At 43.1% G+C, this 72089-nt stretch overlaps 1 non-coding gene across 1 annotated transcript; it reads left to right on the top strand.

Moving 5' to 3' along the window:
* The first annotated feature begins 58802 nt into the window (after positions 1-58802).
* On the top strand, positions 58803-58877 carry Trnat-ugu (transfer RNA threonine (anticodon UGU)). The gene has a single exon. It is a non-coding gene; the product is annotated as a tRNA-Thr (tRNA).
* The last annotated feature ends 13212 nt before the right edge of the window (positions 58878-72089 follow it).

The following is a 72089-nucleotide window of genomic DNA, read 5'->3' as shown; positions in this document are numbered from 1 at the left end:
AATTCTCCTGGCTCCCAGTTTCACCAGTATATTTCGTCACTGATCACACTTATAAATATTAGTCTCCTGAGGTACTGCCATTAGGCAGCAAGGACATTAAAAACGCTGCAGGTAAGCTGGCAGTAGTTTTTCATAATCAGGCGTTATATCACATACAAAAATATGAACTCTGTTAACAAATTATCGAAGGATGTTTTCCATAACTCCAAACAATTACTGGGTATTATATTCCACGAAGAAATAAATTATTTAGTTCAGATCAGATTCATTTTTCATTCCCCAGATCAAAAATGAGAGGGTCCTAACAGGTGTGGAAAATGTCAAAAAACATAACAAAAATACTTAGAGCGCTTGAGTATCATGCCCATTTCTGAATTTACACCAGATGAGCCATATTATACACATTCACACTCTTTCTCTCGCTTTGTGGAGTTACCCCAAAATATGGTACATTATGGTATAATAGAGTAAGCAAAATATGCTAGGTTTATTATCTTTATATATCCATTGTCTTTATTCTAAATGAGTTTTTTGGGAGCTGTATCTTTTTCTTCAAGAGCAAAATATCAGAAATCGAAGAGAAGTATAAGCAAAACCGAAACCATGCCAAACGAATAACTAGGCTAGCATAGCAAGAATCATGGGATCATTTTGTAACTAAAGTCGAACAAGACATATATGAGAGAAAAACTTTTGCATATAAACTAATGAAACACTTCAACAGAAAAGAGTACGAAACGGCAGAACTAATAATTAGCGAAGATCAGGGGAAAGAACTTTTTAAAAAATTCTTGCAAACAGAAGCTAGAGAATTGGATAAGGAGGAGAGGGGACTATATAGTATAATATTTCCGTCAAGTCAATCACAGTATACGAACTGCAAGCAATTTTAAAAAATATGAAAAACAAGAAATCATTTGGATCAGACAACATTAATATGGAGCTTTTAAAATACGCTCGTCCCTTCTGTGATTTTAGATTATTACATTTATTTAACGAATGTTCGCACTGGTATAAAATCCCAAACTCTTGTAAAATATGAAAAGTGCTATCTATTTTTAAAAGAACATGACAAAAGAACAATTGTGAAAATTATAGTGAAATTTGCCTCTTAAACTCAATCTACAGAACATTTGCAAAAATAATCAACAGTCATTAAAGAACCATAGCAGAGACTCTCCTATTAGAAGAACAATGTGGATTCCGGAAAGGCTGTCCATGCAGTGATAATATATTTACCATCAAAAGAATTTTAAAGAAACGACAAGAATTCAGTTTTGTTACATATATAGCTTTTATTGACTTCGAAAAATCTTTTGACAGTGTGAAGAGAAAGAAACATTGTGATTAAATATGGATATCCTAGACATAAAAAGCTTATACTTGGACACAAAAATAGTAATAAAAGTTGGTAACAATAAAACTGAAGAAATCACTACCAACAAGGGACTCAGACAGGGCTGTAACCTGTTACCAACCCTATTTAATGTACATATGGATGGATTGACTAAAAACTGGAGACAGAGGGCATTCGGATACACAGATTAATGGAAATAAATACATTAATATCCTTATGTCCACAGGTGATGTAATCATTTTGGAAGAATGTGAAGATAAGTTACAAAAAGCAGTCTATAAACTACATATTGGGAAAAGAGAATATAAACTTCGAATACCAACAAGGAAAACTAAAATCGTGCCTCATCATGGGAAATATCCCACAAACTGAAAAGTAATAATAGATAATACACCTCTTGAGCAGGTTTCCAACTTTGATTTTTTAGGTTGTGACGTAAGTTATGACAGGACAAGGACACATAAAATAACATTAATAAGTATCAAGCAATATGCGGAATCATAAAGCAAACATTCCATAACAAAATACGGAAGAGAGCAAAACTAAAATTTTGTAAAATCATAGCTGCACCTGTATTGTTATATATAAGTAAGTCATAGACCCCTAAAAAACGCGATAAAAGACACCTACAAGGAGCTCACTTTCTTAGGAAAATGAAAGGTGTTACCAGGGAAGACCGTATAAGTAATGAAGTTGTTAGGGATAAACCGGATATTTATAATACTAATGGCAAGACTCGACAAAATAAAACACTCTCGAAAGAATGTAGAGAGAATCCCATGCCACCCCACTCTGTGCCAAGAGGAAAAGTGACATAGGAACACCCAGAATGAAGTGGCAGTGAAAAGTGAAGACGAAACGGTCACAAGTGCCTAAGCCTTGAAATGCAGTAGAAGAAAGGATTTCCCTTGTCACCCATTCCAAGAAAATGCGATGTAGTTGTGCAGTAGAAATTTATTGCGACCAAATCTCCCTTAAAGTTCCAGTAAAATAATGGTCAGATATTGGTCATATCCCTTAACACGATGATCAAAGGTTGGACATCCTAATTCTGATGGTGAGATTGCTAGTGGAGGCAAGATTTAAGAAAACGTCCCAGCATACTCTCTGGCCCGTTGTCTAGACTTCGTCATCTCGTTTTTGGACGAATTGGACGAGTTAAGTCCACTTTGGAAGGAGCAAATCGGTTTGACATCAGTGCTTCGGAATGGTGTATTGGCAGCACCTGAACACACAGCCGTGCACAAACTCAGGCAGAAACCCAACAGAGTAACGGTAGCGCATCGGATGACCGGTTCTGGTATTTCTGTTAGACGTCTGTGCTACAACTGGCTACTGTAGTCTTATGGAGAGGCTGATCATGAATCGCCCTTTTTTCTGATGTATGAGGGTTGCCCAGAAAACAATGCACCGCATTATTTCTTCAACAATTCTTCAGTGAATATAATGGGAATTACACACACGAAATAATGGTGTTTTATCTACACACCCTAGTTTTCCACGTAATCTCCGTCACATTCTACGGCCTTCCTACAGCTCGAAACAAGATCCTTGTCGGTACCAATCCTTGTCCTGGTGGCGGAGCCAGTGCTTCAATATCTGAATCACTTCCTCATAGTCCTCAAATGTTTTTCCACGAATGGCATCCTTTAATGGTGAATGACAACATCAGCTCACTGCAACATGTTACGTGTGACAGCCGTGGATGATATCCTCGACTACTGCAAATTTTGGAGCTCCACCGAATCGCATTCTTATGACCCCAACTTCCGTGTGTGTTCAATTCGTAAGGGACCAAACACCTGAGGTCATCGGTTCCTAGACTTACACACTACTTAAACTAACGCATGCTAAGAACAACACACACACCCATGCCCGAGGGAGGACTCGAACCTCCGGCGGGAGGTGCCGCGCAATCCGTGACATTGCGCCTCAAACCGAGCGGCCACTCCGCGCGTCTCTCACCTTCCATGCCCAGCGACTAACTGTACTTCTGTAGACAGCAGGTGCTCCATAGACTTTGCACAAGCGTTTGTGAATATTCCCCACAGTTTCTTTCTCTGCAGTGAGAAATTCAATGGCGGGCAGTGAGAAATTCAATGGCGGCACGTTGCTTGTAACGTATATCACCCGCAGACGTCATTTTGAAACTGTCCTGCAGCTACGCTATCTGTCGGAAGTGACGGAAACTTGGCGCGCTCATTCAGGAGACTTCAAATAACACATACGTAACGTTTCGCATTCGTAGCATTTTTTTCGGCTGAGAAAAAAATGCGGTGCATTACTTTTTGGGCAACCGTCTCAGAGTGGCGGCATTTATCAGAGTACGTGAACTGTGGTCCAGAGTGAATTGACGTCAAAGCGACGAAGCTGTAGCAGTTCGCAGGTGACGGATGTAGTTTTGAAGCTTTATATGAGATCGTTTGAGTTATTTGCACCGAGAGAGTTGGCGCAGTGGTTAGCACACAGGACTCGCATTCCGGAGGACGACGGTTTAAACCCACAATAAGCAAAACAGCAAGCACACTATCAACCAAGACAAACGGTCGACAGCTGAAGTTAGAAATTTACCACCAGGCGACTGGAATGCAGTTGTAGGGGAAGGACTAGAAGAAAAGGTTACAGGAGAATATGGGCTTGGGACGAGGAATGAAAGAGGAGAAAGACTAATTGAGTTCTGTAACAAGTTTCAGCTAGTAATAGCGAATACCCTGTTCAAGAAACACAAGAGGAGGAGGTGTACTTGGAAAAGGCCGGGAGATACGGGAAGATTTCAATTAGATTACATCATGGTCAGACAGAGATTCCGAAATCAGATACTGAATTGTAAAGCGTACCCAGGAGCAGATATAGACTCAGATCACAATATAGTAGTGATGAAGAGTAGGATGAAGTTCAAGACATTAGTCAGGAAGAATCAATACGCAAAGAAGTGGGATACGGAAGTACTAAGGAATGACGAGATACGTTTGAAGTTCTCTAACGCTATAGATACAGCAATAAGGAATAGCGCAGTAGGCAATACAGTTGAAGAGGAATGGGCATCTCTAAAAAGGGCCATCACAGAAGTTGGGATGGAAAACATGGGCGCAAAGAAGGTAGCTGCGAAGAAACCATGGGTAACAGAAGAAATACTTCAGTTGATTGATGAAAGGAGGAAGTACAAACATGTTCCGGGAAAATCAGGAATACAGAAATACAAGTCGCTGTGGAATGAAATAAATAGGAAGCGCAGGGAAGCTAAGACGAAATGGCTGCAGGAAAAATGTGAAGACATCGAAAAAGATATGATTGTCGGAAGGACAGACTCAGCATACAGGAAAGTCAAAACAACCTTTGGTGACATTAAAAGCAACGGTGGTAACATTAAGAGTGCAGCGGGAATTCCACTGTTAAACGCAGAGGAGAGAGTGGATAGGTGGAAAGGATACATTGAAAGCCTCTATGAGGGTGAAGATTTGTCTGATGTGATAGAAGAAGAAACAGGAGTCGATTTAGAAGAGATAGGGGATCCAGCATTAGAATCGGAATTTAAAAATCTTTGGAGGACTTACGGTCAAATAAGGCAGAAGGGATAGATAACATTCCATCAGAATTTCTAAAATCATTGGGGGAAGTGGCAACAAAACGACTATCCACGTTGGTGTGTAGAATATATGAGTCTGGCGACATACCATCTGACTTTCGGAAAAGCATCATCCACACAATTCCGAAGACGGCAAGAGCTGACAAGTGCGAGAATTATCGCACAATCAGCTTAACAGCTCATGCATCGAAGCTGCTTACGAGAATAATATAGAGAAGAATGGAAAAGAAAATTGAGAATGCGCTAGGTGACGATCAGTTTGGCTTTAGGAAAAGTAAAGGGACGAGAGAGGCAATTCTGACGTTACGGCTAATAATGGAAGCAAGGCTAAAGAAAAATCAAGACACTTTCATAGGATTTGTCGACCTGGAAAAAGCGTTCGACAATATAAAATGGTGCAAGCTGTTCGAGATTCTGAAAAAAGTATGGGTAAGCTATAGGGAGAGACGGGTCATATTCAATATGTACAACAACCAAGACGATCAAGAACGAAGTGCTCGTATTAAGATGGGTGTAAGACAAGGCTGTAGCCTTTCGCCACTACTCTTCAATCTGTACATCGAGGAATCAATGATGGAAATAAAAGAAAGGTTCAGGAGTGGAATTAAAATACAAGGTGAAAGGATATCAATGATACGATTCGCTTATGACATTGCTATCCTGAGTGAAAGTGAAGAAGAATTAAATGATCTGCTGAACGGAATGAACAGTCTAATGAGTACACAGTATGGTTTGAGAGTAAATCGGAGAAAGACGAAGGTAATGAGAAGTAGTAGAAATGAGAACAGCGAGAAACTTAACATCAGGATTGATGGTCACGAAGTCAATGAAGTTAAGGAATTCTGCTACCTAGGCAGTAAAATAACCAATGACGGACGGAGCAAGGAGGACATCAAAAGCAGACTAGCTATGGCAAAAAAGGCATTTCTGGCGAAGAGAAGTCTACTAATATCAAATACCGGCCTTAATTTGAGGAAGAAATTTCTGATGATGTACGTCTGGAATACAGCATTGTATGGTAGTGAAACATGGACTGTGGGAAAACCGGAACAGAAGAGAATCGAAGCATTTGAGATGTGGTGCTATAGACGAATGTTGAAAATTAGGTGGACTGATAAGGTAAGGAATGAGGAGTTTCTACGCAGAATCGGAGAGGAAAGGAATATGTGGGAAACACTGATAAGGAGAAGGGACAGGATGATAGGACATCTGCTAAGACATGAGGGAATGACTTCCATGGTACTAGAGGGAGCTGTAGAGGGCAAAAACTGTAGAGGAAGACAGAGATTGGAATATGTCAAGCAAATAATTGAGGACGTAGGCTGCAAGTGCTACTCTGAGATGAAGAGGTTAGTACAGGAAAGGAATTCGTGGCGGGCCGTATCAAACCAGTCAGTAGACTGATGACCAAAAAAAAAAATTATCATCTACTAGCTGAGTGCTGTCATGTATTTATTCCAATCTTCTGTTAATATTAAAAGACAGTCCTAGGTTGCACACTGTTCTCTATTGGCTCAAGAGAGAAGCGTTTTGATCGGCTAGGGCACCATCAAGTTACCTAGGGCGATGTGCGTCGTCAGTGATAGCACGCTCGTAAACTGCGAACATGACCGGAACAAAATGCCGTGGTCGATCTGCGCTCAAACAGTGTATACATGGGTGAAGCGCATTGTTTTTGAGCCAATAAACATCATTTTTTCAACCTAGGGCTGTCTCACAATATACACTGAGGTGACAAAAGGCATCGGATACCTCCTAATATCGTGTCAGACCTCTTTCGCCCGGTGTAGTGCACCAACTCTACGTGGCATAGACTCAACAAGTCGTTGGAAGCCCTCTGCAAAAACATTAAGCCACACTGCCTCTATAGCCGTCCATTAATGCGAAACCGCTTCCAGCGCAGGATTTTGTGCAAAAACTGACCTCTAGTTTATATCCCATAAATGATCGACAGGTGACCAAATCATTCGCTCGGATTGTCCAGTATGACCTCCAAACCAAGTGTGACAGATTGTCGTCCGGTGACATGGCGAAATGAAATCCATAAAAATTCCATCGTTGTTTGCGAACATGAAGTCCACGAACGGCTGCAAATGGTCTACAAATAACCGAACCTAACCATTTCCAGTCAGCGATCGGTTCAGTTGGAGCAGAGGACCCAGTCCATTCCATGTAAACACAGCCCACTCTATTCATGGAGCCACCACAAGCTTGTTGACAATTTGGGTCCAAAGTTTCGTGGGGCCTGCGCCACGTTCGAACCATCTCTTAACAACTGAAATCTGGACTCATTTGACCAGGCCACGGTTTTCCAGTCGTGTAGATTCCAATAGGTGTGGTCACAAGCCCGGGAGATGTGATGTCGTGCTGTTAACAAAGGCACTCTCGTCTGTTTGGCTACTGCCACAGCCCATTAGCGCTATTTTCACCGCACTGTCCTAACGTGTACGTTCGTCGTGCGCCTCACGGAGTGTTGCTTGTCTTTTAGCACTGACAACTCTACATAGACGCCGCTACTCTTGGTCGTTAAGTGAAGACCGCCGGCGTTGTCCGCAGTGAGAGGTAATACCAGAAATTCTTGACACTGTAGCTCTCAGAATATTGACTTGCTTCGCGATTTCCGAAATCAAATGTCCCATGCGTCTAGTTTCAAGTAGCATTCCGCATTCAAAGTCTGTTAGTTCCCGTCGTACTGCCATAATAACGTCGGAAGCATGTTCACATGGGTCACCTGATCACAAATGACAGTTCCGCTTTCTTTTTTTTTCCCTTTTTTGATTTTCAATTCCCCCCGAAGGGGGGCGGGCTGGCAGCAGCCTAGTACACTGCTGTACAGCCTACAGACTTTTATTTTAAAAACAGAAGAAGAAAAGAAACAAGAAAAACAGGCGATTAAACGGTGACGTAAAGTGTAAAATGGCGGAAAAATGCGGAAAGTTAAAACAGAAAGCAAAAGGGGTTGGCAATGTTAATAAAAGACACAGGAATCAGACAAGTAACATAGTACAATCACAATTTAAAAAACACGGTGACAGTCTGGTTTCTGTTCGCAAGAGATAAAAGGCACACCCAGCGACAGTATGATGGGCGTTCGCAACACTTCCCAAAAAACACAACACGGAACACTCACTGTAGAACACTGCACGAAAGTGGCGGCACAAAGATGACACTCCCGAGCCAAAGGCAGATGGGGGGGGGGGGGGCGACCTGGAGGAGGGGGAAGAACAAGGAGAGAGGAAGGAAAAAAACGAAAAAGGGGGAAGGAAACCAAGGAGGGAGAGGACTAATAAAGGGGGAGATGGGCAGACGCTAGAGGGAATGAGAGGAGGCAGAGGAGGGAAATGTAAAAGAACTCGGGGGAGAGAAGGGGGCAAAGAGAGGGGAGGTGGGGAAGAAAGAGGATGGAAGGGAGTACAGTTCCGCCAATGCACTGCCCTCTTATACATTGTGTATACGATACTACCACCATGAGCATATCGCTACCCCATGACTTTGGTCACCTCAGCGTGCCTACGTATACCGATTTTCTTAATATGTATGAGAATGCAAAAAACTTAGACAAAAGCCGCTATGCCGCTAGGTCTGTGCAAATTTTATCTCGTAGACATCTTCCACATGATAACGTAATGTTGGTCGGGAGTGATATCCATGTAACCGTGGAGGGCAAAGTAATATGGGCAGCCACAGACACAATAATCAGTAACTTCAACTGTGCCCCACGAAAGAGCATTGGTGTGGTGTCAACGATTTCGTTGTCGACGTCATAAGGAGCGGGAGAAGGCACAACATTTAAACAGATCGCTATCGTGACTGTGCTCCATCGAGACTCGCCGGCTTCATACGGATGGCGGTACAGACGCCACCAGAGGACGCCGTCTCAGCTTCTACTAACGGCATGCAGATGTACGACTTTTCAAGGCGCCGCACACCGAGCTCAGCCTCAGATTACGAAAGTTGTCAGACCACTGCCTAAATCGCACGATAGAGAAAGACACTATTGTCGGACAAGGTACAACCAAGGATACCAAAGTATACTTCATAATCTCATAATCCTGTACACATCGTAAATACATAAATACGCTGGTATGTAAACACCCAACGGACTTGTCGCAGAGGGAACAGCGGTTCCCGTCAGATCACCGACGTTAAGCACTGTCGGGCTTGGTTAGCACTTGGATGGGTCACCGTCCAGGATTGCCGAGTGCCGGCGGTAAGTGCGATGCACTCAGCCCTTGTGAGGCCAATTCAGGATCTACTTGACTCAGAAGTAGCGGTACCAGTAACGGAAACTGACAACTGTCAGGAGAGAGGTGTGCTGACCACGAGCCTTTCCGTATTCGCATACTGTGACGCCTAAGGGCTGAGGATGACATGGCGGCCGGTCGGTACCGTTGGTCCTTGAAAACCCATTCCGAAGGTGGTTTTTTTGTATGCAAAAATATCTGTAATTTATTGTGCACTGGAGCGCCAAGCAATTTGATATAGGCATACGAATTGAAATACAGAGATACGTATGCAGGTAGAATACGACGCTGCGATCGTCAACGCCTATATAAGACAACAAAGGTGTGGCGCAGTTGTTAGATCGGTTACTGCTGCTACAATGGCAGGTTATAAAGATTTAAGTGACTTTGAACGTGGTTGGTTGGTTGGTTTGTGAGATCGAAGGGACCAGACTGCGATGGTCATCGGTCCCTTTTTCCAGAACTGCAAACACCCACACAGAATAAAAACGAAGAATGGAGACGACAACAGACGGCACAGGACAAGAAAGACGCAGACAGAGATCAGACAAAACGAATTAAAATCACACAGAGTGTTACATTGGTTGGCCGACCATAGAGATAAAAAAGGAAAGGCCAACCACCGAGAAACACACTAAAACTCAGTCTAAAATCGTAGGCCAAAGGCCATACTCAAAACAAAAACAAAAAAAAGCATAACTAACACTCAGATTACGTGATAAAAATCCCCTGCCCGAATAAAACGCAAAACTAAGCCGGCCATGGCAGTGTCATTTGTTAAAAGGGCAGGGAGCGTATCAGGCAGCGCGAACGTCTGCCTGAGCACAGCTAAAAGGGGACACTCCAACAAAATGTGGACCACCGTCAAAACGGATCCGCAGCGACATAGAGGTGGGTCCTCACGGCGCAATAAGTGGCCGTGCGTCACCCGTGTGTGCCCAATGCGCAGCCGGCAGAGGACAACAGACTCCTTGCGGGAGACCCGCATGGATGACCGCCACACAGTCGTCGTCTCCTTGATAGGACGGAGTTTGTTTGGCGTGGTCAGGTTGCGCCATTCAGTGTCCCAAAGTTGGAAAACTTTGCGGAATAAGATCGCTCGCAAATCAATCTCCGGGATTGTACCGTGAGTATCAGGAATCCGGTAAAGCATCAAGTCTCCGACATCGCTGGGGCTGGAAAAAGATCCTGCAACAACGGGACCAACGACGACTGAAGAGAGTAGTACAACGTGACAGACGTGCAACCTTTCCGCAAATTGCTGCACATTTCAGTGCTGGGCCATCAACAAGTGTCAGCGTGCGAACCATTCAACGAAACATCACCGATATGGGCTTTCGGAGCCGAAGGCCCACTCGTGTACCCCTGATGACTGCACGACATAAAGTTTGACGCTTCACCTGGGCCTGTTAACACCGATATTGAACTGTTGATGACGAAATATGTTGCCTGGCCGGAGGAGCGCATGGACGTGTACGGGTATGGAGACAACTTCATGAATCCGTGGACCATGCTTGTTAACAGGGGACTGTTCAAGGTGATGGAGGCTATGTAATGGTGTGGGGTGTGTGCAGTTGGAGTGATGGGAACCCTGATACATCTAGATACGACTCTGACAGGTGACACGTACGAAGCATCCTGTCTGATCACCTACATCCATTCATGCCCATTGTGCATTCCAAAGGACTTCAGCAATTCCAGCAGGACAATGTGACATCTCCCACGTCCAGAATTGTTGCAGATTGGCTTCAGGAACACTCTCTGAGTTTAAACACTTCTGCTGGCCACCAAACCGCCCAGATATGAACATTATTGAGCATATCTGGGATGCCTTGGAACGTGCCATTCAGGACGAATCTCCACCCCCTCGTACTCTTACGGATTTATCGACAGCCGTGCGCAATTCATGGTGTCAGTTCCTTCCAGCACTTCTTCAGACATTAGTCGAGTCCATGTCACGTCGTGTTGCGGCACTTCTGCATGTTCATGGAGGCCGTATACGATATTAAGCAGGTGTACCAGTTTCTTTGGCTCTTGAGTGTAGATCTACATCATCGGTTCTAAAATACAAAAATTAGGCAGTTCACGCATTCCGGAAATCGACGATGTTGACGATTTTTACCTGCTATCGACATTGATACTGGGAACATATCGGTTTCGGGAGATTCCAGGACTATTGAGGTTGTTTTAATTTCAAGTTTGAAGTCGGATAATGAATAACAAAAGAAATAATTTTTCGTGTGATATAATAACAGATTAACAATTTCGTATTTTTCCCTTTACTTGTACTGTGAAACCTTGCTTCCCGCCAAATTTCATGATTCTAGGTCAACGGGAAGTAGCCCATAGATTCTGGTGGGTGGGTTTCCGAGTGTCAAAATATGTCACATAAGCAGGCGTATCGTTTGAGTCAGTTGACTTAGAAGCTTAAAATTTTTACACCGTCATGGGACCAAGGCCTTAATATGCGACATAAATTTGAATTTGATACGTCTACCCATTCCTGAGAAAAAGGGTTTTTAATAGGCGGTCAGACAGACACACAGACAACAAAGCGATTCTGCAAGGCTTCCTTTTTTTACAGATTCAGGTATCGAACCCTAGAAACAGAAGTACTGAAAATGGGCGTAAAATTATATGGATACATACGAGGGCAGTTCAATAAGTAATGCAACTCATTTTTTTTCTCGGCCAATTTTGGTTGAAAAAACCGGAAATTTTTTGTGGAATATTTTCAAACATTCCCGCTTCGTCTCGTATACTTTCATTGACTTCCGACAGGTGGCAGCGCTGTACGGAGCTGTTAAAATGGCGTCTGTAACGGATGTGCATTTGCAAACAACGGGCAGTGATCGAGTTTCTTTTGGCGGAAAACCAGGGCATCTCAGATATTCATAGGCGCTTGCAGAATGCCTACGGTGATCTGGCAGTGGACAAAAGCACGGTGAGTCGTTGGGCAAAGCGTGTCTCATCATCGCCGCAAGGTCAAGCAAGACTGTCTGATCTCCGGCGGGCCGGCCGTGCACAGCTGTGACTCCTGCAATGGCGGAGCGTGCGAACACACTCGTTCGAGATGATCGACGGATCACCATCAAACAACTCAGTGCTCAACTTGACATCTCTGTTGGTAGTGCTGTCACAATTGTTCACCAGTTGGGATATTCAAAGGTTTGTTCCCGCTGGGTCCTTCGTTGTCTAACCGAACACCATAAAGAGCAAAGGAGAACCATCTGTGCGGAATTGCTTGCTCGTCATGTGGCTGAGGGTGACAATTTCTTGTCAAAGATTGTTACAGGCGATGAAACATGGGTTCATCACTTCGAACCTGAAACAAAACGGCAATCAATGGAGTGGCGCCACACCCACTCCCCTACCAAGAAAAAGTTTAAAGCCATACCCTCAGCCGGTAAAGTCATGGTTACAGTCTTCTGGGACGCTGAAGGGGTTATTCTGTTCGATGTCCTTCCCCATGGTCAATCGATCAACTCTGAAGTGTATTGTGCTACTCTTCAGAAATTGAAGAAACGACTTCAGCGTGTTCGTAGGCACAAAAATCTGAACGAACTTCTCCTTCTTCATGACAACGCAAGACCTCACACAAGTCTTCGCACCCAAGAGGAGCTCACAAAACTTCAGTGGACTGTTCTTCCTCATGCACCCTACAGCCCCGATCTCGCACCGTCGGATTTCCATGTGTTTGGCCCAATGAAGGACGCAATCCGTGGGAGGCACTACGCGGATGATGAAGAAGTTATTGATGCAGTACGACGTTGGCTCCGACATCGACCAGTGGAATGGTACCGTGCAGGCATACAGGCCCTCATTTCAAGGTAGCGTAAGGCCGTAGCATTGAATGGAGATTACGTTGAAAAATAGTGTTGTGTAATTAAAAGATTGGGGAATAACCTGGTGTATTTCAATGCTGCATAAAACAACCCCTGTTTCAGAAAAAAAATGTGTTGCATTACTTTTTGAACTGCCCTCGTATAATTGGGAACATGGTATTACCAGAAGGGTCATATGGGCATAACAGTGTCAGAACATGACCATGTGACAATTGACGCTAGCATTTACACGTCAGAAACAAAACTGAAGTCGTTGGTTACAACCAGCGCTCAAAGCGAGAATATCTTAAAATACGATATATCTGGCATATGCTAATTGTATAGGAAATATAGTACATAAATCCATTAAAACCGAACAATAGTATTTAAGCGCAAACAAAGTCATAAAAGACAGGAGGCATTCCCCATAGGATTAGGCCTACATTGTGACAAAACCATGCAGAATTTTATAATAAGGTTAATGGGTAGAAAATCTATTTACAGAAGTTTTATACAATATATTTAACTCATTTTAAGATTCAGTTAACAGTTATGGTCTTCAATAAGATTGAGCTATAGCTTCTTGGACGTATACTCCATCATATACCGAAAATTCGTGATGTATAAAGTCTCAAAAAACAAGAATTATTCTTCCTATTACTGTAATAATTTCAACAATCGAAATCGAAATCGATGACGCATGTTCTCGCTGTTTGTGCTGACTGTAAGCAACGGCTTCAGTTTTGCTTCTGCCACGTAAATACTAGCGTCAATTGTCACATGGTCATGCTCTGACATCGTTATGCCTACATAGCTCTTCTGGTAATCGTATGTTATAGCTGTGTTCCAACGAACATCCATTCGTATAGCTGCGTTATGTGCATATTTTGTATCTATTCTTGTAAGAGGGTCGTCCAATAAGTAATGCCCCACATTTTTTTTAAAAAAGCCATTAATATACATAGACAAACGACCTTGTTGGTGCTTCACATTTTATGTTCGTTCTGTGAACCGGTGAAGTTTCGAACCGTCCTTGCAGATGGCAGAGACGTAGTACAGCGTCAGAATGGCGACTCACAGTACAAGTAGGGTACTGTTGTTGAATTCTTGTGTGCAGAAAAATAAACCGTGGTGAATATCCATAAACGTTTGTGTATAGTGTATTGCGATGCTGCAGTTGATAGGAGTACAGTTGGAAGATGGGTAAAAAAAGTTACAGCCTTAGAAAATGGAGAAACAGAGCTCTATGATAGGCCACGCTCGGGACGTCCTGTCACAGCCACTGCTCCTGATGAATCGTGCGGATGGCATTATTCGTGCCGACCGGCGCATCACAACTCGACACTTGACTCTACAGTTGCCGGTCAGCATTGGAAGTGCGTCTGCAGTGATCGAGACTCTCGGACATTCAAAGAGATGCTCACGATGGGTTCCACAGCGGACCACAAAATTCAAAGAAAGGCCATTTCATCTGAATTGTTGGAGCGTTTTGAGAGCGACGAAGAGGCCTTTCTGTCACGGATCGTTACGGCTGACGAATTCTGAATGCACCACTTCGCCCCGGAAACAAAAGGCAGTCTGGAGTGGCATCATCCTCATTCACCACAAAAGAAGAAGACAACCCCCTCTGCCGGAGAGGTCATGGTGACAGTCTTCGAAATTGTGATGGCGTCATTCTCGCGGATGCGATGCCAAGAGGGTCAATCATCAATTCAGAGGCATACGTGAAGATTCTGAAAAAACTCAAGAACCTTTCCGACGTGTTCGATCGCACAAGAATCCAGCAGAAATCTTAGACGATAATGCAAGCCCACACACATGTCTGAGAACCCGGGAACACATCGCCAAATTGGGTTGGACACCATTGCCTCATCCACCCTACAGTCCAGACCTGGCACCCTCGGACTTCCACATCTTCGGTCCGCTTAAAGATACTCTACGGGGAACACACTTTGAAGATGACGAGAATGTCAGTCTTGCAGTGAAAACATAGCTACGCCTACAGGACAAGAGCTTTTACTAGCAGGGAATACATGCTTTTCCACAACGCTGGTGTACGGCCATAGAACATGATGGAGACTATGTAGAAAAACAGGACATGGACAAAACATGTTTATGTATGTTGTCACCAGATTTTGATTCTTAACAACAAATACTTTCAGAGAAAAAAGTGTGGGGCATTACTCATTGAACGACCCTCGTATTTTAGCACCGATTATCACTGTATTAAAGTCGAAACCTAGATCTGCTATATAATACGGATTCTACGACTGTCTGCTGTCCTTCTTTGAATATTCAACGCGTATTGTGCACCAAAGATATCCAATGGTTTCTAATTTAGTTAAAAACATGCTCATGTTTTACTCATTTATTGAATGTCTGTAGATGTATAAGGGACAGTCAAATGAAAACGAGGCAGATGGAAAAAACAGAGTAAATTGTTTATTATTTCAACATTAATCGTCACAACTGTCAATACATTTGTCGCACTGTGAAATAAGACCATCAGTGCCGCCACGGGAAAATGGCTGCCGTTGACTCCGGATCCATGATTGTAAGCAGGCGTGTACCTCTTCGTCTCAAGCAAATTGACGGCCACCAATGTTTTTCTTCAGTGTTTCGAAAATGTATAAATAGATGGGGACATATCGAGACTTCCCAGCGAAACTTCTGCAGCGTAGTAGAAGCAACTTTTTCCACATGTGCACGGGAAACACAATGATGTCGTCCGTCACACTGCTGGACGTTTGGACTTGATGGCCCGCTTGAGTTTTTGCAAAATGTCCGCGGTAATTGTGGCGTCGTGTTCCAGGAAGTAACCAGCAGCAAGTCCTTGCAGATCATTATATCTTTCCTGGAAATTGAAATAAGAACACCGTGAATTCATTGTCCCAGGAAGGGGAAACTTTATTGACACATTCCTGGGGTCAGATACATCACATGATCACACTGACAGAACCACAGGCACATAGACACAGGCAACAGAGCATGCACAATGTCGGCACTAGTACAGTGTATATCCACCTTTCGCAGCAATGCAGGCTGCTATTCTCCCATGGAGACGATCGTAGAGATGCTGGATGCAGTCCTATGGAACGGTTTGCCATGCCATTTCCACCTGGCGCCTCAGTTGGACCAGCGTTCGTGCTGGACGTGCAGACCGCGTGAGACGATGCTTCATCCAGTCCCAAACATGCTCAATGGGGGACAGATCCGGAGATCTTGCTGGCCAGGGTAGTTGACTTACACCTTCTAGAGCACGTTGGGTGGCACGGGATACATGCGGACGTGCATTGTCCTGTTGGAACAGCAAGTTCCCTTGCCGGTCTAGGAATGGTAGAACGATGGTTTCGATGACGGTTTGGATGTACCGTGCACTATTCAGTGTCCCCTCGACGATCACCAGTGGTGTACGGCCAGTGTAGGAGATCGCTCCCCACACCATGATGCCGGGTGTTGGCCCTGTGTGCCTCGGTCGTATGCAGTCCTGATTGTGGCGCTCACCTGCACGGCGCCAAACACGCATACGACCATCATTGGCACCAAGGCAGAAGCGACTCTCATCGCTGAAGACGACACGTCTCCATTCGTCCCTCCATTCACGCCTGTCGCGACACCACTGGAGGCGGGCTGCACGATGTTGGGGCGTGAGCGGAAGACGGCCTAACGGTGTGCGGGACCGTAGCCCACCTTCATGGAGACGGTTGCGAATGGTCCTCGCCGATACCCCAGGAGCAACAGTGTCCCTAATTTGCTGGGAAGTGGCGGTGCGGTCCCCTATGGCACTGCGTAGGATCCTACGGTCTTGGCGTGCATCCGTGCGTCGCTGCGGTCCGGTCCCAGGTCGACGGGCACGTGCACCTTCCGCCGACCACTGGCGACAACATCGATGTACTGTGGAGACCTCACGCCCCACGTGTTGAGCAATTCGGCGGTACGTCCACCCGGCCTCCCGCATGCCCACTATACGCCCTCGCTCAAAGTCCGTCAACTGCACATACGGTTCACGTCCACGCTGTCGCGGCATGCTACCAGTGTTAAAGACTGCGATGGAGCTCCGTATGCCACGGCAAACTGGCTGACACCGACGGCGGCGGTGCGCAAATGCTGCGCAGCTAGCGCCATTCGACGGCCAACACCGCGGTTCCTGGTGTGTCCGCTGTGCCGTGCGTGTGATCATTGCTTGTACAGCCCACTCGTAGTGTCCGGAGCAAGTATCGTGGGTCTGACACACCGGTGTCAATGTGTTCTTTTTTCCATTTCCAGGAGTGTATCTTTCCTGGAGCTGTCGTGCACGGTTCTGGATTTTTTCGGTGGAGGTGAATCCATATACATCCGTTGTTCGCTCTAATGTTTGCTCTCCAGCTCAAAGTGAAGGCAACTTGTTTCATCTCTCGCGATTGAACTGGACAGTAAACGATATTCTTCATTGTGATACCGTTCCAGTGCAGAGGTGTCGACATTATGTTCAGCTCATAGAATGGAGGCTTTCACGACCGGATGACATAGCTGCTGGTAAACCTTTCGGGATATGAGGTCGTGGTCGAAGAAAGTCTTCTGTTCCTGACATTTCGTCCAGGACTGCGCTGGACATCCTCTGAGGCGCTCCTCCGCTGAGTCTTGCCGACTGACCTGTCGGACGTCCGAGAGCGACATAAATACTGTAGGTAAGGGGGCGTTGTCAAAGTGACAAGTGATGAGCAGAGATAATCCTTGTCAGAGATTTATCTATCGATTGTCGTCTAGTCAAAGATAAAACTGTCTAGCGATTCTGCAGACCTACTGTCCATATGGTACTGAGTTTCATTGCCTCCTCTTTCCTATTAAAATTGTACTGATGCTTGTAAATGTCAATGGCTTCTCCACATAGTCGTGGATAATAATGTGACGTTGTAGATAAAATTTCTTCCTGACTGAAGAGCATGCCCTGCTGCAGCTAATTTCTCTATTTTTCGTAGTCGGCAATGCCTTTTGTGATCTTTTATCGGTTTATTTACGCTCCTCTTCGTAGTTCCAATAAAACTTTATCACATGTACACGGAATTTTGTACATACCACATGTCGACAGAGGAGGGTGCTTGTCTCCTTCACAGCTCGGAGTACTTGACTTATTTTCTTTTTTGGGCTAAAGACGGTCTGATGCCATGTTTCTGTAAAATCTTACAGTTCTGATTCACTACTTTTTTAATAAAATGGAGAGAAAATGTATTTCTCCGTCGTTGTTGTTCATCCTTGTCCTGTTTCCTGGCCGCAAAATTCACCTTACCTCTTTCTCTGAGTAGCCATTTTTCTCGAAAGCCTGCTTCACATGTTTTATTTCCATGTGCGTATCCGTTCGGCTCTACTGACGTCTTATGACACTTCTCTTTTGTTGTGGATGGTGATTGGAGTTTTTAGGTAAATATCTGTCCGTATGTGTTACATCCTGAAAAACTTTATGTTCCAAACATCCATCGGACTGTCTCATAACTAAAACACCCAAGAAAGATATTCTGTTATCATTTCCCATTTCCATTTGAACTGGGTTTTTGGATTAATTTTACTTATATAATGAAAGAATTCTCGCAAAGCCTTCCTACCATGGGACAAAACCACAAACGTGTCATCTACAAACCGGTACCAGAAAGATGATTTCTTATTTGCTTTGTCCAGAGCCGATTGTTCTAATTTCTCCATACAGAAATTAGCTATCGCAGGACCCAATGGATACCCATTGCTGCAACATCAAGTTGCTCATAAAATTCATCGTCCCACTGTTCAACCTCCGCTCCTCCGTTAGGCTGTGGGGAACCCACTGCGCACCGACTTTCCGGAACTTCATATGCTCTATTATGACCGGTACAGTGACTGATGCCCAACACCAACTAAATGTCTTCCATCGTCCGCCGATGGTCATTTCTGATGGCAGCATCCACCGCAGCATACTCGACGAGCCTGTTCTGGTCGGCTGCTGTCCTCCACGAAATCGTTTATTCCAAGCAAAGGCACGCAAGCGCGAGTGAAGTATTGTATACGCCATACACAGCAGACATTCGAACGTGATTTTCACCACCTGACAATCCGTCCCTACTCAGACTCATCGGAAGAATTTCAAGGAAATGTAACTCATCCACGAAAGAAGTGGCTTGTAATGTGATTGTTCGCCCGATTCCTGAGTATTGTTCATCTATGAGGGATCCGTATCAGGTAGGACTGATAGAGTTTCGTCACGGGATCGTTTAGCTGGCGAGAGAGCCTTTCGGAGATGCTAAAAAAACTCCGCTGGCAGACGTTACAAGACAGGCGTTGTGCGTCACGGAGAGATTTGCTACTGAAATTTCGGGACAACACTTCTCAGAAGGAGTCGGACAGTATATTACTTCCCCCCACATACACCTCGCGTAATGACCACCAGGAGAAAATTCGAGAAATTAGGGCCAATACAGAGGCTTACCGACAATCATTCTTCCCACGCACTAACAGGATTGGATCAGATAGTGGTACCGAAAGTACCCTCTGCCATACACCATTATGTGGCTTGCGCAGTATGATGCAGATGTAAATGTATATTATGCCACTTCGTACAACCGCGGTCGCATCAGATAGGACTCCTACTGTTCCTATTGTACGTAAATTGGGTCGCAGTCAACTTAATACGAATTTTTAGAATGAGGTACTACCTCAAAAAATTGCTCAAATATTCAGGTAGATCTTAATACGACGTCAAAGTGGTGCCGCGATTGGCATATTGCTTCACATGTTCAGAAATGTCAAATTTTCCACTTAACAAATCCAAAGAAGATAGCCAACAACGATTACAACAACGAGTCAAAATTCAAATCAGTCAACTCATACAAATGACACGTTTAACAAGTTGTACGGATATGAATCGGAACCATCACATAGCCTCAGTTCTGTACTGGATGCTTCGACGATGATGTTACAAACTTTCAGGGATAATGTATAAATGCACGAGGGCTTTTCGGAAAGTAATGTCCTATCGGTCGCAAAATAGAAACCACAGGGTGAAAATCGAAAATGTTTTATTTGCAACAGTTTGCCACATCTTCCAGCTATTTCTGCATATAGTCATCGCTCCGACTTACACATTTTTCATAGCGTTGTACCACTTTTCCAATACCTTCGTAACAGAAGGCTGCATTCCGGCACTTCTCTACGCTGGTCTGCATTTCGTAGTCTAAGCAAAAATGTTGTTTTCGTAGCCAGCGGTTCTGTGAGCAGAGATGAACATCACAGGGAGCCAGGGCCGGGATGTTTGGTGGATGACCATAGAGCACACTGCAGAAGTGTGTTTGTCGTCCCTGCGGTGTGCGGTTGTGAACTGTCATGAAAAAGGAAATGCAGGACAGTTAGGTTAAATAGGGTTGCTTTAAAGATGAAATCTCTTAGTGCTCAAAACTCAAAAGAGCGACGTGATGCGATTGACTGGCATACTACAGACATTGCCCAACACATCTGTACAAAGCTTCATCGGATTTTCAGTGTCGTTTCCATTTCGCAAGCTATCAGACCTTACTATCCGAATAGCTTTTGTACGAGGCCTGTTCAGAAAGTAAGCTCCGATTGATTGCCAAATTGAAACCACAGTGAACATCAGAAATGTTTTACTTGTAACAATTAGCTACACCTTTCAGCTACTTCTCTACGTAGTCGCCGTTCTGACTTAGACTTTTGTCATAGCGTTGTACCAACTTTTCAATAGCCTCATCATAGAAGGCAGCCGCCAGTGCTTTCCGCCAATTCTCCACGCTGGCCTACACCTCGTTGTCTGTGTCAAAATGTTGTCTTCAAAGACAGCGATTCATGTGACCAGAGATGAAACTCAGGGGGAGATAATTGCGGACTGTATTGTGGGTAATCTAACATTTCCATTTGAAAACGATGCAGGAGCATCTTCATTGCCCCTGCAGAATGCGGCTGAGAATCGTCGTGAAGACGAAACAGCACGACAGTTATGTAATGTTAGCTGCATAGCTTCAGGCGAAATTTCTCACCAGGCCCTCGTACTTGGCGGCAGACACTATTTTCTAGACATCTTTACGCGCTCACTGCGAGCTCAGAAATGAGAAGAGCGACGTGATGCTAACTGGGGTTATACTAGAGACACTACCCAACACATCTGTGCAAAGCTTCATCGGATTTTCAGTGTCGTTTCCATTTCCCGACCGATCGGAGCTTACTTTCTGAACGCCCCTCGTATTTTGGAGTAAAGGAAGGGCAGGGCCCCTGCCACTCCTGTTTCTGGTACGACAACTGCGCTCTGCGGGTTGCCGCTACTCTCCCGCAGGCGCTCCTCCTATGGAGACAGCTACGTGTCTCGCCAGTACTTTCCATATTTGAGGACGGTGCTGATAGTAAACATTCTGTTTACAGGCACCAACAGGGACCGCTGCTATCGTCCACAGGCACCGCGCGCAGCAACAACGCCGAACCAGCTCTGAAAGACTATCTGATGTACACGGGTCACATGGTTCCTCAAGATCCGCGAATATTCCTCCACCGCTGTACACTTAAGCCGTGGATGAAGCTCCAGCAGCACTCATCAAATTCCCACATCTCCTAACTGACACTAAACACGTCCGAACAACCTGCAGAATCCGCAAACTCGACTCCAATAATTCTTTAGTTTCCCCTCTGCTTTCCAACACTTGTATGTGATCGTGAGTTTCTCAACACAAAAATGGTTCAAATGGCTCTGAGCACTATGGGACTTAACATCTGAGGTCATCAGTTCCCTAGAACTTAGAACTACTTAAACCTAACTAACCTAAGGACATCACACACATCCATGCCCGAGGCAGGATTCGAACCTGCGACCGTAGCGGTCGTGCGGTTCCAGACTGTAGCGCCTTTAACCGCTCGGCCACTCCGGCCGGCTCTCAACACATTTCGCCAGATCTACAACTACTCCCGCGAAGAAACTTGAACCACCTCCCCGTCTTAGATCATGAACCCCTCCGCGACATTCATCCAGCTTACCAGCTCTAAGTCCACCCCATCCATTGCACCACATCAAGGTTCCCTATCCCTCCTCTCTCACTGTTTTCTTGCCTTTCTTTCCTTACCCCCTTCAACTTATACCCTACCTAGTACTACCCTCTACTCCACTCCCTCCTCGGTCTCCTACCCCATTGATACTATGCCCCAATCCTTCATCCTTGTACCACCACACTCCTACTCTCCGACCAACCTTTCCCCTATCCCAGGGAAGGTTCTCACAGTCTAAAGTGCCAGGAAGTGGTTTTCTTTAAATCTCAGTGTCTCAGCATCATGTGTCAAATGTTTTTAAATGTGATTTTATTCTTATCCGTTTTACCTTTTATTGTTACTGTTTCTAACTAAAAGTGCAAGAAGTCATATCTACGACCCAGGTCACGACAGACTATTGGTTATGGTACATTCCTACTAGATCAAAGACGATTATTAATGTCACTGATGTTTCCTCTGGAATTTTACCTTTCTGGTGATGAGCCTGGGATAAACGTAAAATGTAAAACCAATTGTGGTATCATCAGCCATCTGCATGTAGTACAAACAACTGTCCAACTGCAAATATGGAAGATTTGAGGTAGGGAACACTGGTCCAGAATTGTCCTGATACCTCTGACAGTGAAATATACGTACCGTTACTGTTTCCGGGAAATATCGCACTTATTATTCGTCAAGGGATGTGGTTCCAACATGGTGGAGCCGCTTGTTACTTTAGACTGAGGGTTCGTGAGAACCTGGCTCAGAGATTCGCTGAGAGGTGTATAGGCAGAGGAGGTCCCGTTTCATGGCCAGCCATCCCCCTGATTTCCCCCAACTCGATTTCTTTTTCATGGGGCCGTTTGGAAAGCCATGCGTACGAGACGCCTGTCGAGAGTACAGAGGATCTACTGATCTACTGGTTACTGCATTGACGCCGCGGGACGCCATTCTGAACAATTTTTGTAAATGTTGCACTCTGTGAAACTTGTGCAGCTAAATGGGATTTATTATTATTGTACTGTAGACTTAGGATTTTCGGTCTCTGTCACATCAAGTTATGTATGCTGTTACTAGTCTATCGACAGGAAAAACTGGGGAGTATTCAGCAGCAACTCTTGGCAATGAAACTTGGTAGATATACTAATGCGTTAAAGACGAACCGATTTGCGCTGGAAAAAAGTTAGTTCCAATTTTGGCCACCAGGTGCAAGAAAGACTTATAGAAATGTTTCCACGAGGATGGTCTGGAAGTTTTGGCCATTAGTTTGAGTACTGCGTGAGGCTAAGGAAGGAACTTGAGTAGATTTCCGGTTTTACCTTTCGACTAGGTCGTTTCCGGACTAAGATTCCTTTTCATCATCCCTGAAAGTTTGTAACATCAGCACGGAATCACTCTGTATAACTGAGGTGATATAAGGGGGCTATTCAGAAAGAAAGAAACGATAGGTCGCGAAATGGAAACTACAGTGAAAATCAAAACTGTTTTATTTGCAATGGTTAGCTACACCTTCCAGCTACTTCTCTACATAGTCGCCACTCAGACTTAGACATCTGTCGTAGCGTTGTACCAACTTTTCAACTCCCTCGTTATAGATGGCAGCCGCCAGTGCTTTTCGACAATTTTCTACTCTGTACTGCAGCTCGTTGTCTGTGTCAAAATATTGTCTTCATAGACAACGGTTCATTTGAGCAAATCTGAACCTCAGGGGTAGCCAGTTACGGGCTGTATTGTGGGTGATCAAACACTTCCCATCGAAAACGCTGCAGGAGCATCACCATTGCCCCTGCAGCGTTCGGTCGAGAATTGACTTGTAGAACGAACCGCATGACAGTTATGTTATGTGGATTGCATAGCTTCAAACAAAATGTTTAGCCAGGCCCTCATACTTGGCGGGAGACGCTAATTTCTAGCCATCTTTACGTTCTCACTGTCAGCTCAGAACTGAAAAGAGCGACATGATGCGATCGACGGGCATACTAGACAAGGCGCCCAACGCATCTGTGCAAAGCTTCATCAGAATTTCACTGTATTTTCCATTTCACGACCGATCGTTCCTTACTTTCAGAATAACCATCGTACGTCTTTTCTTTTGTGGGATACTTGAATATTTTATTTATTTATTGTATGGTTTTTAATCACAATATTAAATATAATCCAGACAATAACATATGTAATTTAGAAATAGACGTCTAAAATATTAATATAGTCAATTGCGTCATTCGCTATCATGAGAAAATCGTCGAAAGTTCCACGATATATCAACATAAAAGACCGCTGCAACCGTGGCCGAAACTTTGGTTTTTCTCTAGCAGCAGTTGTTTTATACATTATACATTACGTCGACTGACTCTGGCTCCGGAAGCCTACGCAATTATATTCCACGATATGCATTAATCGGGTATTGCGCATACGCTGACGACATAGCCGTAGGTTCAACAGATATACAGAAGCTGCAGAGAATCATTGAGAAAATAGACAGATGGTGCAGTGAACACAAACTACACATAAACATAACAAAGACAGAAATGGTAATTTTCATAAAAGGAGGCAAAACACCCAAGAATGCGGAAATCAGTATCAGAGGACAAAAAATAAAAATCTCATCACACTTTAAATACCTAGGAGTGACATTGCAACCATCAGCCAAATGCTTCACAAAACATACAACAGAACGTGCAGCCCAAGCAATAATAGCAATACAGCAAAAACATCCGCCTACTCAGTCTAGAAACAGCCATGAAATTATTCAAAACAAAAATCTTGCCAATCCTGGCCTATGGGATGGAGGTTATATGGGACCACCTGACAGAAAAAAATCTAGAAACACTAGAAAAGGTAAAATCGACTTATCTAAAAAGAGCACTAGGTCTCTCAAAGACAACAAGATCTAGACTAGTGTACCTGCTAGCGAGAGAGACATTCCTAATTGAAGACATCAGACTTCGATACATGATGCCACACACCAGGGCTTCCAGAAAGCAACTGAAGATCATGGAGGACAAACGAGAAAAAATATGGCCGGAGTTTTATGGCACCGAAGCAATGACAAACCGCTCATGGACAGCACAATACTTCGAGCTGCGACATGTCGTAACTAGACTTTCTATTCACGGCTTTCATCATCTAATCTGCAAGAACAAAACTTATCACGACCCAACCGCAACATGTGTATGTGAACTGTGTAACGAAGCCTGTGAACGATATCACATAGAACTGTGCAGTAAAGAGTGAAATCGATAAATGAATATGCAAAAATGTAAATGTAAAATGTTAAGCAAAGTAACTGTATGTGGCTATTTGGCTGCAATTTTATTAAATAAATTAATCGGGTATTGTATAGCAATGTGACGAATGGTTTGCGTGCTTGTTCTACAACGGCAGTTTCAAGATGGAGCCTTATCCCACCTACGAATAGAGTCCATGCTTGTGCCACGATTGGTGCTATTCTGTTAAACGTGGTCTATCTTCTGCGCGATTGTTCAAAGGCAGGGGATTTCTTCCTTATCAGGGCAATTTCTGGAAATGTGGAGGGCAAACCTCTGCCCAGTCTCGTTTCCATGAGTTTGTTTGGTCGAACTGAGACGTGTGCAGTTCCATGGCTGTTTTCATGGACGTTTTTCTTGATCGAAGCCACTTTCTTTGTAGGCCAACCGCATCTTGATGGATAGCGAGCTATGGGTTGCCTTGTATGCGTTTAAACTCAAGGAATAGAGCTGTGGAATGTGGCTCAATATGGGCAGCCAGTCGACGGGTGTTGATCGTGGTGTACCGTTGATCATTCTCATTGTGCTGTTCAGCTGTGCTTATGTAGGATGTTGTTCCTAGTTGGCATCTTCGAAGCCATTTTTTCCAGGTGCTTCTTGCAAGACGGTGTCCAGTCCAGTGTTACTCTAAGACATTTTGGGTGCTGATTGTGGTGAAGTAGTCAGTCACCAAAATAGATTTGGAGCTGTCTATTCGCCGTTGTGTTGCACAAATGTAAGCAGGCCCCGGGCTGCAGCGTCACCTCGCCTTCACATGGTGCAGCCTGGATAACGCTAAAGAGTTGGCAATACTGGTTGCCAGGCAGTACTCGGATCTCATGGCTAATGTTGTGGCGTAGCAAGACAGCCACGCCACGGAAGTAGCCGAAAGACACGCGTTTAGTTCACGCAGGCAAGAGACAGGTCTGTAACAGGACACGTAATGAATGCTATAAAGAAAAGTACGTAGCTTCTGGAATACTTAACTTTAATCCATCCTTGTTGTATACATCGCTCTTGACGATACAAGTGAGACTCTTTAGATGCAAGCTATGTAAGGCTAATGGCGCCTTGCTAGGTAGTAGCCATGGACTTAGCTGAAGGCTATTCTAACTATCTGCTCGGCAAAGGAGCGAGGCTTCGTCAGTGTAGTCGCTAGCTACGTCGTCCGTACAACTGGGGCGAGTGCTAGTCAGTCTCTCGAGACCTGCCTTGTGGTGGCGCTCGGTCTGCGATCCCTGACAGTGGCGACACGCGGGTCCGACATGTACTAATGGACCGCGGCCGATTTAAAACTACCACCTAGCAAGTGTGGTGTCTGGCGGTGACACCACAGCTAAAGTACATCATAGCACTGTGAAATTACGGTCAATCTAGAAAGAAAACTACTTTAAACACTTGTACGACCCATCCAAGAATATGGATGAAGTGTGTGGCACCCACACCAAATAAGAGTGAATGTAAAGTGTATATAAGAAGGGCAGAACGAATGGCCACAGGACTGTTTAACATGTGGGCCTAAGAGAGTGAGTCATATGTGTTGCTTAGGGGTGCCGTGCATCTTTTGCAGACAAACGTACAGGGTTATTCTGAAAGATAGACCCATTTTCAAAAATTCGTATCTATTCAAGAACAAATCCAAAATCAACAAGTTTTATACCAATGAAAAGAGGAAGTTTCAAAGTTTTTGGCTGGCGGCGGCGAGCGGGCAGTGATGGTTTCAGAAGCGGCGGGTAGAGTTCGCTCGGCAATAGGGCCGTCGTTTCGTTTCACTATCAGTTGCGAGTGTAATGGCGACTGTAGAGCAACACGTTTTCTAAGTTCTTGAGTTCGCTAAAAGTGAGTCTCAGATTGAAGCGCAGCGAGCATTTCGTACCAAATTCGGTGTTCACCCACCAACTTGCAAAAGCATAAGCCGTTGGTTTTGTAAGTAGGCTGTTTAGGTTTTTTTATTGGTAACGCCACCTCTGTATGAAAATCACTGGCTGTGCTGTGTGCAGTCTGTGGCTGCTTTGCATTGTTGTAATACTCGCCATTGTAGTGTTAGGCAGCTGGCTGTGAACAGCGCGTAGCGTTGCGCAGTTGGAGGTGAGCCGCCAGCAGTGGTGGATGTGGTGAGAGAGATGGCGGAGTTTTGTAATTTGTCACGAACTGCTACATATATTATGACTATTAAGGTAAATACATTGTTTGTTCTCTATTAATATCTTTCATTTGCTAACTATCCCTATCAGTAGTTAGTGCCTTCCGTAGTTTGAATCTTTTATTTAGCTGGCAGTAGTGGCGCTCGCTGTATTGCAGTAGTTCGAGTAATGAAGATTTTTGTGAGGTAAGTGATTTCTGAAAGGTATAGTTTAATGTTAGTCAGGGCCATTCTTTTGTAGGGATTTTTGAAAGTCAGATTGCGTTGCGCTAAAAATATTGTATGTCAGTTTAAGCACAGTCTTGTATAATTGTCCAAAGGGGACGTTTCATAGTTTAAGGAATTTAAACAGACTGGGCCGGCCGCGGTGGCCAAGCGGTTCTAGGCGCTTGAGTCGGGAACCGCGTGACTGCTACGGTCGCAGGTTCGAATCCTGCCTCGGGCATGGATGTGTGTGATGTCCTTAGGTTAGTTAGGTTTAAGTAGTTCTAGGGGACTGATGACCTCAGATGTTAAGTCCCATAGTGCTCAGAGCCATTTGAACCATTTTAAACAGACTGGGAGTGTGTGCAAAGGAAAAACCACAGTGGAACGCGTGTGTCAGAGTATGATATCAGACGGTTTCGAGAAAGTTTTATGCGCAGTCCCAGTAAGCCTATCAATAGAGACAGTCGAGAATTTGGAATACCTCAACCAACTGTATGGAAAGTTCTCAGACGGCGTTTGCAGTGCAAGCCCTACCGATTACATCTTGTGCAGGCTCTCAGCCTCAATGACAAAGAGAAGCGTCTCGTATTTTGTGACAATGTGCTAGCAAACATGGAGGACGACGCATTTCTAAAGTGTGTAATTTTTAGCGATGAAGCGACGTTCCACCTTAGTGGAATAGTCAGCAGATACAATGTACGCAGATGGGGTTCAAATGGCTCTGAGCACTATGGGACTTAACTGCTGAGGTCATCAGTCCCCTAGAACTTAGAACTACTTAAACCTAACTAACCTAAGGACATCACACACATCCATGCCCGAGGCAGGATTCGAACCTGCGACCGTACCGGTCACGCGGTTCCAGACTGTAGCGCCTAGAACCGCTCGGCCACTCCGGCCGGCCCGCAGATGGGGTTTGGAAAATCCACATTCACCATTGCAACGCGAAAGAGACTCACCGAAGATCAACGTGTTCTGTGCCGTATCCCGTAGAAAGGTTTATGGATCATTTTCCTTTGCGGAAATAACTTTAACGGGAATAACATCCCTGGACATGTTGGAACAATGGCTGTTCCCTCAAGTTATGGAAGATTCCCAAGACTCAGGACTTCATTATCCAACAGGATGGAGCTTCCCCCCCCCCCCCCCCGCGCCCCCCAAATGGCACCGTGATGTAGGAGGCTTTTTGAATGACTCTCTTCCCCAGTGCTGGATCGGTCGCAGGGGACTTGAGGACCTGGCTCTGGAATTCTGGCCACAGAGATCGCATGATCTCACATCCTGAGGCTCTTATTGGGTTATGTGAAGGAAGCTGTTTACGTCCTGCATCTTCCAACCACTCTGAATGATCTGCGGAACCCGATCACTGCTCCCGTGCACTCAGTAACAGCAGATACGCTTTCGCGTGTGTGGGACGAGTTTGGCTACCTCGTAGATGTTTGCTCTGCAGCCAACGGTGACCACATTGAACATTTATGGCATTTATCACATTTCTCATTACTAAATAATTATTAAAAACTAATTAATTACAAATTATTAAATTTATTAAATTGGTATCAAACATTATGGAAAACAACTTTGGAACTTTCTCTTTTCATTGGTATAAAGTTTGTTCATTTTGGATTTGTACTTGAATAAATACGAAGTTTTGAAAAAGGGTCCATCATTTAGAATAACCCTGTATATTGGAATCACAAAAAGGACTGTCAACACTGGCATAGCCAAACACAAAAGGAACTTTCACCTGGGACAACTGAAAAATCGGCCTTAGGAGAGTATGTTTTCCGAGATGGGAACCAGGAAATAAAATTGAAAATGGTTCAAATGGCTCTGAGAACTATGGGACTTAACATCTGAGGTCATCAGTCCCCTAGACTTAGAACTACTTAAACCTAACAAACCTAAGGACATCACACACATCCATTCCCGAGGCAGGATTCGAACCTGCGACCGCAGCAGCAGCGCGGTTCCGGACTGGAGCGCCTAGAACCGCTCGGCCACAAAAAAAATTCTGTCAGGTAAGCGTTTCAGCAAGGACATCGCGATATGTATGCAATAGAGGTTCATAAATACCACAATAATTGAACTAGAAAAGAAGGTGGTTTGAAGTTAGTTAAAATATGGATGTTGGCTTTGCGTCAACAGAATGATAGTCGATTATTTATAATCGAGACTGATGACGCCATCCAGGGGTAGTCACACAGTCGATATCACGTGACGTATGGTGGTTCCCTCTATCCACTGTACAAATGCGAGAGTCCTTGAAGCCATACTGGCATAGCTGTTTTACTTCGGAAGGTGTCGTCGGCAGTTGGAGACAAAACGTCACGAAACAGCATTGACCACAGCTTCTCAGCCCGGATGTTTTAACTGAAGAAGCCGCCGGCCGTGAAAACTGCATTCTGTGATCATACAGGGTGGTTATAATTAAAGTGCAACTATTCACAGAGGTCCATTGTGGGCTGTAATTATTGCATGAAAGCGAAAACGTTCTAAAGCGTTAATGCAGAACCAATTCACACAGGAAAAAATTGGTTCAAATCTTGTCCAGAAGGTGCAAACCTGGCTCTATGAATGCTAGAAATGTTACGATATGTAATGTTTTAGAAACAGGACATGGGCACAAAAGGCCAAAGAAGTGATTTTATTATTAACTGCCTCTGACACAATTTGCGCGGAAGAGATCGACAAGATGCTGTACAGCACCGAATTTGCACCTGGTGGCTAAAACTGGAACTAATTTTTTTCCAGCACAGATCGGTTCAGCGTTATTGCTTTAACATAGCTACCAAGTTTCGTTGTCGTATGATAATTACAGCCCAATCTGGAACTCCGTGAGTACTTGCACTTTAATATGATCATCCAGTACTGTGGGAAGTACCACCAGTCATACACGCCACAGTGGTTTCCAGAGCATGGATGAAGGTGTGAGAAACCAGGTTAAATGAAATTAAACTGCTATGTACTGTGGCTAAACGAGACGTTGTGTGGATAATTTGTAGACGCAGAGATACTGAACAATATCCAGTGCTCGGGTTTCCCTGCACCCCGACCGTCTTCTTTCAGCTCCGCTCCCCCACAGACGGGTACGTGTGGGGGAGAGCGGCAGCTGTTGCTTGTCTGTGATGTACTGCACTGTCGTGATACGCCAGCTTACTGCGGATCACGTCCTGCGTGCCATCTGGCGGCGTTTCCTCAAAACTGTCCGCCATCTGCAGCACCCGGTTGGGGGGAGCAGTGCTACGAAATGGAAAATAACTCTCTGTCAGAGTCGCAGGGTCGCTACCAAAGCGTGTTGCTTCCGATTCTTAATATCGAAGATGTAGTGGGCTCGGTTGTTCAGTGTGTCGAAACCGGAAATCTACCATCAGACATAAACTAATATAAAGGGTGATTTGGTTGCCCCTACCGTTGTCGTTTTATGCAACACGCCCTACATCTGTAAAAGGAGCGGTATCCAGACAGGCGACAGCCACTTAACCGTTGTTAGTTCCCTCTCAGAGCTACGGAACACTATTAGCAAACGAAATCATACTGTAAAAAATACAAGTGAGGATCGGCCATGAGGTACCAAGATATACCATAAGCCATCAGCATATGGACCGTTCATTGAAACGATGAGCAGTGAGCGTGCCGAGTTTCTCAAGTCACAGCGTGGAAAAAGCGCGTTGGGGAGTCTTTCCAAACGTGCAGAGCAATATCTAGCATGACAGATACACTGAACATGCGTTTGAACGTTGACCAATGAGATGGAAGAACGCCAGCTACGTCACATACTCGCCGTCTCTCTTCAGTACAGAGCCGCGACCGCAATATTGGCTTTCAGTTGAAGCCCACATTTATAATGCCATTTCTAAGCATCAGAAAATCGAGGATCTCTCGAAAACCCGTCGTTAATTATGTGATTTGATGTAATAAAATGACAGGCAACACGTATTATAAAAGTATGCCATATCAAGCTCGCCTGGCTAGCCACACGATCTAACGCGCTGCTTCCCGAGCGGGATGGCATGCCGGTCCCTGGCACGAATCCGCCCAGCGGATTAGTGTCGAGATCCGGTGTGCCGGTCAGTCTTTGGATGGTTTTTAAGGCAGTTTTCCATTTACCTTGGCGAATGCGGGGTGGTTCCCTTTATTCCGCCTCAGTTACACAATGTCGGCGATTGCTGCGCAAACACTGTCTCCATGTACACGTTCACCATAATTACCACGCAGACATTTGGGATTACACTCGTCTGGTATTTGACGTTCCCCAGGAGGGGGGGGGGGGGGGGGGGGGGGTGGCACTGGGGGCCGAACGGCACAATAAGCCTGGGTTCAGTGTGGGGCGGCGGTGGGGTGGGTGGACTGTTGTGCCCTGTTGTGGGGTTGTGAAACACTGAGGACTACTGCAGGACGAAGCCTCTCCGTCGTTTCTAGGTCCCTGGTTCAATACACAATACACAATATCGTTTCAAGGCGACGGCACACTAAGTAACCATAAGAAATGCAATTTTCTTGTACAATTTGTCATAACTTCCTGGATACAATTTTTTATAATTAATAGTCAGTTAGTAACAAATCTACGATTAACTCTCTCAGCAGACGGTAAGAAGCAAAGTATGGTTGGTCGTTTAGCAGTCGTGGTCGTAATAGTGCAATGTGTAGCATCAAACAATATAGCAAGACAGTATAGCTGGTTTGCATCAAACTACACCCAATAATTTTTTTACTAGCCTTGGCGCTTTTAATAGTTCTGTTCCTTTCCTATTATTTCAATAAAATATATTCTATAACATTCGATGTTATGTAAATATAAGTGCGCTGCTTCTGAGTGTGTGTGTGTTCGATTTTTTTAATCTACAAGACAGCTTGTGTTACTTGCAGTAAGATATTTTGCACTTTCTTGTTTTTAGTTTTGTGTTTTACTTGTTGGAAATATTCTACTGCTTAATAGAAATAGTTATCAAGTAAGAATTGGTATCGCACTATTTGTAATGGAAATTTCATAATGGAGTGACCATATCGACTAGACATGGTACTTTCCTTCTTGCCTTATAACATGTACACAGATACTGAAGTTTTTATTTATATATACAACAGACAGAAAATGTGAGAAAGGAGGAAACGTGCGTTTTAATTAAGCTAACATAAGAATGTTAGGCCCATCCATTTCGTCAGAAGTGTGATGTGTGAGCTAGGTACAGCTGACAACTGCTGCTGGAGAGCGCTGCAATCGCGTATGCCACGTTGAGAACACATACATCTGTACAACTCACATCGCTTCCAAGCAATCAGAAGCGCGTTGAACCTGGCACCTCAACGTTGACGTTCAACAGCACAGTCCGTGTGCGGTGGCTTTACTTTTGACACACTTATCCATGTGTCTCCGTTCTTTCTTTGTAGAGCTGGCCAGGGTGGTCGAGCGGTTCTAGGCGCTACAATCTGGAACCGCGCGACCGCTACGGTCGCAGGTTCGAATCCTGCCTCGGACATGGATGTTTGTGATGTCTTTAGGTTAGTTAGGTTTAAGTAGTTCTAAGTTCTAGGGGACTGATGACCCCAGAAGTTAAGTTCCATAGTGCTCAGAGCCATTTGAACCATTTTTCTTCGTAGAGTCTGAGGAGTAGTCATATGGGTTTGGGATGTCTCTGTAAGTTCATTCCGTTTATAGTACTTAATCTTACGTAAACTGTTCAGAAACGTTGCCTTATAAAGCGTGTTTCACCATCGGAAGGAACGAAATTAACAATATCAAAATGGGAAGATTGGAAGTAACAACTGTACAGTATATAACGTAATGAAAAATATATGATTCATGGCGTTAATGTGCTAAGCTAGTTTGATAAAAAAAATTGTACAACAGGTCTGCGACATTTTGACCATGTGCTTCGCATTTCCAAAGCGAACTGGGCAACAGCATTTTTCTGTCGTGTGAGGTTGCATAAAACGACATCGGTAGGGGCAGCTGAATCGCCCTTATACAACTTCCAGGATCAATCTCAGTCAAACCCTTTTGGAGGTAAAGCTGTGTTATCTTAAAAATACTTAAATATCCAGCCTGGCAAAAAACGTGAAGCACCCAGAAGAGGGGGAGGAAACGACCAGGGTGCAACTCTCCGCCAGCTGGTGTGGCCGAGCGGTTCTAGGCGCTTCAATCTGGAACTGCGTGAGCACTACCGTCGCAGGTTCGAATCCTGCCTCGGGCATGGATGTGTGTGATGTCCTTAGGTTAGTTAGGTTTAAGTAGTTCTAAGTTCTAGGGGACTGATGACCACAGCTGTTAAGTCCCATAGTGATCAGAGCCATTTGAACCATTTTTGCAACTCTCCCGTCCAGTTAACATTTGCACACTGATATTTTTATCACTGTTATTTCCTTGTTAAATACGATTATTGCTGCCATAGGACGTTGCTCTCGAGCACTTGCTGCATACTAGGAATCTTACTCGCATTCGTATACGGTTCTTGGAGGCACAATACATCTAACTGTAGCTTCATGCAATACGCTGCCACTTCTCATGGCATTAAGCTGTCCTGTCTTTATCTCCATTAGGGATGAGGGGTATACTTTCGACAATATTGACCTCTTCTTCTTCTTCTTCAGTAGCTCTACAGCCCTTGGTGAGCCTTGGCTTCTTCAACAATCTTCCTGCACACTTCTCGGTTATTTGTTGCTCTTTTCCACCCCCGGACTCCCATATTAGTGATATCCATTATTACCTCGTCGATCCATCTTCTTCTAGGTCCCCCTTTTCGCCTAACTAAATGGATCATACCTTTCATCATTTTCTTTTGAATTCTATCCTCTGCCATTCTCTCCAAGTGTCCTAGCCATCGTATTCGCTGTGATTTCACAAATTTTACTATGTCCCTGCCTTGTATTAACTCTTGTAATTCGGCATTGTAGCGTATTCTCCAGCCTTCTTCCTCCCTTATTGGCCCATAGATTTTGCGTAGTACTTTCCGCTCAATGCTTCTTAGAGCATACCTCTGAACCGTATGTGATAATTGGGCGGACTAGGGAATTATATATTAGCAATTTAGTTTTTCTTGTAACAAGGCTACTTTTGAAAAGCTGCATATTTGCAAAGTAAGCTCTGTTTCCTGCTTGTATTCTTTCCCTTATAGCCTTTCCAATACTGTTATTATTTGTTATTAGGGCTCCCAAGTAGTTAAAAGAGGACACTCCATTGAAGCATTTCCCATTGATGTTTAGGTTTTTAGGGGTTCTTCTGGCCTCAGATTGTGACATTACCATATATTTTGTTTTGTTTTCATTTACTATGAGGCCAATTTTTAAGGCTTCTGTTTCCATTGCCCGGTATGTTTCTAGGAGTGTATTGGTATTTCTTCCTACTATAGCAATGTCATCAGCGTATGCACATATCTGGCTAGTTTTCATAAATATGGTGCCTCTTTTGTTGATTTTATTTACTGCACTATGCAGGGCTATGTTGAATAGGACAGTGGAGAGACTATCCCCTTGCATCACGCCTTTATTAAAGTCAGAGCTTTCACTTGTTCTGCTATTGACCTACTCGCCTGTAATACCGTGCTATACGGCCATGCGTCACCACAAAGTGCTTGTACGACGTATCTAAGAAGCATGATTCATTAGCCGTGGCGGCTGCATTTCATCTTTTCTTCCCAATTCATTTTCTGGCGCCCCGCTAGGAGGCATGAATTACCCTTAGCTTCATGTGTGTTATTTCCGGCGCAGAGTCCTGAATACACACCGGAGCGTGTGGAGTGGGGGAGTGTCTGGGTACATGGCGAGAGGTCAACACAGCAGCTTTGTGGGCCGTCGGCTCAATCTGTGCGGAGACTGGTTAGTTGCGGGTGTATCGTTAATGGCTGCATCGAAGTTTTCACCACGCCCTAAGCTGAACTATCGTCCCTCATGTCCATGCTGCGCACTGTTGGAAGCTGGCGTTTTGAACTGAGCTGAAATTATAGAATAACGACTTCATGATGGAGGTGGTGGTGGTGGTAAGTTCCTATAGGACCAAAGTGATGAGGTCATCAGTCCCTAGGCTTACACACTATTTAATCTGACGCTTAGGATAACACATACATACACCCATTCCCGAGGGAGAATTCGAACCTAAGGGGGAGGGGGGGGGAGGCTTTCGAACCGTGGCAAGGGCCTAAGACCGAGCGGCTACCCCGCTCGGCCCTGATGTAGGCTTACGCTGTGATATGCCCGCCTCTATGACTCTCACTTTATAGATCTCAAAAAAATTTCACCTTTTGTGATTATTGTTAACCACGACTGGTCTCTTTGAGTTTAATACATATCATGGTTAATGCTTGTTCCGTACGTGTAAGTGTGGCTGCTTGCCAATACAGGTGCAACTTGAAGTATTGTCTTACTGTTACTTGTTAATGCCACAAGCTGTCTGGCTCATTAAATTTGGTGGCTTTCAAATCAGTGCTATTTTTCTGTGAGCCGTCAGGCCGCTTGTTGTTACCCTAGCGTTTAATGAAATTGGGTATTTAGTGCTGTTAAATTGCTCATAGGCTATGCGGTAAATCTGGTTTCCTAAATGGTTGTTTTTTAACGCCTTGGGATACTTCCTTGGATTTGTTATTTAATCTTTTAATTACGTTAATGAATTTTGTCGAACTAAGGTATGCTCTTCAAATTGTGTTTAAGATCGTTCTGAAATCAAAGAGCAATGGAAGAGAGCCCTACTTGTAAATGCTAGCAATTAAGTACCACCTCCTAGACGTAAGCTTTTGTTTCACGTAGAAATACCAGTTTGGCGCAGACATGTCTCTGGCTGTGTGACCTATGTGACTTTCTGACTGTTTTTCTATTTGAAGTAACTTTCTGAGATTAATGATTTCACCCTGTTGAGTTGTCTTTGGGGAGACGTTTATTATGCCATCATTTTACCGTTTTATGTTATTAAGCGGTGTCTGCTCTGTGCAATTTTGAGTAACGTTGCTGTTTAATTGTTAAGGCAAATTTGAAGGTCTTGTGCCATTAAGTTATTAAGTCGTGCGTGAATTATATTTTATTAACTTGTATCTTTTAGCTCATGTTTCACAGGAGTGGTGTTTGTTAACGGCTCTTAGTTTTATGAGTTGCGGGTCCGCTGTATTAGGCGGCGCTTGCCCGCGGGATCCAGTATCTGTTAGGCCCGGTTTTTCGGGAGTGTTTGTGGCTGCACGACATTACATTACTGGAGCTGTTCGCAACAGCAGCGTATTCTTAAGTTTGCTTAGCGGACGCTCTTATTAACAAGCTGTTATGCTAATATTTCCACCAAATATTTTACGTCTCTTCTGAAATGGGTAATATTACCTGATTTATGACTAACCTTCAAACTTTCTAAATCAGATTATTTCAGCCTGTACGTATTGTGCCAATATTTGGAAACTTTGAGCTTACTTCCTCTAGCGTTCAATGTTTGAAACGTTTTTCTAATTATTTTTCCATCGCTTTCGTATTGCGTTCATTCCATGCATGTAAAAAAAAAATTTGGAGGATTTTAACTGCCGGCACACAACTTTCATGGTCGGTCTCTTCTGAAAATTGAATGTTTTGCACTTATGATTTGGTAATTAGTAATCGCAGCTGCAGATTCGAAGGATAATCTAACACTGAAATTAATTTAAAAATTTTTAAAAACATTTTTAACAGCCATAAGTGGCGATTCATTCTTAAAGTATTGGGCGAATACTTCTTTTAATTTTTCCAAAGCCGGATGGCTTTAAGTAAAAATGTCTTACCTTACTATCTAGCAATTTTGTATTTGTTACTGATTTCTTGCTTGCGGCTTGAGGCCTTTAATCAGTGGCTTAAACTGATTATTGGTAAAACAGGAAGAAAGAAAGTCCTGTTTCTCATTCTTTGGCGTGGTTCGTATTGGATTCGCTTTGTTAGTATAATGGATTCTGTAAATAAATGTGAACTGTTAAAGGGAAAATGATACGATTATGATGGGTCGGCGCTTTCAAGTGTCCCTTTCCTTTCCCAGCTTATGGAATGGAATTTCAATTCATTTCTTGTGGCAGAAACCTACGTCAATAACTTCTCCAGTTTTCCACTTCTGTTAGGAGATTGTTGACTTTGAGATGAATTCTATCTACGAAATCAGGTACAGGAAAAGTAATATATTCCCCTTCTGGATGCTTATTCCTTACTAGATGTCTTAACGATGTAGTAAGCGCCATCGGCTCTTCCAATCTAGCGAGTTGCATAACGTTCTCTATTCTTTCATAAATCTGTCGTATATCTGTTCCGGTCAGTGTTTTATTGTTTCCTTTCTTGTAGATGTTTGTTTCCAGCACGATCTGGTTCTGACTGTCATACTGTTTTTGTTGCAGAGTCATGTCCTGCATTGGCAAATCTTCTTTTACTTCTGTAGGCAGAAGTTACGTACATGACTCATAGACATTTGCAGACGCTCGCACTGTTTCATGGCTTACACTAGACGCAGACCGACAGCTGGGGTACCACTTATTCTGCCCCAGGAGGGGGGGGGGGGGGGGGGGGGGGGAGTGTTACGGAGTGGTGACAGGAAGGGCATCCGGCCACCACTTACAATTAACATGCCATGTCTGTTTAACCATAACAGCAGACCCTGCAACGTTGGGATTAATGCTTGGCAAGCATTTCTTTTTTAACATCCATTGAGTGGTTATATTTGTTAGGTATTCACGTGTATGGCATGTGTGCAACTTCTATTTCTTTATCTTATAGTCAAGCGGCCTTTTGGCGCTAGTCATACTCGTAACTTGTGAGGCACACACACCACCTGTAAGGAGCTGAACTTATTTGGTCTGTTCACTGGAGCTGATTGTGACTGCTTTTGAAAGCTGTCGGTCTATCAGTCTTGTTAGTAAACATGTATTTAAAGCTGTAATTGAGGTGTTTTGTGTTGTTCTTGAGAGCTCATAGTGTTACTTAAACAACTACTTTAGGGTTCAGCATACTCTGCTGTCGGGTGCGATGCCAGACCCGAGAGTGTATCAACAACTGCAACGTCCACATTTCAAAGAAATACAACACTTAATTTAACACAACATGCAGCAAAATATGGCAAGACATTAAACCACTACAGCTTAGTGAATCAGTGAGGTGACATTGGCAAATTATTCCCAGAAAATCTTACCGCAATTGTTTGGGTTATTTCTCATAAACGGTAGAAGCTTCTACTTGAAATTCAAAATTACTTACAGCTGGTAAGTTAATGAATTTAACAAATGTAAAAGCTAACGAATTCAGATTCTTAAAAACTTTGGTTTAAATGAGCTGCTAGCTGCATCATCAAATGACAGGTTTAACTTAAAAAAAAAACAATGAATAAAATGGCTTAGTAGACATAGCCATGATGAAAGTTCACAACATTAAATGAGCTACAACTATAATAGAATGTTTGAGGAAATGGATTAGTTGGCCAAGGCTGTGTATGAAGCCGCAGTGGCATTGCTGTCAGGTAAGACGCCGACGCCACTGCCCAGAAAACAACGGACGGATCCGCGTGGTAAGACAATTTAACAACCGGTCAGACCAGACGGAGCAGTACTGACATCTACAAAGAAACTAACACTAAAGTTAGATTACACAGTTACGGGACAACTAACACAATAAGCAGTACAACGTTAAGAAGGGCTACAGAGAGGAGCGTGATAGTAAGATGACCAGGCTCAAGTGACGAGATCTAATCCTACAGAAGGCCTTTTAAAAGTCGTCGGTGGTCACAATGAAACTAACTTAACTATTAATAAGAAATTCAGGAGATCATTTCATAACATGCCAGACAGTGACGGGCTCAAACGACAGGCCTAAATATTTCGCCAACTAGCACCAAACTTATAATTACAGCTTGGGCGAATTTTCTGGGAACAGTTACTACTAATAACCAATTAGAATAATACAGCCCGTAGCTAATGGCCGTTAGGTAAGGGTAAATACTAAACCCCCAGAAGTCCAACTAAACACCAAGGTTGTACTCAAATCGTAGTTTACTGACAATCATGAATCCACGATATAACAAGCGGCAAGAAAGCTTAATCAAAATGCTTCCTTAAAGTTGCTTACGCAATTAACAAGAAAATATTTCTAAATTTCAAGACTCTTAAAAATAAACCACAGTAAGATGGCTGTTACGGCCTGTACCGCAGTGGTGATTTAAACACAAAGATTCACTCGGACGTAGTAGAATTTAAAATAGATACAGCTTTTGACGTATCCTGGAGGAAATTTTAGCAAAAAAGTGAGCTGATTGTGACTGCTTTTGAAAGCTGTCGGTCTATCAGTCTTGTTAGTAAACATGTATTTAAAGCTGTAATTGAGGTGTTTTGTGTTGTTCTTGAGAGCTCATAGTGTTACTGAACCTGGGGACCAGACCGGTATTCACCTAGCAGGATGTGGAAAAACGCCTAAAAACCACCTCCAGCCTGTCCGGCACACCGGCCCTCGTCGTCAGTCAGCCGGGCGGATTCGATCCAGGGCCGGCGCGCTTACCCGAGTCCCGGAAGCAGCGCGTTAGCGCTCGCAGCTACCCTAACGGGTAAATGCTTGCCAAGACTGACTACAAATTAAGCTATGGTTGGCAGTGTACTGGACTTAATAATCCCGAGGCACAAATAACATCAGTTAATGGAACATCAGTAGCTAAATTACATTAAATTTACATTAATCGACCTCGAGAAACTGAGGAGCATACACTCTTGTTCACCATAACAAAAGCCACGTGAAACAATGTTGAACAGAAATACTTGTAACATCGCCAAAAAGCGATCATAGATACAACCAAAACGGATTTCCTATAGAACAAGTTCCACTGTCTCAAATTAACAAATGAAATCCCGCAAGATCCAACACAACCCTACTTCACAGATGAAATGGCCGTAAATCGCCAATTAATCTGTCTCAGCAACTTGCAGCCAAGTTCAAAGCTCGCCTCGCAGAAATCTTGAATACAAGCGACAATAAAACCGTCCCTCACGGGCTACTACACGCCACACCACAGCCGGTCAAACCCATCAACAACAGTGCTTGGCGCCTCCGCACATTTCCACACCAGGCAATGTATCAAACAGCAGCTCTGGCGCAAGACCTCTCTCTCTCTCTCTCTCTCTCTGCCATGCTACTTAAATCCTCACTTTTCCTATTCACGCACCTTCTATCGGACAGCGATGATCATCACGCCGCAGTGGAGTAATACGGTCTTCGACCGCTCTCATCAAGAATCGAGAGGAGCCCGAGCAAAGCTCAACCTCCCAGCGCTGATTTGATGCCTGGGGGAGGGCATCAGTATTGGCTCCTTCTAGGTCTGAGTTTCTTGCATCTTTAATCTGGTTTAAGTAAACCCTTGTGACCTGGCTCATGACCGCGCTTTGTACCTGAAAAACTGAATAGTATGAGGACCTCCACAGTTACATAAGGACACGCAAACTGCGGCAATAGTTTCCCAGTAATTTTCTCGAAAGCTTTACTTTAGGCACAAAAAATTTTGAGCCACACTAAATCCCCGACTTTTTGGAAATTTGTGGTAAGCTCCTGTGGGGCAAAACTGATTTGGTCATCGGTCCCTAGGCTTACACACTACTTAATGTAACTTAAACTAACTTACGCTAAGGATAACACACACACTCATGACCGTGGGAGGACTCGAACCTCCAACGTGAGGAGCTGCGTGAACCATGGCAAGAAGCCCTAGACCGCGGGCCTACCCCGAGCAGCACCAACTTCTTCCAAGGCAGTGTGCTTTCCTTGGTTATAAGACCCTCTGGTGTGGAGGCCAAACATTTCTGAATGCCCTAGACCAGTGGTTTCTAATCATTCCGGCTTTAGTTTTCTCTGGCAATAAATCATTGATATTCCACACTTTTGCTAATGGTGAATTAACAGATCCGCAAACATCATCGGCAAGACCTTATGGGCCTCACTGACCGGTGAATTCAGGGCAAAGTTGAGTCACCGTAGATGTGTCCCAAGTATTTTGGGATTTGACATGGAATAAGTTCAGTGCAGATTTTAAAAGCTGTTTATTTATAATAAGTGTAGATTTTAAGTGCACTCACCTTACGTTGCATATAGGCTGCAGCAACGCCCTCAAACGGAAACGTTTTGACAGCCCTCTATAAAATTATTCGCTTACAATTAACTGGTTGCATAAAGTGATGACGCAGATGTCTTGCGAATAAATTTAGAAAAAAAATAATGGTTCAAATGGCTCTAAGCGCTATGGGACTTAACATCTGAGGTCATCAGTCCCCTAGACTTAATCCTAACTAACCTAAGGACATCACACACATCCATGCCCGAGGCAGGATTCGAACCTGCGACTGTAGCAGCAGCGCGGTCCCGGACTGAAGTGCCTAGAACCTCTCGGCCAACGCGGCGGCAGAAAAAAAAATTGTAATGCTTCACCAGGATTAGTATGACTTGCTATACTAAACAGAAATCTAGTACAATTGGAGATAATAAACAATACAGAGAAACCTCGGCTTTTTGAACAAGGTATTAAATATAATGAATAAAACAAGCTCCCGTAGGTTTACAGCTAGCCCCTCTTTCGCTGAAGTGCTTTTATAAAGTTGAACTGCTTTTTAAATTCACCACGAATCATCTCCAGAACATAATAGAACTTCGCTCTCTTCATCCTCACTTGATCGTAAAATTTGTCGATTTCTTCCAATAACTGAGGAAAGAGTGTGTGGTGTTCGCCGCGTTCTTCTCGAGACAGATATAAGATCTAGAAAAGACGTAACAATTTTAAATACGAGGGGCATTTCTGAAACTAGGTTGATTTTATTCAGGTATCCTGATTGTGCCCCTTCCCCCACCCACTCCATCTTTCGGCTACAAAACCCTATTTGCCCTGCCAGCATGGTACCACTCTGCATTAATAAGCTCCAAATTATCCTCGTAACACGCGAGCAATTCCGCACAGATTGTCATTCATTACACTAAAGAGGTAGGCGGCGAAGACGCCAGCAGGCACACACCTCTGAGTACACCAACTGGTGGATGAGTGTGTCAGCACCAGCAACAGAGAAATCCAGTTCTACAGCGATCCCTCGATCACCTCCAATGAGAGTGTCCGCACGTTCCAGCACTGCAGCAGTCAGAGCTGTGTGCGGCCAGCCGGCACGCGGGACATCGGGCAGGTTCGCGCGACTTTGTTCCTGTAATGACAGACACCTCGCCCAACGACCCACGAAGCCACCAGTACTAAATGTCATCTTCCAATGCTGTTTCACAGAGAAAGACTGCCCTGTAGTTCCTTCTCTAGACTGTCTCACAGATGACAAAATGGTAGATATCGAAATACATGGCAGAGGGATAGAAAACAATTGAGATCGCTCAAAAGAGGAAAAACCGCTGGACCTGATGGGATACCAGTTCGATTTTACGCAGAGGACACGAAGGATCTTGCCCCGCTTCTCGCAGCGGTGTACCGTAGGTCTCTAGAAGAGCGTAGCGTTCCAAATGATTGGAAAAGGGCACAGGTCATTCCCGTTTTCAAGAAGGGACGTCGAACAGATGTACAGAACTATAGACCTATATCTCTAACGTCGATCAGTTGTAGAATTTTGGAACACGTATTATGTTCGAGTATAATGACTTTTATGGAGACTAGAAATCTACTCTATAGGAATCAGCATGGGTTTCGAAAAGATCGTGTGAAACCCAGCTCGCGCTATTCGTCCACGAGACTCAGAGGGCCATAGACACGGGTTCCCAAGTAGATGCCGCGTTTCTTGACTTCCGCAAGGCGTTCGATACAGTTCCCCACAGTCGTTTAATGAACAAAGTAAGAGCATATGGAATATCAGACCAGTTGTGTGATTGGATTGAAGAGTTCCTAGGTAACAGAACGCAGCATGTCATTCTCAATGGAGAGAAGTCTTCCGAAGTAAGAGTGATTTCAGGTGTGCCGCAGGGGGGTGTCGTAGGACCGTTGCTATTCATAATATGTATAAATGACCTTGTGGCTAACATCGGAAGTTCACTGAGGCTTTTTGCGGATGATGCTGTAGTATATCGAGAGGTTGTAACAATGGAAAATTGTACTAAAATGCAGGAGGATCTGCCACGAATTGACGCATGGTCCAGGGAATGGCAATTGAATTTCAATGTAGGCAAGTGTAATGTGCTGTGAATATATAGAAAGAAAGATCCTTTATCATTTAGCCAGAATATAGCAGGTCAGCAACTGGAAGCTGTTAATTCCATAAATTATCTGGGAGTAGGCATTAAGAGTGATTTAAAATGGAATGATCACATAAAGTTGATCGTCGGTAAAGCAGATGCCAGACTGAGATTCATTGGAAGAATCCTAAGGAAATGCAATCCGAAAACAAAGGAAGTAGGTTACAGTACCCGTGTTCGCCCACTGCTTGAATACTGCTCACCAGTGTGGGATCCATACCAGATAGGGTTGATAGAAGAGATATAGAAAAATGGCTCTGAGCACTATGCGACTCCACTGCTGAGGTCATCAGTCGCCTAGAACTTACAACTAATTAAACCTAACTAACCTAAGGACATCACACACATCCATGCCCGAGGCAGAAGAGATATAGAAGATCCAATGGAGAGCAGCGCGCTTCGTTACAGGATCCTTTAGTTACGGAGATGACAGATAAACTCCAGTGGAAGACTCTGCAAGAGCGACGCTCAGTAGCTCGGTACGGGCTTTTGCTGAAGTTTCGAAAACATACTTTCACCATGGAGTCAAGCAGCATACTGCTCCCTCCTAAGTATATCTCGCGAGGAGACCATGAGGATAATATCAGAGAGATTAGTGCCCACACAGAGGCATACCGACAATCTTTCTTTCCACGAACAATACGAGACTGGAATAGAAGGGAGAACCGATAGAGGTACTCAAGGTACCCTCCGCCACACACCGTCAGGTGGCTTGCGGAGTATGGATGTAGACGTAGATGTAGACGTAGAAGCTTTTGTTCACTGCCAGATCTCCGTAAACATTCTGCAAGTGCCTACGAAATTCTGCGATGCTCTGATTTTCTGCCAAAGGAAACTCAATGACAGCTCTCCGCATCGAACCCATCTCCATTACAGACGCCATTATGAGGGCTACGTAAGGGCCTCCACCTGTTAGAACTACGGGGACTGCAGAGGGAATATTCCACGACGTCCCACAACAAATCCCATATTTCTTCGATCGAAATTGGCCGAGATAAGAAATGTGTTGCATTACGTATTGAACGCACCTCGTAGCATATTCCTATAACTTTTGGATACCACCTCGTAATAAACGAAATTGAACGGTGCGACTGTCACAGAATTTTAATAACACGTGTTTCTCGTGTTAGCATTTGGACGAAGTGTCCCGAATTGCGGCATGCGCATGGAGCATAATGCAGGGACAGAAAAGACGAACAACATCAATATTATTGCGAGCAGGCTCTGTTTACATAAAACCGCAGTCGTGAACTTCTGCGCGGGACCTTTTTATTGATTACGCCCTCATAAATCTCGTTTTACTGCTCCGGCTAGGGTACGGGCCATGTTTTGCTCCCGTCCACCGTACAGACACATTGCAATCTGGCCCACAACGTATAAAGGCTACCGGCGCAGGAATAATAGCGAGAAAGTAAGCCAATAAAACGAGAGCGACGCAGCGGTGCTGTCCTGGCGCTAACTTGCTTCATATTTCTTCTGGAACGCCTCTTTCCAGGGGTATTTCGCAAAACGTACTGCTCCCCGTATCTGAGCTAACACGCATTTGTTTCGGTCCGAACCGCACCTGTTTATTCACGGTAAGGAGAGAAATTCTTTTTCCACTTTTGTATTCATTTCCCATAATAAACGCTCAGCGCACTGTCGAAAGTGTAAGGTGTTTATAAAAGAGTTACAGCAAAGTAACCTTTTTATTGCGAAAAGGGGAAATAACTTACAGAAATGTTTGATACAGCGCTGAAAGCAGTCCGTATATCTAGCTGTTCTGGGTGCTACAGCCTGCGCGACCGCTACGGTCGCAGGTTCGAATCCTGCCTCGGGCATGGATGTGTGTGATGTCCTTAGGTTAGTTAGCTCTAAGTAGTTCTAAGTTCTACGGGACTGATGACCTCAGAAGTTAAGTCCCATAGTGCTCAGAGCCATCTGAACCATTTGAACCTATTCCCGCCTATCACTGTTAGTTCCCGACGTTTCCGCTAGGTGGCTTTTGTGAATTATTCATCATGGAGTCAGGCAATCATGCTCAGGAGAAAGAGAACACCTTGAACGACTAGAGAAAGGACGTTTATATCCACTTAAGTATATTCTACAGAAATGATTAACAGTTTGTAATGCACATATGCCTTCCCTTCACGTGTTTAAGCCAAGTATTATACATATTTATGCGATCGGGAATGGTCAGTAGCAGCCAGGCTACATGTACATTTAACGATTAAGCGTCAGCAAGGAGCACTAGTGATGAAATCATAGAAGGCAATGTTGTACAACCTTAGTAGGGACAAGATCCGACTATTAGCCAGTAGGATCTTACAATCCGAGACAGTGTTCCGAGACAAAATCCGGCACAATGTCCGCAAACGTGACGTCAGATCCGCCTAACAAGAGCGATCTGAACGCCCATTGGCTGAAGTTTTGGAGATATATATATAGGTTGTTACAAAAACGTACGGCCAAACTTTCAGGAAACATTCCTCACACACAAAGAAAGAAAATATGTTATGTGGATATGTGTCCGGAAACGCTTACTTTCCATGTTAGAGATCATTTTATTACTTCTCTTCAAATCACATTAACCATGGAATGGAAACACACAGCAACAGAGCGTACCAGCGTGACTTCAAACACTTTGTTACAGGAAATGTTCAAAATGTCCTCCGTTAGCGAGGATACATGCATCCACCCTCCGTCGCATGGAATCCCTGGTGCGCGGATGCAGCCCTGGAGAATGGCGTATTGTATCACAGCCGCCCACAATACGAGCACGAAGAGTCTCTACATTTGGTACCGGGGTTGCGTAGTCAAGAGCTTTCAAATGCCCCCACAAATGAAAGACAAGAGGGTTGAGATCAGGAGAGCGTGGAGGCCATGGGATTGGTCCGCCTCTACCAATCCATCGGTCATCGAATCTGTTGTTGAGAAGCGTACGAACACTTCGACTGAAATGTGCTGGAGCTCCATCGTGTATGAACCACATGTTGTGTCGTACTTGTAAAGGCACATGTTCTAGCAGCACAGGTAGAGTATCCCGTATGAAATCATGATAATGTGCTCCATTGAGCGTAGGTGGAAGAACATGGGGCCCAATCAAGACATCACCAACAATGCTTGCCCAAACGTTCACAGAAAATCTGTGTTGATGACGTGATTGCACAATTGCGTGCGGATTCTCGTCAGCCCACACATGTTGATTGTGAAAATTTACAATTTGATCACGTTGGAATGAAGCCTAATCCGTAAAAAGAACATTTGCACTGAAATGAGGATTGACACATTGTTGATGAACCATTCGCAGAAGTGTACCCGTGGAGACCGATCAGCTGCTGATAGTGCCTGCACACGCTGTACATGGTACGGAAACAACTGGTTCTCCCGTAGCACTCTCCATATAGTGACGTGGTCAACGTTACCTTGTACAGCAGCAACTTCTCTGACGCTGACATTAGGGTTATCGTCAACTGCACGAAGAATTGCCTCGTCCATTGCAGGTGTCCTCGTCGTTCTAGGTCTTCCCCAGTCGCGCGCGAGTCATAGGCTGGAATGTTCCGTGCTCCCTAAGACGCCGATCAATTGCTTCGAATGTCTTCCTGTCGGGACACCTTCGTTCTGGAAATCTGTCTCGATACAAACGTACCGCGCCACAGCTATTGCCCCGTGCTGATCCATACATCAAATGGGCATCTGCCAACTCCGCATTTGTAAACATTGCACTGACTGCAAAACCACGTTCGTGATGAACACTAACCTGTTGATGCTACGTACTGATGTGGTTGATGCTAGTACTGTAGAGTAATGAGTCGCATGTCAACACAAGCACCGAAGTCAACATTACCTTCCTTCAATTGAGCCAACTCGTGACGAAAATAAAATGAGCTCTAACATGGAAATTAAGCGTTTCCGGACACACACACACACACACACACACACACACACACACATATATATATATATATATATATATATATATATATATATATATATATATATATGAGTGTGTGTGTGTGTGTGTGTGTGTGTGAGTGTGTGTGTGTGTGTGTGTGTGTGCGTGTAGGAAACGAGAGAAGTGTCCTTATTGGCTGAGTGAGAAAGGTGGGGTGGGTCTCTCTTGTCCGTCGGGAAGACATGGCGAGTTAGTCGCAAGGGGCTACCCAAAACGCACGGTCGAGTAACCGGGGCGGCTCTAAAACAACGGTCGCGAGTGCATATTTCAGCTGTTAAACAAGCTACAAAGTGAAGTTATTAGTTATCAGAACGCCACGTTTCGTGGGCAGTGTCTGTCATTATGCGAAGTCAGAAAACGGTGTTAATGTGTGTAAAGGGTCGAATATAACTGCGTAGTCTAGAGCCGCCATGTTCCAAATGCTGATTCTGTGACGTGTGTGACAAAGTGTAAGTAGGCTGTTTAGGTTTTTTATTGGTAACGCCACCTCTGTATGAAAATCGCTGGCTGTGCTGTGTGCAGTCTGTGGCTGCTTTGCATTGTTGTAATACTGCCATTGTAGTGTTGGGCAGCGGCAGCTGGATGTGAACAGCGCGTAGCGTTGGGCAGTTGGAGGTGAGCCGCCAGCAACGGTGGATGTGGGGAGAGAGATGGCGGAGTTTTGAAATTTGTCATGAACTGCTATATTTATATATGATGATATCAAGGTAAATACATTGTTTGTTCTCTATTAATATCTTTCATTTGCTAACTATCCCTATCAGTAGTTAGTGCCTTCAGTAGTTTGAATCTTTTATTTAGCTGGCAGTAGTGGCGCTCGCTGTATTGCAGTAGCTTGAGCAGCGAAGATTTTTGTGAGGTAAGTGATTTGTGAAAGGTATAGTTTAATGTTAGTCAGGGCCATTCTTTTGTAGGGAATTTTGAAAGTCAGATTGCGTTGCGCTAACAAAATATTGTGTGTCAGTTTAAGCACAGTCGTGTATATAATTGTTCAAAGGGGACGTTTCATATGTCGACCCTTAGCCGAGGATACCTCACTGGAATCTTCTGATTTTTCTTGTAGTTTGTGTAATTAGTGTAGATTTTGTTTATTGCTAGCGCATACTTATAGAGAGAATTTCCTTTGTAGTTGTAGTTTTTCATTGTTGTACAGTAAAACAGTTGTGGCATGCATGTAGATTTGCACCAAGTATTTCGCAGCTGCGCTGGCAATTAAGTAGACATTATTTCCATTGCTATGTTATTTTATTTTTGCTCTTCAAATTGTGTTTTTCTGTGTTGTCGTGTGAAATACTGTAACAATAATGGCGTGTGAAAAACGTAATACTAGGCTCCAAAGTAAACTGAGAAATGACAGTGAAAATGAAAGCAGTGTGTTAGCGCCACCGAGTAATGAATTAACTGATGTTCAAAGTAGTAATTTGATAATTGTGCATAGGGAAATGGAGCGGGCGGCAAACAATGGCGTGGACAGTGAAACAATTAGTGAAGAGGGAAGCATTATCGATCGATCGGTCGGCAACAGCTCGCCTCAGGAATCCGAAATGATAGGACACAATTTTGCAAACACTGTAGATTCAGGTTTTGCGTCCTCACCGTTTTCTCAAATGAGTCAAGACACGTTTTCCGCTTGTCAAAATGTGAATGTTGCCGGTGCAAATTCACTGCCGAAAAGCACTGAGGAACATGTTTCAGACACCAGTGCATTGTTATTACAGTTAATGCAACAAATGGGACAAAGGCTACAAAAGTTAGACACAACGCTTGAACAAAATCAGAAACAAACACAGCAACAGTTACACACAATGGAACAAAATCAGAGACAAACACAGCAGAATCTTAAAAAGTTAGACACAATGGAACAGAATCTTCAAAAGTTAGACTCATTGGAGCAAACTCTTGAACAAACACGTGAGGATTTAACTACTGAATTACATCACATTGAATCGAAATGTCAAAAAGTCTGTAATGACGTAAAAACACAAATTTGTGAGCATTTCCAACCTATTTTTTCGCGTCATGAAAATGCATTACAGAACCATGAAGCAGCCATAAAAGAACTGCAAACTATTGTTCATGAAAATCACAACACCTTGCAAGCTAAAATTGACTCAGTTGCATCTACCGATTCGGTTACGCAACTTGCAAAAACTCAGGAAAACTTAAAGGACACAGTAGATACTCTGAAACTTGGTTCAGAAAAACATACAGAGGAAATAATTTCACTATCGGATAAAGTAGCAGAACTTTCAGATCAGTTCACTAACTTATCTACAAAGGTAGATGATGATCTGAATAACACAACACCTGTAGCCTTCACTGACACTGAAGAGTATGTAGAAATTAGAAAATTCAAACAAAATCAAAATCAAATCAATACACAGTACAAAAGAGAAATCCGGGAAGTGCAAGATCAGTTGGCACAAGTAGTACAAGAATTACGTATTTCAGAGGATACTCGCGCCCCAATACGGGAAGAGGGACACAGAAATACGGAACAGCCACAAAATAATAACACAGGGCATTTCGGAAGTTATGAAAGAAATTGGCAATGTGCACCGAATTGTGAGATGGAACGGCCGACACGACCTAACAATGACCGATATGCGACTCGCCGACATGACGATTTTGACTATAAGCTGTTCATTACTACACGTAAATTCAAAACATTTAAGAATTATGGCAACGGCATTCATCCACAAGCATGGCTCCATCAATTCTCTCATTGTTTTCCTCCCAACTGGTCGTTAGAACACAGATTAGAATTTATGTGTGGCTACTTAGAGAATGAACCAGCTGTAAGAATGCGATCGGTCATTCACGATTGCCACAGTGAGGGAGAATTTTACCATGCCTTCCTCTCAGCATATTGGTCTCAAGCCACACAAGACCGTGTAAAACATAGCATCATGATGATGAAACACTTTGAACAGTCTGAATTTTCCAGTCTTGTGAAATATTTTGAAGACATGTTGCATAAGAATCAGTATCTTTCAAACCCATACAGCCCCTCAGAACTCATCCGCATTTGCTTACTCAAATTGCCTGAACATTTACGACATATTATTTTAGCAGGACGTTGCAAAGAAGACATTGAGGCTTTTCAGGGATTGTTACAAGAACTTGAAATTGACACAGACAATCGCGGAAAGCAGGAGCACAACAATTACAGGTCACATACGTCACAATTCCGTGATGACAGAAACAATAACTGGACACGAAAAGGCTATTCTTACAACGCAAATCGTGACCAAAACAGACACCACCCGTATGACAACCACTGGCAGAATAACAGTTACAGACAAAGATCGCATTTCCGTAGTAATGAATATGACAGAGACAATCATAGAAATAGACAATATGACAACCAGAACTATTATTATCAAGGGAGACAGAATAACTTCAGACGCAACAGTTCAGCGCGCAGTTACGACTCAGGGAGAAATTCTCCACCACATGACCGACAAACAAGAAACTGTGTAAACTACCGACAAAACGACAGACCTGAATTCCATCAGAACTGGCGAGCTTTAAACAGAGCTGGGCCCTCTCGGCAAGGCGAATTTGTGGAAGTTAGGCCTCCTAATCCCAGTAACGACGCGCGGCAACAAAGAGACAGACAATAACTCGCACGGCAGGCATACACGTGCGCCGGCTGGCTCCGAGAAAAATAACATTATATCTGGTACTGCTAATGAGATTTTAATGCAACATTTTGGTTTACTTGCAAATACATTATGGATTCAAGGTGCTTTCTGAGAGATACCAGATGGCACAGTAGTTAGTTTATGTGACAGCTACACGATTTTATCACGACGCTACTAATGAGTGACAATTTACAATGTTGATTTTGCGGTGTTTCTGTTTTATATCTGCACAGTTTTCTGAATTCTTCTGCAAAGTAAAATATGTTTTAGTAGTAACTTTTGTGGTATAGCAACAATGAGACAGCCTTTTTCGTGGCATAACAATACGTTACTGTACAGTACTTTCTTCATCACGCCAATAAGCATAATAACTACGATATCTATACGCATAGCATTTCATTTTTGTTTATCATGAGGTAAGTACATTGACTTCTGCAGAACTTAGCTTTCGGAGGAAAATAACTACGACACTTCCACAGAGATTATCTTACAACAAGATGCACATTTAGCGCTACAGGACACGCATTACAGTGATTAATTTTGTACTTAAAACATTTATTTTTAAAGATTTTTGAATTACAAAGAAAGTTTTCCGTGATATATTTCATTCCATTGGTGTAATCTGTAACACCTGAGGGTATAATTACATTAATCCTCAGGGGGGTACACACTTACTTTGTGTACCATGTGTGTGGCAACCACAAGGAACCCTAGCTAATATGGTATTTGCTTATACAACTTTACACATCGGTACCATATTTCTCTAACACACAAATTACACAGCTATCTGATCATTTAACTGAGAGAGACAAACCTTTTTACTACGTCAGTGACACATGTTTACGTAATTACACAGTTGGATAACTTCACACTTATGAAACTGTATTTTGTCTGTACTTCGTAAACTGGTCATATTTTTCGGAACCATTGTGATACTATGAGAGCTTTGAATGATGTATTTGGTATGAGATCATGATTTTTAAATTACGTTTGAGGCAGCTGACACTTTTGACATGAGCAGAGAATTTTTTGTAGGCTTAGAAATTATTGGAGGAAGTTACGACGATTTAGAGATTTGACTGAGGTGTTATGATATTATTACGATGACGATGTGTATTATGTTGTTGAGGAATGTTTATTATGCTACGTATTTCTCATGATGAAATATTGACGAGTGTCGATGGATACGTATATGTGTAATAAGGTAAGGAGTAATGAATAGTGGGTAGGGACTCTTGACTTGTGAAACAGGATGTTGGAAACCAAGAAACGTACTTTAAGAGTTATGAAATGTGTGACTGTATCACAATGCTGACGAATATTTTTTTTGGACACTTATATTTATAGGATTTTGTTTCTACAGATTTGCAACGCCAATTCTTGACCTGTGAAATATTTTTATATGAGACTGCCACGGTAGCAGAAACTGCTGTCGTAAATATTTCCGTACGAAAGTTAAGTGACCACCTGCACGTAATGCGTCGCGGGCACCCAGCTGTGTCAGACGCCTGGAGAAAAAGTCATTAGCGCGTGCCTTTCAGAGCACAGGAAGAAAAAAAAAAAAAAAAAGGGAGGCCATTATCCTGGCCATTGTCATTCCTTTAGAGAAAGCATCGCAAATCCGACACGCTGATTACTTGGAAACATATCGTACTTTCTGATATTTACTGAAATGCCTAATGAAATGACGAGAAATATTTTTACATCTGCACACCTGATTATGACAAGCGTCTTTCTACGAGAATTGAGAGCTACTGACTTACGAAATGCCACATAGCTATTGAATGATGTTTTTATGCTTTGGTTTGCGTAATTGCTTATTTCATTTGATGTCTGGTTTCCAGCTGTGTTGCAGCATTGGTTTCATAAAATAAAATTAAATGCATTTGCTAATGTGAACACTTTCTGTCAACAGATTTATTAAATAATTATTTTCTGATCCACATTCTTCGAAAAAGGAGCTCTTGGAATGGAGAGAACAATAAGAAAGGACTAATACCAGTAACTGCATCTATAATTTTCTTTTCAAGTACATGGTAATATTTTTTTTTACAATAAGTTGTTGTGGTGCACCACTTTAATTATGTAGACATCAAGATGTGATTATACATTTCCCTTATCTGCATTGTTGTCTTTAGTGTAATGTTTTTTTTTGCTTGAGCTATGTCATGTTTAGATATAAGTTATTTCTGCTGCTATTTGCCAGGCATAGTGCTACTAAATTTCACTTTGTATTACTCTGTTAAGCTAGTTTTACTATTGATTTATTTTTATTGTTGCTGCACTTTGGCTCATATTAGTTGTAATTTTGCATTTTATCTGTTAATTTAGATTTGCTGCTGCTTGCTTTGCAAATTTCCATTTTTTTTCTCATTGCTGTTTGTGTTAATTGTTATGTGATGCTGCATTGCCTCGTCCCTTAGTTTAGCATCTGAGCTCAGTAGATTTAAGTTAGATTAAGAGGGGGTAGACTATATAAGAGAATGAGTTGCGATGAATTGGAAGAAATGCATTGAGAATTAATACGAAAAAAGTACAGAAAACCGGTTTAGGTAGGATTTTCTTGGAAATAAATGTTGAGGTAAGAAATGTGTGAACATATAAATACAGAAAGCATGCTTAGATAGAATTTTTTTGGTGGAAACAAAGGATGAAATAAGAGGAAAGATATATGAAGTTTTGGGTTGGACTGCAGTACCAAATGTTACACTGAAAACGAACCCTGTCCTTTCCTATTGGTGTTATCCCACTATGTGTTTGTGTACCCTTGTGTATTTGTGTTTTTCCTGTCTTTATGTGTTTATCTGATAAGAACTGTAAAATTTTTCTAATATTAAGCTACATTCACTATGATGAGGAATACTGTTATCCTCGAATATAATTGGCATTAATAATATGTTAGTTACTTTGTAAAGATGTTAGACATTATTAATTCCGTGCTGTCTAATGCTCATGTGTGAAGTTGATGTTTCGAAAGTTATTCTGATCTTTTATGTATGTACTCATGTCATAATTCCACTGATGTATATGTTAGTTCGATTCTGTTGTAAAGCCTGTACTACAAATGTTATCTGTACTATTATGTTCTTTAATGATGTATTTGTACCTTTGTAATTGTATTCTTATGTTATAAAATTGTAATTGTCACCAGTTCATGATATTATTAACTTGTTAGTTACATTTCACTGCACACATTTCTGTTGGTCATAGTATATGGACAATATGTGAGAAGTAGGGACTGTTAGTGTTTGCACGTGTGTTAATAATTCAGCAAGGGACTGGATAACAGCATTGCTGGTTCTAAGGACAATTCCAAAAACTTTGTGAGTGCACAAGTGGTGTTTTATGGACTTGCTATATTCTCCGCAAGACTCTTCGATGGTGAATGTGCACCTGCACAATCGCAACAGATGGCTGCTGGCCTTCTCTACAAGGACTACAGTGGGTCTGCATCTATGATGACCCACCAACGCCATTATTTCTACCAGGACTACAGTGGGTCTGTTCTGTGATGACCTACCTACCAATACTCTTCAAAACTTCGATTGACTCTGCTGTGGGTTTGCTCTGTTGTGGCCCATTACCTGCATGTCAAGAGTCAGCACTGTTTTTCCGTTGGAAGGACAACACTACTTCTTCAAGACTGCATGGAAATCCACTACTTCTGTGTGCATTTTTCTTTTACTGCTCAGACTTTGAGAAAAACTCTGCATTTTTACTGTGATGAACAATGTGGACTGTCTTTATGAACTGTGAGAAATTTTTAGCTTTTGACCAACATTGTATCAATAAGTGTGTGCATTTGATTTCTTTGTTATTGTAATTATGAAAAATTTTTCAAATCTGTATTGGCCACTGCCCAATCCCATTTGTAAAATATTTTTGTGGGGAGCATGGGGGCTATGTAAGTAGGCTGTTTAGGTTTTTTATTGGTAACGCCACCTCTGTATGAAAATCACTGGCTGTGCTGTGTGCAGTCTGTGGCTGCTTTGCATTGTTGTAATACTGCCATTGTAGTGTTGGGCAGCGGCAGCTGGATGTGAACAGCGCGTAGCGTTGGGCAGTTGGAGGTGAGCCGCCAGCAACGGTGGATGTGGTATGTAAGTAGGCTGTTTAGGTTTTTTATTGGTAACGCCACCTCTGTATGAAAATCACTGGCTGTGCTGTGTGCAGTCTGTGGCTGCTTTGCATTGTTGTAATACTGCCATTGTAGTGTTGGGCAGCGGCAGCTGGATGTGAACAGCGCGTAGCGTTGGGCAGTTGGAGGTGAGCCGCCAGCAACGGTGGATGTGGGGAGAGAGATGGCGGAGTTTTGAAATTTGTCATGAACTGCTATATTTATATATGATGATATCAAGGTAAATACATTGTTTGTTCTCTATTAATATCTTTCATTTGCTAACTATCCCTATCAGTAGATAGTGCCTTCAGTAGTTTGAATCTTTTATTTAGCTGGCAGTAGTGGCGCTCGCTGTATTGCAGTAGCTTGAGCAGCGAAGATTTTTGTGAGGTAAGTGATTTGTGAAAGGTATAGTTTAATGTTAGTCAGGGCCATTCTTTTGTAGGGAATTTTGAAAGTCAGATTGCGTTGCGCTAACAAAATATTGTGTGTCAGTTTAAGCACAGTCGTGTATATAATTGTTCAAAGGGGACGTTTCAAAAGCAATCTCCCTATTAAAACAAGTATAGTACAAACGTTGTTGACAATTAACAACTGGCATCCCTAAACACTCCACTTCAGCAGGATCGCAACCTACACGGAACCTGGCGACTGAGCGCTACTACTGTGCTCCGAGGGACTTAGCGAAGCAGCAAGACACCAGGTTAGTGATACCGCCCAGAGGAGTACTACCTTCTCGCTACAATGCCAATGAGGGTGTTGTAATTTGAACCATGTCGGACTGCAGGTTCAAGGTAAACATCGACATCGCGGCTTAACGCCACCTACGGGTAAAATATGCCTGCGGCTCCCGTTGTCCCTATAAACCGAAGGTAATGGATCAGTGTGACTTGATAAGGCGTGTAGGATGCCTCGCAGACACACGTGCGAACCGTGGCGTCAAATCAGTGGGTTTGAAAGAGGTCGTATTTGATTAAAACAATAGTAGAGATCGCAATAACATTTGCTTAATATGAGCTGTTTCGGCATATGTTAAAGCCATCCTTAGATGTTTTTGGCTCCCTATGGCTGATGCTGGCGTGTTCTCGGTTTCTCACATCATAGCAAGATCCTATACTGTGATGCGATCTCGACTGTTGTTTTAATCAAAGTTAGCATCGGATCGCCGCGCTCCACGGATAATGTTGTCTAAATTTGTGAAGAGATCGCATTATTGGCATAAGTAAATATATTGCGTCTGTGACATAGGAAGTCGGGATGAGGGCTATACTTAGCATGGAAGGTCAGGACCCCTACTATGTCACTCCGTAACACAACAACTAGCAAATCAATTATTAACAATTTATTGAAACCAAGCTTTTATAAAACAGATTAGAGGCAATCAACATGTGATCGTGTTTAAGACAATATCAAAATATACAGTTACAACAACTTACTTAAAAGATGAGCCACGGAGATTTCGAGACTTAAGAGACAAATTACAATCTGAAGGTGATTTTAAAGGTGGCACAGATAGTTTTTTTTTGTTTTTTATAGGCAATAATCTACAATATGGAAGTGATTTATGTTGTGTTGGCATAAGAGCCAAAACCGTGTTACTAGAGGAGGCCGAAATGCACGCGTTTTAGCTCACGCAGGCTGGCGTGAGGAGGGAAGAACTATATGACGTGAGGTTTGGAACATGACAAGGAATTAGAATTCAGAAAGCGGACGTAATTAGTTTGATACTTAACTTTAATCCATTAATGATGAACGTCGCTCTTGACGGTACATGATTCACAATATTATCTGTTCAGAATACATTCTTGAAGATGGTTCTTATAGTAACTGAATATGGCGCCTTGCTAGGTCGTAGCAAATGACGTAGCTGAAGGCTATGCTAAACTGTCGTCTCTGCAAATGAGAGCGAATGTAGACAGTGAACCATCGCTAGCAAAGTCGGCTGTGCAACTGCGGCGAGTGCTAGGGAGTCTCTCTAGACTAGACCTGCTATGTGGCGGCGCTCGGTCTGCAATCACTGATAGTGGCGACACGCGGGTCCAACGTATACTAACGGACCGCGGCCGATTTAAAGGCTACCACCTAGCAAGTGTGGTGTGTGGCGGTGACACCACATTTTACAACACACACCAGTTCGTTACGATCCCAAATAACACAAGGAGCACAACAAGTTAATTAATACAATTGATTCCCAAGCAAATTAAAAAAATCCCTTTTTTTTACATATACATAAAATAGGTTCAATAACTACCAAACGGGCAGTGACGCCAGGCTGTCCTAGGCACAAGGTGAGTTAAAATGCCAGAAGCAGCAGACCAGCCGTCCAAAATAACACCTAAACGCCGGGACCCAACCGGGAGTCACTTCCCATCAGACGGCACGTCACAGCTTCTGTGCACCGAAGCAGAACGTAGCGCCGCTCCCACACACCCCAACTCGCAGAAAACTGGAACACAAGCAGACCGCTGAGGACACAGCAAACACCAACCAAACATCAATTAATATAAGTTAAGAGATCAATAAATAACTATGTAAATGAAGAACCAATAAATGCTTTCAACAAAAGTGAGTCAAATTTTTCAGCAATATCAATGCTGTAAAACATTTAAATTAAGAACTGTACACAAATCCAATGCTGAAAATATAGTATCAGACTTTTACACTCTCATAGTTTGTCAAACAATATTTCCACATATATATGACGGTAGTATCTGTTCCCGAAAGAACAGTTACCGTGGATGACCATGCAGCTTTGCTAGAAATGAAATGATAATTAAATGGACACCCTAGCTGCAAACAGGCGTTGATGTACTTCATTGGGGAGATGTTGAAAATGTGTGCCCCGACTGGGATTCGAACCCGGGATCTCCTGCTTACATGGCAGACGCTCTATCCATCTGAGCCACCGCTGGCACAGAGGATAGCGTGCCTGCAGGGACTTATCCGTTGCACGCCCCCCGTGAGATCCACATTCCCAACATGTCCGGGTTCGTATCCCGGTCGGGGCACACATTTTCAACATGTCCCCAATGAAGTACATCAACGCCTGTTTGCAGCTAAGGTGTCCATTTAATTATCATTTTATTTCTAGCAAAGCTGCATGGTCATCCACGGTAACTGTTCTTTCGGGAACAGATACTACCGTCATATATAGTTTAAATATGGCTTCCCGGCCATTGACCTTCTCGCGCGAATGCACACGCTATGCCCGAACTCGTACGGTACTTGGTAGATTAATCTGCCACGAGTAATGAGTATGATGGGCAAACATCTATTAGGCGCACTACGAATGTAGTGGTGTGGACATGTTGGGAATGTGGATCTCACGGGGGGCGTGCAAGGGATAAGTCCCTGCAGACGCGCTATCCTCTGTGCCCACGGTGGTTCAGATGGATAGAGCGTCTGCCATGTAAGCAGGAGATCCCGGGTTCGAATCCCGGTCGGGGCACACATTTTCAACATGTCCCCAATGAAGTACATCAACGCCTGTTTGCAGCTAGAGTGTCCATTTAATTATCATTTCATTTCCACATATGATTAGGGCCGACAGTGTGTACAAAGATGAAAAGGAAATAATTTCAACATAATATCACGTTATTCAGTTGCACAACTTCACAACGATACTAGGTTTGGCGCACTTTAATTTCGTCGTATAGGTCTGCGATGTGGAACACAAACAGATGTAAAAATTACCGAACAATCAGTTTAATAAGACACAGCTGCAAAATACTAACGCGAATTCTTTACAGACGAATGGAAAAACTAGTAGAAGCCGACCTTGGGGTAGATCAGTTTGGATTCCGTAGAAACATTGGAACACGTGAGGCAATACTGATCTTACGACTTATCTTAGAAGAAAGATTAAGGAAAGGCAAAACTACGTTTCTAGCATTTGTAGACTTAGAGAAAGCTTTCGACAATGTTGACTGGAATATTCTCTTTCAAATTCTAAAGGTGTCAGGGGTAAAATACAGGGAGCGAAAGACTATTTACAATTTGTACAACAGAAACCAGATGGCAGTTATAAGAGTAGAGGGACATGAGAGGGAAGCAGTGGTTGAGAAGGGAGTGAGACAGGGTTGTAGCCTATCCCCGATGTTATTCAATCTGTATATTGAGCAAGCAGTAAAGGAAACAAAAGAAAAATTCGGAGTAGGTATTAAAATCCATGGAGAAGAAATAAAAACTTTGAGGTTCGCCGATGACATTGTAATTCTATCAGAGACAGCAAAGGAATTGGAAGAGCAGTTGAACAGAATGGATAGTGTCATGAAAGGAGGGTATAAGATGATCATCAACAAAAGCAAAACGAGAATAATGGAGTGTAGTCGAATTAAGTCGGGTGATGCTGAGGGAGTTAGATTAGGAAATGAAACACTTAAAGGAGTTTTGCTATTTGGGGAGCAAAATAACTGATGATGGTCGAAGTAGAGAGGATATAAAATCTAGACTGGCAATGGCAAGGAAAGCGTTTCTGAAGAAGAGAAATTTGTTAACATCGAGTATAGATTTAAATGTCAGGAAGTCTTTTCCGAAAGTATTTGTACGGAGTGTAGCCATGTATGGAAGTGAAACGTGGACGATAAACAGTTTGGACAAGAAGAGAATAGAAGCTTTCGAAATGTGGTGCTACAGAAGAATGCTGAAGATTAGATGGGTAGATCACGTAACTAATGAGGAGGTATTGAATAGAATTGGGGAGAAGAGAACTTTGTGGCACAACTTGACTAGAAGAAGGGATCGGTTGGTAGGGCACATTGTGAGGCATCAAGGGATCATCAATTTAATATTGGAGGACAGTGTGGAGGGTAAAAATCGTACAGCGAGACCAAGAGATGAATACACTAAACAGATTCAGAAGGATGTAGGTTGCAGTAAGTACTGGGAGATGAAGAAGCTTGCACAGGATAGAGTAACATGGAGAGCTGCATCAAACCAGTCTCAGGACTGAAGACCACAACAACAACAACAACAACAGGTCTGCGATGTAGCTGCCAATTGTGTAAGTTCGGAATGCAGAAAATTACAAGTAGACTATGACCTATCTTGAATGCTTTACAGTTGCTACATCTTTTGGGAACACTGATATTTTAAAGGAGGTAGTGACTGCTGGTCTCCATGCGGTCACACACCTTGCCGACTGCTCTTACTTCAGCAACACGTACATTACGGCAACGAATCAACAAGTACACTCGCTGGAACGCAAATCGTCCAACGAAACGAAGGTACCAAAACCACTTACACCTTCGATGGAGAGCGTTGTTCGAGATGGTCTCCAGGGATGGGTCCCTCCGAGAAAACGGGCACCGAAGCAATGCGACGAACAGCGCCCGGAGCTGACATCAGGCAGGTCCACCGCTAACTCGCGACCGTCTTGCAAGGTAGACCGGCCCTGCCGCTGGTGACCGAGCCCGCGTGTTTTCCTCCTTCGTCCCCGCGAGGACGTCCTTCCTCCTCGTAGCGAGTCCAGGCCGATACTCCCCGACCGCCGAAAACAGCCGCCAGATCACAACAGAGGCAAGGATCGTAGTACAGCCGGATAATCGATAGTCTCGTGCCGAAGAGCTGGTGAGTCAGAAAAGGCGCACCACGGCCTGCATCAATCTCTGTTGCCCGTGTGGAACGAAGTGTTTCGGTAGTGTGTTATAGGCTGCTATTGGGTACAACCACGAATCACAGGTGGCGCATGTCTAGGGCACTGTGACCAGTGCGACGCGTAGCAACACCCTCTCTGCACAACTCCCCAGAAGGCCGGCCGGAGAGGCCGTGCGGTTAAGGCGCTACTGTCTGGAACCGCGAGACCGCTACGGTCGCAGGTTCGAATCCTGCCTCGGGCATGGATGTGTGTGATGTCCTTAGGTTAGTTAGGTTTAAGTAGTTCCAAGTTCAAGGGGACTGATGACCTCAGAAGTTGAGTCCCACAGTGCTCAGAGCCATTTGAACCAACACCCCAGAGGCCATTTTCAGCGAGACAATGCACGAACACATGTTGCTTTACGAACACTTGCTTTCTTGGTGTCACAGGATGTCAGCCTTTTGCCCTATACCGGCAGATAACCAGACTTGTCGTCAATCGAAAATGTGTGTGATATGGTGAAACGACGGGTGCAGTGCTGTGACCCCATGCCAACCCCCGCAGATGAACTTCGGAACCAGGTGAGTGCACCATGGATGACTGTACCATAGGACGCCATTCGCACCTTATACGCATCGATGCTATCTCGTATGAAACAAGTTATCAGGGACCATGGCGGACTCTGTGCCTACATCTACATCTACATCTACCTCCATACTCCGCAAGCCACCTGACGGTGTGTGGCGGAGGGTACCTTGAGTACCTCTATAGGTTTTCCCTTCTATTCCAGTCTCGTATTGTTCGTCGAAAGAAGGATTGTCAGTATGCTTCTGTGTGGGCTCTCTCTGATTTTATCCTCATGGTCTCTTCGCGAGATATACGTAGGAGGGAGCAATATACTGCCTGATTCCTCGGTGAAGGTATATTCTCGAAACTTCAACAAAAGCCCGTACCGAGTTACTGAGCGTCTCTCCTGCAGTCTTCCACTGGAGTTTATCTATCATCTCCGTAACGCTTTCGCGATTACTAAATGATCCTGTAATGAAGCGCTGCTCTCCGTTGGATCTTCTCTATCTCTTCTATCAACCCTATCTGGTACGGATCCCACACTGCTGAGCAGTATTCAAGCAGTGGGCGAACAAGCGTACTGTAACCTACTTCCTTTGTTTTCGGATTACATTTCCTTAGGATTCTTCCAATGAATCTCAGTCTGGCATCTGCTTTACCGACGATCAATTTTATATGATCATTCCATTTTAAATCACTCATAATGTGTACTCCCAGATAATTTATGGAATTAACTGCTATATTGTGGGTAAATGATAAGGGATCTTTCTTTCTATGTATTCGCAGCACATTAAACTTGTCTACATTGAGATTCAATTGCCATTCCCTGCACCATGCGTCAATTCGCTGCAGATCCTCCTGCATTTCAGTACAATTTTCCATTGGTAACAAGGACACATGCTGAATCGAGGTGACTGAAATGCTAACCATTTCTGTAGAACATACTAAAGTACATGTCCTGTTGTTATGAATGGCCTTTATTTAGTCGTTTAGGGTGTTCTATTCTCTCTGAACTTGAGTGTATAGCTGTGCAGAGCAGTCTCACTGTTGTACATGGTTTCATGAATCCAAATCCGCTGCTACTGCTCCGAGACAATTCGGGATTATAAAGCGCAAACCACCACCTCAAAAGCAAACTCTTATTAATTGGTACAATTATCTGTGTAGGGGCTACGGGTCGGCCAGTAGTTCTGACTCAGCAATTAAACAAGTTCTGCAATCTTACATTCGTAGTCTGCGTGAATGGACGAGACATGCCTGCTTAGAATTGAGTACGCCTAGTGTTACAGCGAGAAAGGTATTAAAAAATGCTTGTCATACGAACCCTAAAAAATGGAATAGTTGCAAGCTTTAAGAGTAAGTGACGAAGAAAAATAAGCAGAGTTTTGTGTACAACCATTTCACATAATGCAGACCGAAAGGGATTTTCTCAGTGAAATTGTGTTCAGTGACGCAGTCACCTTCCATACCTGTGATAAACTTACGACTACAATGTTTTAACATGGGGTGAACAGAAATCACGTCACGTAATCTATCATGTACGGAATTCGCCGAAATGTTTTGTTTGCACTGTAAACTGTAACAAGATTTAGAGTCCTTTCTGTTTTGCCATTTCGAACATGTGTAAATAAAACTTGAAGATATATTGCATTCACTGCTGTATCAAACGGTTCTGTAAGGTATTTACCTATTTCACAGTTAAAGATTACTTTCGTATAATTAATTTATAAGCACCCTGTACTTTGTAACAGCAAAAATCTTCCTATTTTCTGGGTCGATTCCAACAAGTAATTTCTTCGACAGATACATTTCCGCTGGATAGTTTTGAGAACCATCTACCATCTACAGAGAGAAAAGGCATCATCATTACCATCACCACCATAATGAATAGCATCCAGTGATGACAATGGCACTAAAGTAGATTTACTAAACGCACTTTTTCGAAATTCCTTCTTCTTTAAAACGGGATAAATATTTGTGAAGCGAACAACTATCAATATGAGAAACTGAGAAGAAGATACCCTCGGTGTAGCGAAGCAGCTTTAATCACTTAATAAAGGTAAGGTCTTCGGTCCAGATTGTACTCCAGATAAGTTCCTTTCAGAGTATTCTGATAAAATACGTAGAAATCATGTACAACCGCTCGCTCTTCGGAAGACCCGTACCTAAAGACTGGAAAGTTGCACGGGTCACACCAATACCAAAGAAAGGAAGTGGGAGTAATCCGCTGAATTACAGACCCATATCACTAACGTCGATTAGCAGCATAGTTTTGCAACGTATACCGTGTTCGAGGAAAACCATTTATTGACAAATAGCAAACCAGGATTCAGAAAACATCGTTCTTGTGAATCACAACTAGCTCTCTATTCTCACGAAGTAATGAGTGCTGTCGACAGTTGAGGTCGAATTAATTCCGTATTTTTAGATTTCCAGAAGGCTGACACAGTTTCTCACAAGCGAATTCTAATCAGATTGCGTGCCTACAAAGTATCGTCTCAGTTGTGTGACTGGATTCGTGATTTCCTGTCAGAGAGATCACAGTTCGTAGTAACAGTTCGTAGTAACAGCGAGTAAAACAGATGTTAAATCTGGCGTTCCGCAAGGAAGTGTTGTGGCCCCTCTACTTATACGATTTAGGACACATTTTGAGCAGTCTTCTTAGACTGTTCGCAGATAATGCTTTCATTATCGTCTTGTAAAATAATCACATGATCAACACGAAGAGCTTAGACAAGATCTCACTATGGTGCAAAAAATGGCAATTGATTCCAAAAACTGAAAAGTGTGGAAATCTGAGAAGTTTCGGTAACAGTCACACAAATTCAAAGGCTGTAAATTCAGCTAAAAGCTTAGGAATTAGGTCTTCGAATACCTCGAATTGGAACGATCACATACGCAACGTGTGGGAAAAGCGAACCAAAGAACGCAATTCATCGGCAGAACACTTAGAAAATGCAACAGGACTACTAAAGAGACTGCTTACATTACGCTTGTCCGTCCTCTTCTGGAGTATTGCTGCATGTTATGAGATTCACATCAAACAGGACTGCGAAAAAGTTCAAAAAAGGTCAGCTCGTTTTGTATAATCGCGAAATACGTGAGAGAATCGCATTGATATGATGGATATGATACGAGAACTGGAGTGGCAATCATTAAAACAAACGCGTTTTTCGTTGCGGAAGGATCTTCTCATGAAATTTCAAAGACCAACTTTCTCCTCAGAGTGAGAAAATATTTTGGAGGTGCTCAGCTACGGAGAAAAAAATGGTCATCATAGTAAAATAAGAAAAACCGGAGCTCGCACAGAAGGATTTAAGTATTCGTTCTTCCCGCGCGCTGTTAGAGAGTGGGACGGTAGAGAAATAGCTGGCAGGTGGTTCGATAAAACTTCTGCCAGGCATTTAATTGAGAGTTACAGAGCAATCCTGTAGATGTAGAGGTAGTTATCACAGGTATCGACAAGTGTGAAGATTCCCCAACTATCATGCTAATTTGTCATGACTGCATAACTAACACGAATTATTTGCGGAAGGACAGAAAATACTGGTAGAGGCCCACCTCTGCGAAGAAATGCAAGGACACTCGAGGCAATGTCAACCTAAGAAGATAGGTTAAGAAAGGCAAACCTACGTTTATAGCATTTTTAGATTTCGAGAAAGCCCTTGACAGTGCTTCAGGCTATTCTGTCCTGTGTAAGCCTATTCACTTCTGCACGACTACTGCAGACTACTTCCGTCTGAATCTCCTTACTATAGGCAAGCCTTCGTCTCCCACCACAATTTTTACCCCCCGAAGTCCCCTCCATTACAAAATTCACGACTCTTTGATGGTTGAGGATGTATTCTGCGAACTGTTCTTTTAGTCAAGTTGTGCTGTAAATTAATTGCCTCCCCAGTTAGATTCAGTAGCGCTTCATCAGTTACTCGTTCTACCCATCCAATCTCCAGCATTCTTCTGTCTCGCCGCATTTCAAAAGCTTCAGCTCTTTTGTTGTCTGAACTGCTGCTTTCATTTCTGGACAAGATTACACTCCAGTCAAATACCTCCAGAAGAGACTTCCTAGCACTACAATTTGTATTAGATGTTAACAAAATTTGCTTTCTCAGAAATATTTTCCTCGTTGCTGCTAATCTCTCTTTTGTGTCCTCTATTTCGACCATCGATTTTTATTTATTTATTTATTTATTTTTTGCTGCCAAAATGTCGGAACACTACTTCTTTTAGTGTCTCGTTTGCAATTTCATCAGCACAGGCTGATTTCATTCGACTACGTTCCATTACCCTTGTTTTACTTTTGTTGATGTTCATCATAAAGCATCCGTTAACACTTTGACGAAGAACATTAGTCTATATTTATTGCCTATTAGTGTCTACTACCCCCACTGCCATATTTGCAGTAAGTAGCTAAGACGATATTTTATAGCGATTTGAAAGTTTTTACTAACTTTTAGCTGACTTCAGCGTCCAAAACTGCGATGTCTGCATAACCTTATTGAAAAAGAATGACTGAAGTTTTTGTCATTGTTTTTCACACATCCACTTTTATTTGCAGTTCTTCCAGTTGTGTGGGCACCTCACAAATATTTTCCACACAGTTAAAGTTACAACTTCCATAATAAAAACTTCGTGACTAGTATCTTTTTGTTCACAGTATTTCCAACAGTCAGAGAGCAAGGTCGAACTGTTTGTGACGCCTTTGGCACCGAAATTACAATTTGTATCAATTATGCTTTCTTCTGGAAGCATACAGAACATTCCTTGAGTCAAAATGAAAGGATATGAACTTCTATTTTTAAGGTTTGACATAATTTAAAAAGTATATTCAGTGTTTGCTGTTGTTGTTGTTGTGGTCTTCAGTCCTGAGACTGGTTTGATGCAGCTCTCCATGCTACTCTATCCTGTGCAAGCTTTTTCATCTCCCAGTACCTACTGCAACCTACATCCTTCTGAATCTGCTTAGTGTATTCATCTCTTGGTCTCCCTCTACGAGTTTTACCCTCCACGCTGCCCTCCAATACTAAATTGGTGATCCCTTGATGCCTCAGAACATGTCCTACCAACCGATCCCTTCTTCTGGTCAAGTTGTGCCACAAACTTCTCTTCTCCCCAATCCTATTCAATACTTCCTCATTAGTTATGTGATCTACCCATCTAATCTTCAGCATTCTTCTGTAGCACCACATTTCGAAAGCTTCTATTCTCTTCTTGTCCAAACTGTTTATCGTCCATGTTTCACTTCCATACATGGCTACACTCCATACGAATACTTTCAGAAATGACTTCCTGACACTTAAATCTATACTGGATGTTAACAAATTTCTCTTCTTCAGAAACGCTTTCCTTGCCATTGCCAGCCTACATTTTATATCCTCTCTACTTCGACCATCATCAGTTATTTTGCTCCCCAAATAGCGCAACTCCTTTACTACTTTAAGTGCCTCATTTCCTAATCTAATTCCCTCAGCATCACCCGACTTAATTAGACTACATTCCATTATCCTTGTTTTGCTTTTGTTGATGTTCATCTTATATCCTCCTTTCAAGACACTGTCCATTCCATTCAACTGCTCTTCCAAGTCCTTTGCTGTCTCTGACAGAATTACAATGTCATCGGCGAACCTCAAAGTTTTTATTTCTTCTCCATGAATTTTAATACCTACTCCGAATTTTTCTTTTGTTTCCTTTACTGCTTGCTCAATATACAGATTGAACAACATCGGGGAGAGGCTACAACCCTGTCTTACTCCCTTCCCAACCACTGCTTCCCTTTCATGTCCCTCGACTCTTATAACTGCCATCTGGTTTCTGTACAAATTGTAAATAGCCTTTCGCTCCCTGTATTTTACCCCTGCCACCTTTAGAATTTGAAAGAGAGTATTCCAGTCAACATTGTCAAAAGCTTTCTCTAAGTCTACAAATGCTAGAAACGTAGGTTTGCCTTTCCTTAATCTTTCTTCTAAGATAAGTCGTAAGGTCAGTATTGCCTCACGTGTTCCAGTGTTTCTACGGAATCCAAACTGATCTTCCCCGAGGTTGGCTTCTACTAGTTTTTCCATTCGTCTGTAAAGAATTCGTGTTAGTATTTTGCAGCTGTGACTTATTAAGTTGATAGTTCGGTAATTCTCACATCTGTCAACACCTGCTTTCTTTGGGATTGGAATTATTATATTCTTCTTGAAGTCTGAGGGTATTTCGCCTGTTTCATACATCTTGCTCACCAGATGGTAGAGTTTTGTCAGGACTGGCTCTCCCACGGCCGTCAGTAGTTCCAATGGAATATTGTCTGCTCCGGGGGCCTTGTTTCGACTCAGGTCTTTCAGTGCTCTGTCAAACTCTTCACGCAGTATCATATCTCCCATTTCATCTTCATCTACATCCTCTTCCATTTCCATAATATTGTCCTCAAGTACATCGCCCTTGTATAGACCCTCTATATACTCCTTCCACCTTTCTGCTTTCCCTTCTTTGCTTAGAACTGGGTTTCCATCTGAGCTCTTGATATTCATACAAGTCGTTCTCTTATCTCCAAAGGTCTCTTTAATTTTCCTGTAGGCGGTATCTATCTTACCCCTAGTGAGATAGGCCTCTACATCCTTACATTTGTCCTCTAGCCATCCCTGCTTAGCCATTTTGCACTTCCTGTCGATCTCATTTTTGAGACGTTTGTATTCCTTTTTGCCTGTTTCACTTACTGCATTTTTATATTTTCTCCTTTCATCAATTAAATTCAATATTTCTTCTGTTACCCAAGGATTTCTACTAGCCCTCATCTTTTTACCTACTTGGTCCTCTGCTGCCTTCACTACTTCATCCCTCAAAGCTACCCATTCTTCTTCTACTGTATTTAGTTCCCCCATTCCTGTCAATTGCTCCCTTATGCTCTCCCTGAATCTCTGTACAACCTCTGGTTCTTTTAGTTTATCCAGGTCCCATCTCCTTAAATTCCCACCTTTTTGCAGTTTCTTCAGTTTTAATCTACAGGTCATAACCAATAGATTGTGGTCAGAGTCCACATCTGCCCCTGGAAATGTCTTACAATTTAAAACCTGGTTCCTAAATCTCTGTCTTACCATTATATAATCTATCTGATACCTTTTAGTATCTCCAGGGTTCTTCCATGTATACAACCTTCTTTCATGATTCTTAAACCAAGTGTTAGTTATGATTATGTTGTGCTCTGTGCAAAATTCTACCAGGCGGCTTCCTCTTTCATTTCTGTCCCCCAATCCATATCCACCTACTATGTTTCCTTCTCTCCCTTTTCCCACACTCGAATTCCAGTCACCCATGACTATTAAATTTTCGTCTCCCTTCACAATCTGAATAATTTCTTTTATTTCATCATACATTTCTTCAATTTCTTCGTCATCTGCAGAGCTAGTTGGCATATAAACTTGTACTACTGTAGTAGGCGTGGGCTTCGTATCTATCTTGGCCACAATAATGCGTTCACTATGCTGTTTGTAGTAGCTTACCCGCATTCCTATTTTCCTATTCATTATTAAACCTACTCCTGCATTACCCCTATTTGATTGTGTGTTTATAACCCTGTAGTCACCTGACCAGAAGTCTTGTTCCTCCTGCCACCGAACTTCACTAATTCCCACTATATCTAACTTCAACCTATCCATTTCCCTTTTTAAATTTTCTAACCTACCTGCCCGATTAAGGGATCTGACATTCCACGCTCCGATCCGTAGAACGCCAGTTTTCTTTCTCCTGATAACGACATCCTCTTGAGTAGTCCCCGCCCGGAGATCCGAATGGGGGACTATTTTAACTCCGGAATATTTTACCCAAGAGGACGCCATCATCATGTAATCATACAGTAAAGCTGCATGCCCTCGGGAAAAATTACGGCTGTAGTTTCCCCTTGCTTTCAGCCGTTCGCAGTACCAGCACAGCAAGGCCGTTTTGGTTATTGTTACAAGGCCAGATCAGTCAATCATCCAGACTGTTGCCCTTGCAACTACTGAAAAGGCTGCTGCCCCTCTTCAGGAACCACACGTTTGTCTGGCCTCTCAACAGATACCCCTCCGTTGTGGTTGCACCTACGGTACGGCTATCTGTATCGCTGAGGCACGCAAACCTCCCCACCAACGGCAAGGTCCATGTTTGCTACAAACAGGAAATATTAAAGGGTATTTATGAAAGTAACAAAATAAATTACATATCTTTCAAAAATTCGAATGTCGTGTAACGTAACATCGATTGCTAAGTTAGTTAAAAAATTGTTGACAGTTCCTATAAATGATGTTCAAATTATTTTACAAAACAGAAATAAAAATGAAATTCTTTTACAAGCTTTAGCGACATTTATAGGAAAACTAATTTTCACATTATTACGTGGTAGCGTATGAAACTCTGTGAAACTATCGATATGCAATCGTTAACTACATATATAAGCCATAACTTCACCCAACAGCTAACAAACTTCGCAAATATCTAGAAATATAGGGGGGAGGGGGGAGGCACTATCAATACGCGCTGCTGCTGCCACTCACCGGCAAGTAAGGCAGAAAGTTTGTGAAGCCAGTAAATGGAATAAGAAAACGAGGTGGCAGTACCTTAATAGAAGATGACAAACAATTAATGGGATGAACACGAGCCGTGCACGGCTCAATGAATAAGGTACTTTATACCGAAAATAGGTGCAAAGACGATAAAGAAGTGGTATCGTAAATTTCCATAATGAAGAGAAATTCCGTAAGATTCTGACTTTTTACTTCATCTTATAATCTGATTTCAAGACGCCATTCATTCTGTGATCTTCCAAGCCCTCTGTCGACCCTGACAGAAATACAGTGACATCAGCGGATCTCAGACTATTTCTACCCTTTGATTTTAAAAACCTCTCTAAGCTTCCTTCACCGTTTGTTCAATATACGGATTGAGTAACATCGGAGACATGCTAGATGACTGACTCACTTCATTAATCACTGCTTGCTTTCCATGTCCTTCGTCTCTTATAGCTTCAACCTGCATTTTATGTCGGCTTCTTTCAGAATTTGAAGCAGTATAGCACTGTCAAAGCTGTAGGAAGCGTTCTCTAAATCTAGAAATGGTGTAAACGCAGGTTCGTCTTTCTTGAACCAATCTTCTAAGATATGTCTTTGGGTTAGTATTGCCTCACATGTTCCTACATACAGGGTGTTCAATGGAAATTGGTCAGTATTCAGGGATATGATAGGAACACTCATTAAAAGCAAAAGACACATGGACATATCCCCTACTCCGAATGGTTTCTAAGATAGAAGAAATTTAATGTACATTTCTGTTTGGACTAGCAGTGCGCAAGTATTGCCTTACCCATTCGACCTCCTTGACGTTTTATTCTAGTCCACCCTACGCCGTTGCTTTCAGCCTCTTTGCTTGGAATGTCTTTCTGCGATTAAACTAGCCTGTTGAACGTGAAGTTGTCCGTAGTGTGTAGGTAGTGAAGTAGCCCGAAGTTTTGAGAGAGTACTCTATGGCATTGGTCCCTTACATATTTATCGTGAGTCTTTCGCCCAGCAGATAGTACCAAGCGACTGGAAAAAGGCTCGCGTGGTTCCAGTATATAAGAAGGGTAAACGAACGGATCCGCAAAGTTACAGACCAATATCTCTAACTTCCGTTTTCTGCAGAATTCTTGGACTTATTCTCAGTTCAAATATAATAAACGTTCTTGGGACTGAGAAGCTTACGTGCACGAATCAGCACAGTTTTAGAAAGCATCGCTCGTGGGAAACTTCGTTTGCCCTTTTGTCACGTGATATACTGCGAACTATGGATGAAGGACAACAGGTAGAGTCCATATTTCTAGATTTCCGGAAAGCATCTGCACGGTGCCCCATTGCAGGATCTTATCGAAGGCCCGAGTATATGAAATAAGTTCACAGATAAGTGAGTGACTCTTATAAGACTTTTTAAATGGTAGAACCCAGAGTTGTCCTCGACGGCGAGTTCATCAGAGTCAAGGGTATGGTCAAGAGTGCCCAAGGGAAGTGTGACAGGGCCAGTGTTGTTCTCTAATGATAAAATGATTTGGTAGACAGGGTGATCATCAAGCTTCAGTTGTTTGCTGATGATGCCGTGGTGTACGGTAAGGTGTCGAAGTTGAGTGGCTGTAGGAAGATACGAGACAACTTAGACAAAATTTCCAGTTGGTGAGATGAATGGCAGCTAGCCCTAAATGTAAGTTAATGCGGATGAGTAGGAAGAACAAACCTGGATTGTTCGGATACAGAATTACTAGTGTCCTGCTTTACCCTGTGAATTTCACACGTGCATTTCCTTCGCGTGTTTATGCTAATTATTACGCACATTTATGAACCTTTGAAAGGTCTAAACGCTCGGGAATGCTCTGTAGCAGCCAGGATACATGTCCATCTGACAATTACGTGTCAGCAAGGAGCATTAACGATAACTTCATGAGAGACAATGTTGTGCAACCTTAGTAGCGACAAGATCCGACTATTCGGGAATAGGATCTTACAGTCTAAGAAAGTGTCCGAGACAAACTTTCGTCACACT

This window comes from Schistocerca serialis, chromosome 10 (assembly GCF_023864345.2).
Source record: "Schistocerca serialis cubense isolate TAMUIC-IGC-003099 chromosome 10, iqSchSeri2.2, whole genome shotgun sequence".
In the NCBI taxonomy this organism is placed as follows: Eukaryota; Metazoa; Arthropoda; class Insecta; order Orthoptera; family Acrididae; genus Schistocerca; species Schistocerca serialis.
The sequence above is the reverse complement of the archived record's forward strand: the minus strand, read 5'-3'. Positions and strand labels throughout refer to the sequence as shown.